General features: G+C 47.4%; 1 protein-coding gene and 1 pseudogene across 1 annotated transcript; one reads left to right on the top strand and one right to left on the bottom strand.

Annotated features, from left to right (window-relative positions):
* The first annotated feature begins 19,965 nt into the window (after positions 1-19,965).
* Positions 19,966-30,857, top strand: LOC136499964 (uncharacterized; annotated as a pseudogene).
* Positions 30,858-31,043: 186 nt separating this feature from the next.
* On the bottom strand, positions 31,044-32,817 carry LOC136501456 (cytochrome P450 94C1-like). Its single transcript, XM_066496984.1, has one exon. It carries the CDS (start codon positions 32,748-32,750, stop codon positions 31,239-31,241), a length of 1,512 nt encoding a protein of 503 aa, XP_066353081.1. The 5' UTR covers positions 32,751-32,817; the 3' UTR covers positions 31,044-31,238.
* Positions 32,818-72,089: the final 39,272 nt, after the last annotated feature.

Below are 72,089 nucleotides of genomic sequence, written 5' to 3'. Positions count from 1 at the left end.
CAGATATGTGGCGCCAAGACGTGTTACCTCGACGCCGAGACTCATGACGCCGACCCTCAGGGTCCAAAAATGAGTTTAAGTTTCTTATGAAGCAAAATGTAAATTTTATTAAAAAAAAGAGCAAATAGTAAAAATTTAGGGCACCCGGTGCTATCGTAGGAGCCGACGGGCCAAAGCGTAGAACCAGCGCGTGCTCGCATGGATCTCTCGGCCAACTTCATGGTGGTAGATTCAACACTGTTAGATCTAAAAGCTTTGCTCTCATTCCCCGTGCATCCCGTGTTCCCAGGCAACAAGTCCTGCCATGCATCTGTTACCATTTCAACCTTCTCATCTGCCGTTCTGGTTGACAGGTTTATATATAGTACAAAGTAGCCAGCAACTTAATTTCTTAAGTACTGGTTAGATCATGAAGGAAAATGGCCCCGTTCGGCTTGCAGAAACTTGGCTGAAACAGGCTGAAAAACACTGTTCTGGTTAAATTATTGTGAGAGAAAAAACACTGTTCCGGCTGAAAAAACAAACTGAACAAGCCGGTTTCTGGGTAAGCCGAACGGGCTAATTGCAGTAATGTGCTATAGCAACGCAAACCATCTAGGACTTTTTAAGTCTACCAGCTACGATCACCAACCACCGAGAGATCATACACTATGATAACGCTACCAATATTATCAGCCTGTTCGGGAGGCCGTATCGTATCGTGGATTATTTACTGCTGGCTGGTTTGGTGTGAGAGAAAAACACTATTCTCGGCTGAAAATTTACGATCGTTTACGAGCAAGCGAACAGGCTGATTGCAAGTGTTCAGTTGGCAAAATTTTGGATTTTCCAAAGCATTTACTCAACAACAGGCACAAAGTGAACACTGAAGACTGAACCAATAAGTTCAAGCATATACAGGGGCAAATGTCGCAAAACTAAATTTTTTAGGATGTGAAGTTTGGGGGTGAAGTTGTTGAAATATATATATATATGGTTCATAAAAAATAAAAAAGGTATTTAAACTGTATATTTCACACCTTAATTTGTTGAAATAATCTTGAGCAAATTCCCTAAATGCAACTGAAATTTATACCACTTCCCTCATTGCCATCGAAATTCTTCAATTCCCTTCACTGCCACTACTTCAATTTTCCATTCCCTTGGTTGCCATTTCCGTTAGTTGACCGCTAAGTTGGTGTGGTTCCAGACTTAAACAAATACTACTAGCTACAACTGATTAGATGTAAGACATACTGCTAAGCAATTGATATGCAACCAATAATGCAAGAGAATCTATTTGTAAACAGTAAATGTGAATATGCATGCTTTGTTTGTATATCTCTTAGTTCCGCTGGATGTTTTGCATAAGAGCCACTCTTGATGTGTATTAATGAAATTGGATGTTGTTTTAACATTTCAACAGAATTTTCACTTCTTCTAAATGCATATGTACCCACCACAACAAACAACACTTAGCGTTAATGGCCACCAAAGGCGGATAATTTTGGTTGGACATGATCAACTTGTTAATCCAATTGCCAAATTGATATGTGTCTGCTTGTGCCAGAAACACGCCATTGCTTATTAGTTATTACTTCATGACAGTAAGTATGTATGCACTAAAAATGTAATGTGATTATGTGCACATGAACAGAGAAGATGAAAGATCATTCATATGTGTTAATACATGTGGAAACACACATATATAGCTGATGAGTCATGAAAAGCAAGATATATCCAGCATAATGTACACAAATCTCCCTGGAGAGGCCATACCGGCCACGGTTTGCGGCGGGAGGTGGGTGCCGAGGGAGAGGAAGACACGTAGGTGGTGTTGTCAAGGACATCTATTCGCGCGGAGGAAGACCAGACCTCCGAGGAGCAGTGGCTCTGCATGTTCAGGAACGGAAAGCAAGGGTGGTGGATGGATCGGAGGAGCTCCATTGTGATCTTGGTGAAGCTCGTGAAAGGAAAGAGGAGGGAGCGGGGAGGAAAGATGGGGTTGGTTATTCTTACCGGCTACGCATAAGTGGTGGCGGAGCTTGAGTTGAGCTCATGGCTGCTCCGCACCGGCGGTGCAGTAGAACAGCGGCGGCGCGACACGGTTTTATTGCGAGGAAGATGAGGGAGTTTGCGGTGTAGGCGGACCAAAGGTCAACCAGAAGCCGAAAGAGGGAAGGAGATATGGGCCAACTACGGGCCAAAAGGAGGAGGAAGCAGACGACCGGGTGGAGGAAAATGGGGTGGGCTTGGCCCTAGTGCAGGAAATGAAGGAGAGAAGAGGAAGAGGATGGGCTGGAAGTTAGGCTCGGGTGAGCAGAAGAAAAAAGATAGAAGGACTATGGGCCAGTATTGGAAATCAGCCCAGAGTTGATTGTGATTTGTGAAGTTGGAAGTTAATTTGAGGATTTTTCAAGGATTGGAAATATTCAAATTTGAACTAGATTCAAATTGAATAGGATTTGGATGTGTCTAGGGTTTAGAGAAAAGCAATGCACTTTTGTGCATGTTCAAATTCAAAAATATTTAAACTATATTCTTGGGTGAGAGTATGCTCTCAAGGCACGATGATTTCTGATTTCGTGGAGAACATGCTCTACTTCAACGCGAGGTGGTTGTTATTCTATTCCCACTTCAACGCGAGGTGGTTGTTATTCTGTTATGGGAATGCGAAACGCATGCTCCAAGTGCAAACGAAACATCTTCCCCTCTCGTGCTCTCATCCGGAAATTTCGCAAGCAGCTCATCTAATCTCTACTACTTAAAAAAAGTAAAAAAGGACACTTTTTACCGTCCATCATTCCCCAAGGGCGGTGGATGGATCGGAGGACCTCCATTGCGATCTTGGTGAAACTCGTGAAAGGAAAGAGGAGGGAGCAGGGAGGAAAGATGGGGTTGGTTATTCTTACCGGCTGTGCATAACTGGTGGCGGAGCTTGAGTTGAGCTCATGGCTGCTCCACATTGGTGGTGCGGTAGAACAGCGGTGGCGCGGCGCGGTTTTACTACGAGGAAGATGAGGGAGTTTGCGGCATAGGCAGACCAAAGGTTGGCCGGAAGCCAAAAGAGGGAAGGAGATATGGGCCAACTATGGGCCAAAAGGAGGAGGAAGCAGACCACCGGGTGGAGGAAAATGGGGTGGGCTCAGCCCTAGTGCAGGAAATGAAGGAGAGAAAAGGAAGAGGATGGGCCGGAAGTTAGGCTCAGGCGAGCAGAAGAAAAAGATAGAGGGAAATGAAGGAGAGAAGAGGAAGAGGATGGGTCGGATGTTAGGCTCGGGTGAGCAAAAGATAAAAGATAGAAGGACTAGGCGCCAGTATTGGAAATCGGCCCAGAGTTGATTGTGATTTGTGAAGTTGGAAGTTAATTTGAGGATTTTCAAGGATTGGAAATATTCAAATTTGAACTAGATTCAAATTGAATAGGATTTGGATGGGTCTAGGGTTTAGAGAAAAGCAATGCACTTTTGTGCATGTTCAAATTCAAAAATATTTAAACTATATTCTTGGGTGAGAGTATGCTCTCAAGGCACGATGATTTCTAATTTCATGGAGAACATGCTCTACTTCAACGCGAGGTGGTTGTTATTCTGTTCTGGGAACGCGAAATGCATGCTCGAAGTCCAAACGAAACATCTCCCCCTCTCCTGTTCTCATCCGGAAATTTCGCAAGCAGCTCATCTAATCTCTACTACTTAAAAAAGTAGAAAGGACACTTTTTACCTTCCGACATTCCCCAAGGGCGGTGGATGGATCGGAGGAGCTCCATTGCGATCTTGGTGAAGCTCGTGAAAGGAAAGAGGAGGGAGCAGGGAGGAAAGATGGGGTTGGTTATTCTTACCGGCTGCGCATAAGTGGTAGCGGAGCTTGAGTTGAGCTCATGGCTGCTTTGCACCGGCGGTGCAGTAGAACAGCGGCGGTGCGGTGCGGTAGAACAGCGGTGGCGCGGCGCGGTTTTACTACGAGGAAGATGAGGGAGTTTGCGGCGTAGGCAGACCAAAGGTGGGTCGGAAGCCGAAAGAGGGAAGGTGATATGGGCCAACTACGGCCAAAAGGAGGAGGAAGCAGACCATCGGGTGGCGGAAAATGGGGTGGGCTCGGCCCTAGTGCGCGAAATGAAGGAGAGAAGAGGAAGAGGATGGGCCGGAAGTTAGGCTCGGGCGAGCAGAAGAAAAAAGATAGAGGGAAATGAAGGAGAGAAGAGGAAGAGGATGGGCCGCAAGTTAGTCTCGGGCAAGCAGAAGATAAAAGATAGAAGGACTATGGGCCAGTATTGGAAATCGGCCTAGAGTTGATTGTGATTTGTGAAGTTGGAAGTTAATTTGAGGATTTTCAAGGATTGGAAATATTCAAATTTGAACTAGATTCAAATTGAATATGATTTGGATGGGTCTAGGGTTTAGAGAAAAGCAATGCACTTTTGTGCATGTTCAAATTCAAAAATAATTTAAACTATATTCTTGGGTGAGAGTATGCTCTCAAGGCACGATGATTTCTGATTTCATGGAGAACATGCTCTACTTCAATGGGAGGTTGTTGTTATTATGTTTCCACTTCAACGCGAGGTGGTTGTTATTTTGTTATGGGAACGTGAAACGCATGCTCCAAGTCCAAACAAAACATCTTCCCCTCTCCTGCTCTCATCCGGATATTTCACAAGCAGCTCGTCTAATCTCTACTACTTAAAAAAGTAAAAAGGACACTTTTACCATCTGTCATTCCCCAAGGGCGGTGGATTGATCGGAGGAGCTCCATTGCGATCTTGGTGAAGCTCGTGAAAGGAAAGAGGAGGGAGCGAGGAGGAAAGATGGGATTGGTTATTCTTACCGGCTGCGCATCAGTGGTGGCAGAGCTTGAGTTGAGCTCATGGTTGCTCCGCACCGGTGGTACGGTAGAACGGCAGCGGCGCGGCACAGCTTTACTGCGAGGAAGATGAGGGAGTTTTCGGCATAGGCGGACCAAAGGTGGACCGGAAGCCGAAAGAGGGAAGGAGATATGGGCCAACTACGGGCCAAAAGGAGGAGGAAGTAGACCACCGGGTGGAGGAAAATGGGGTTGGCTCGGCCCTAGTGCGGGAAATGAAGGAGAGAAAAGGAAGAGGATGGGCCAGAAGTTAGGCTTGGGCGAGCAGAAGAAAAAAGATAAAGGGGAATGAAGGAGAGAAGAGGAAGAGGATGGGCCAGAAGTTAGGCTCGGGCGAGCAAAAGAAAAAAAAAGATAGAAGAACTATGGGCTAGTATTGGAAATTGGCCCAGAGTTGATTGTGATCAGTGAAGTTGGAAGTTAATTTGAGGATTTTTCAAGGATTGGAAATATTCAAATTTGAACTTGACTCAAATTGAATAGGATTTGGATGGGTCTAGGGTTTAGAGAAAAGCAATGCACTTTTGTGCATGTTCAAATTCAAAAATATTCAAACTATATTCTCGGGTGAGAGTATGCTCTCGAGGAATGATGATTTTTGATTTCGTGGAGAACATGCTCTACTTCAATGCGAGGTGGTTGTTATTCTGTTCTGGGAACGTGAAATGCATGCTCTAGGTCCAAACAAAACATCTTCCCCTCTCCTGCTCTCATTCGGAAATTTCGCAAGCAGCTCGTCTAATCTCTACTACTTAAAAAAAGTAAAAAGGAGACTTTTTACCGTCCGTCATTCCCCAAGGGCGGTGGATGGATCAGTGGAGCTCCATTGTGATCTTGATGAATCTCATGAAAGGAAAGAGGCGGGAGCGGAGACGAAAGATGGGGTTGGTTATTCTTACCGGCTACGCATAAGTTGGAGATGAACAGCAATTCTGATATGAAGTTGAGGAAGCGAGCAAGACGAACCTGAGGTAGCCGAGCAGGGCTCTGCGTGCTCCACCTCTTCCAAGGAAGACGAGGTGGTGGTGGTGGACGACTCGTCATGCGCCTCCAGCACGGACACCGGGCTCGAGTGGTGCGCGTCGTACTCAGGGGTCGGCGTCCTCCTGCGGAGGACGACGCGGACGGCCGACTCTGCCTCGTCGTCGGTGAACCACAGCCTACGGCAGTGCCCATTCCTCCTCTACTTAGTCCCAGGTGCGTCCGACGTGACCCTCCCGCCACGCCTCGACGCTGTGGCCTCGGCGGTGGCGAGCAGGAAGTTGAGCTCCTCCCTGACGTCTCGCTCCCGCTCTGGGTCCTGGTCCTCGGGGCTAAAGCTGAGGAGCAAGAACTCGTCGCTCTCCTGCCTGAGGTACGCCGGCCTCTCCCGTAGTGACACGGACGCGCGGACCACCCGCGCCTGCGGCGGCTGCTGCTGCTGCGTGTCCCGGTCCCACTCCCAGGGGCTCGGCGACCCCTCCGCCAAGCTCGCGGAGCGGCTCCGCCAGAGCGGGGGCGTCCGCTTGGCCGTCGGGCGAGGCCGCCCCACCGCGCCGCGAGCTGCCGCCAGGCGAGGCCGCCCCCCCCCCCCCCCCCGCACCACGCGTCGCGAGATGGGGCCAGCGCCGGCCGGCGAGCCCGCCCCGCCGCCGCGTTCCCCGCCAGACCCACGCCTCGATCTGCGACCATGGGGCGAGCTTGGCTGACTGTGGGGCGCCTCGGGCTGGGGACCCGCCCCGTGAGTTCCTATGCACCGGCGGCCGGCTCCTCCTTTTCCCCATCCTCATCTCCTCCGGCCTCCATTCTCTCTAGGGTTTGTGTCTCTTGTTTTCAGAAGACAGCAGCGACGGGAGAAAGGAGACTTGGGGGAGATGGACGCACGCACGAGACCGAGGACCTACGCGCGACCAAAATAAACATGGGCATTTTGATACTTCTAATGAAAAGCTGACATGGTCTTCCTAGTCAACTAACGGAGGGATGCCTCAAATGGACGGAAGTGACATATACGAAAGGAATTTTCAGTTGATGCTAGATAAGGAAGTTCAAAATTTTCAGTGCTAAATATGGAAGAGTGATTTGTTTCGGTGCCAAATAAAGAATTCTCCCTTTCCCCAATGCCTGCCTGCCATCTGTCCTGTGATTGCCACATGTGTGCATGCTGGAGTTTTTTTGCAATTAGGTTCCTGCTTCACTCTGCATCACTGGCCGGATGTTTTTGTTGTGTCGTGAATCACTGTTTTGATAGATAATTTATATGGTGGCATAGTATATACTAAAAAACAATGCTCATCATTCTGGTCACCACATTTTTTTTGGCAACGAGCTCTCTTTGTCCGAACAGAACCTAATCTATCTCATTCTGTTTATTTCATCAAATTTGGTTACTGATGGGTTTTCTTGGAGTAGAGAATTATTCTGACAGATTTCAATGTATCATGAAACCTTTGTAAATTTTCATATCATCTACTGTTAGTTCATTTCATGAGAATTATTCTGACAGATTTCAAGTGTTGGGCAAATAAAAGGGATATACCTAGCACTATCACATCAAATTTTGCTACACATTCGACACCAAGCAATATTTTGAAGCAGTGCTAGCAAATGTATCAGAATTCACAACTGTAGCTGTTCTTACTTTTGTGGTATCATTATCCTGTGGCATGCAAATTAAGGATTAGGCTGAATTTCCTTTCTTTTCGATCTCCAACTTTTGGACCCTCCCTTACATTTTTTGAAATTTTACTTATTCCTTTAGGTTTTATTATTCAAGGTGTTGAACATTTGATCAATTTACGACTTATATTAATCCATAAATATGACTTAAACAATAGTAATAGTACCACTAACCATACTATAACACCACCACTACTGCAGATAGTTTTTAACAGTGCAGCAATCAAGTACGCTAAAAATGCTAACAGAATAGCATATGAACAATAGCGCACAGTGGGATTAGATTTATACCCTAGGGTGAGACTGCCGGTATCCGCGGACAGTGAGCCACCATCTTCTCCGTCGTTGGTGTTGGTGCTGGTGCGGCCACCAGTCCTCCTCGTGTCCACCATGTTGCAGAGGAGGTCGCGCCGGGAGACTCCTACACAGTGGCACGGGAAGCTCCGAGGAGGTCGCGCCGGGAGACTCCTGCAGGTGCGGTGTCGAAGCAGTAGCACGGGAAGCTCCTGCAGGTGTGGTGTCGGAGCAGTAGAACGAGACTCTCCCGTCAGGAAGCAGAAGCCCCCGAACAGGAAAATGCAGACGGGGCAGCAGTCGCACCGGGAAGCCAGCGCTCCCCAAAAACTTGATTCCCCGCCTACCCGTGCAGGTACGCTTGACGGGGGAAGTTCCGGAGGCCTGCTACCGAAGCTCCCTATGCGCGCAGGGAACTCCGGTCGGAGATGCAAACGAACAGCTCAGCGCTCAGATGTTGCGGAGAGGAGGAAGAGGAAGAGTCGGGTCTCGCGCAGCCGGAACAGGCGCCCCCCTATTATAGCCGCGCAGTTCCCCATCTGTCCGTTAGGCCCTGTCGAGGGAATGAACCTGGATAGGGTGGTTGGGCGTTGGGAGTTGGCTGTGGCGGCTAGGGTTTCGGTTGGGCCAAGCGACAAAACCAGGCCAAGCCAGGCCACAGCCCACGGCCCACGCCCACGCCCACGGCCCACGGCGCGTCGCGTCGCGTCGCGCGCGTGCGCGGGGGCAGGCGGCGCCCACGTGTGGCCTCCCGGTTCTCCCTCTCAACTTGTCTATGTGAGAGTCCTAAGACTCACTATTTAAGTTGATAACCTTTTTAGTGAATTTCTCATATGGTACTAATCACTTTTCCACTTAACAATAATTGTGGGCCTTTGAAGTTTATTTGATTAATTAGAATAAATAATAGGACTGGCCCAAATTAATCTAACAATCCCCACCAAACTTCAAAAGTCCACAGTTAATGTCTTCAGTTCTGAGCTTGTTTGATATACCAGTGTTTCGATGGAGACTGTTAAGTTGAACATCCATCTAGAAAAGGAGTTTACACTCATTTACAACTGACCAATGGACTATGCCTTGAATTGACAGTTTTGTGCAAAGTGAGGCTCACTCGATTCCTTTACTGATACTAGGCTGCCTGTAGCATCCCCTCTGGTTGGAGCATATAAGTCATACTCCTAGCCTATTCATGAGTATCTAGAGATCACCCAAATCTCATAGATTGCGACTAGCAATCGAACTCACATAGGTGTGTTCCTTTAAGATGCCCTGTAGGCCGACATCTTTGCTTCTCATTAAGCCACTCGGATCACATTGAGGTATTTACCAACCTGCCATACAGATAGGAAGAGAAGTGCATTACTCAAGAGATTGACCTTTATTAAAAAGGGTCTCTTCCCTCAGTCTACCCATAGCTTGTTTCACCGTCCTAATTCACGGGATCTCCGATCATATAGGACAGGTTGCCACCATGATAGAACTTCATGTGGGTCTCAGTCCTATCTCACTCGATGCACTATCTATCACATTACGCGATAGTCCCTTAATAAATTGATCTGCCAGATTTTTAGACGTATGGACATAGTCCAATGCTATTACTCCGGAGTTTCTCAATTTTCTAACAGATTTTAACCGCCGCTTTACATGCCTAGTGGTCTTCATGTTGTCCTTTGAACCGTTTATCTTGATAATTACTGTTTGGTTATCACAGTTCATAGAAATTGCGGGCATAGGTTTTTCAACCACCGGCAAATCCATAAGGAGCTCACGGAGCCATTCAGCCTCAACAGTAGCGGTATCAAGTGCTACAAGTTCTGCTTCCATTGTTGACCTTGTTAAGATGGTCTGCTTGCAAGACTTCCAGGAAATAGCGCCACCTCCAAGTGTGAATGTATATCCACTTGTGGCTTTTAACTCATCAGCATCAGATATCCAATTTGCATCACAATAGCCCTCGAGTACCTTCGGGTACCTAGTATAGTGAATGCCAAAGCTCGATGTTCCCTTTAGATAGCGTAATATTCTTTCAAGAGCACGCCAGTGATCATCTCCCGGATTTGAAACAAACCGGCTTAATTTGCTCACAGCAAATGAGATGTCAGGCCTCGTTGCACTAGCCAAGTACATTAGCGAGCCGATGATTTGGGAGTATCTCAACTGATCCCTCAATATTCTTCGGTTCTTTCTTAGGATCACGCTTGGATCATAGGGAGTGGACACGGGCTTGCAGTCACTATAACCAAAGCGACTCAGTATCTTTTCCACATAGTGAGTTTGTACAAGTGTTACCCCACCATTTTCTCCCCTTAGTAGTTTGATGTTTAGTATCACATCAGCCACTCCCAAATCCTTCATGTCAAAGCTCTTTGACAGAAAGTCCTTGACTTCCTCAATCACATTGAGGCTTGTCCCAAAGATTAGTATCTCATCCACATACAAGCACAGGATTACTCCTTCTCCCCCACCATAGCGGTAGTACACACATTTGTCGGCTTCATTCGCAACAAAGCCAGCAGATGTCATAGTTTTATCAAACTTTTCATGCCATTGCTTAGGTGCTGGTTTTAGGCCATACAAAGACTTCAATAATTTACACACCTTTCCTTCTTGACCTTCTACTACGAAGCCATCAGGCTGATCCATGTAGATCTCCTCATCTAGCTCCCATTTAGGAAAGCCGTCTTAACATCCATCTGATGAACGAAAAGACCATGAGACGCAGCCAGGGCAAGCAGTACTCGGATTGTGGTCAATCGGGCCACTGGTGAATAAGTATCAAAGAAGTCCTCGCCTTCTTTCTGGGTATAACCCTTAGCCACAAGCCTTGCCTTGTACTTTTCAATCGTACCATCAGGCCTAAGCTTTTTCTTGAACACCCATTTACATCCTACAGGCTTGCACCCGTAAGGACGATCAACAATCTCCCAAGTTCCATTGGTCATAATTGAATCCATCTCATTTCGCACTGCTTCCTTCTAGTAGTCAGCGTCGGGAGAGGAAAATGCCTCAGCAATGGTGCTTGGAGTGTCATCCACGAGGTATATAGTGAAATCATCACCAAAAGACTTTACAGTCCTCTATCTCTTACTCTTTCGAGTAGCTCCACTATTATCCTCCTCAGGATTCTCAACACATGTTTATTCAAGATGTTCTGTTGGCGCCACGGGGGAATCAACAGGTTTTTGACTAGATGTGCTAGGTTCATTTCCTCTCATAGGAAATTCATTCTCAAAGAATGTAGCATCTCTGGACTCAATCACTGCACCAACACGCATGTCAGGTACTCCAGAGCTTACAACTAGGAATCTATAGCCGGTGCTGTGTAAAGCGTAACCGAGGAACACACAATCTACAGTTTTTGGTCCAACTTTGCGCTTTTTGATGATTGGCACATTCACCTTGGCCAAGCATCCCCAAGTGCGTAGGTATGAGAGAGTCAACCTTTTCTTTTCCCATTCCTCGAATGGTGTTACTTCTTTATTCTTTGTAGGAACTCTATTCAGGACATGACATGCCGTCAATATAGCCTCACCCCACCATTCATTGGAAAGTCCCTCAGTGTCTAACATGGCGTTAACCAAATCAGTTAGAGTGCGATTCTTTCGTTCGGCAATCCCATTGGATTGGGGGGAGTATGGAGGCGTCCTCTCATGAATAATTCCATGTTCCTCGCAGAATGAATCAAACTCATGTGAAAAGTATTCTCCCCCATGATCAGACCTCAACCGTTTGATTTTTCTTTCCAATTGGTTCTCTACTTCAGCTTTATAGATTTTAAAATAATGCATTGCTTCATCCTTTGTTTTTAGCAAGTACACATAGCAAAATCTAGTGCTATCATCAATAAGAGTCATGAAATATTTCTTTCCTCCTTTGGTCAACACACCATTCATCTCGCACAGATCAGAATGAATGAGATCTAGTGGTGCCAAATTTCTCGCCTCTTTCACAGCCTTGTGAGGCTTGCGAGGTTGCTTCGCTTGAACACAAGCATGGCACTTAGACCCTTTGACCAGATCGATTTTAGGGATTAATTTTAAACTAGCTAAGCGCGTCATACAACCAACATTGATGTGACAGAGTCGGGAATGCCAAACATTAGACTCATCATCATTTCTCACATGGTTCACAATTTTATCACAAGAATCCATCAAAGAGAAGCAGAACAAGCCTCCGCTTTCATAGCCTTTTCCAACAAAGGTTCCATACTTGGATACAACACATTTATTGGACTCAAATACAAGTCTAAAGCCATCTCTACATAATAGAGGTCCACTAATGAGATTCTTCTTGATGGAGGGGACATGCTGCACGTTCTTTAGCTGCACGATCTTTCCCGAAGTAAACTTCAGATTGATCGTACCAACACCAAGTACAACAGCATGCGTACCGTTTTCCATCAGCAAGGAGCAACCTCTTTGTTCCTGATAAGAAAAAAACAAAGAAACATCAGAACAAACATGAATGTTAGCACCCGTGTCAACCCACCACTCAGGCAAGAGACAAACTGAAAAAACTGTAGGTAGATGATTACCGTACCCAGATCCTCCAGATTCGCTAACAACCATGTTTGTGGACTTCTTCTGCTTGTCCTTGCGGTCAGGGCACTCTTTTGCCCAATGGTCAGATGCACCACAGACAAAGCAAAGGCCCTTTTCTTTTTCCTTGCCCTTCTTCTTAAAAGTTGCAGCTTTAGGCTTGACTGCAGGCTTGTTTTTCTTCTTCCTCTGTGCGGCATGAAAGTTCTTCTTTTGCACCAGATTGGTGCTAGAACTTTCCTCATGCGCTTTCTTGCCATGAGTGTCCTTTGCCCTAGCATTCTCCTCCACACCAAGAGTAGCAATGAGATCAGTCACACTGAACACTTGCCTCCTGTGCTTTAGAGTAGTGGCAAAGCTCGACCAAGTAGGTGGCAGCTTAGCGATGATACCGCCGGCCACAAACTTGTCAAGCAACTCACACTCATTGTTCTGGAGTTCCTTTGCTAGCATCTGTATCTCATGAGCCTGCTCTACTACAGATCGGTCATCGACCATCTTGTAGTCATAGAACTTCTCCATGATGTACAACTCAGTGCTAGCATCGGCAACACCGAACTTGGCCTCAAGTGCATCCCACATGTCCTTGCCAGTGTCCATATCCATGTACACTTGCACCATGCTTTCAGCTAATATGCTGATGACACCCCCTTTGAACAAGTTATCTGCCTCATTGAACTTAATCTCCTCCTCGTGAGAGAAAGGAGGTTCAATGCGCTTTTCCTTGATCACGTGCTCACAACGCATACTAGTGAACCACAACTTAGAGCAGACACGCCACACTTTATAGTTGGATCCATCATCTTTCAATGGTGGTGGTTTTAGTGACGCAGCAAAACTAGCAGCCAAAAATGACCTATCAAGTTTTTGGATTGTTGAACATTTGGTCAATTTACGACTTATATTAATCCATAAATACGACTTAAACAATAGTAACAGTACCACTAACCATACTATAACACCACCACTACTGCAGATAGTATTTAACAGTGCAGCAACCAAGTACGCTAAAAATGCTAACAGAATAACATATGAACAATAGCGCACAGTGGGATTAGATTTATACCCTAGGGTGAGACTGCCGGTACCCGCGGACAGTGAGCCACCATCTTCTCCGTCGTTGGTGTTGGTGCGGCCACCAGTCCTCCTCGTGTCCACCATGTTGCAGAGGAGGTCGCACTGGGAGACTCCTGCACAGTGGCACGGGAAGCTCCGAGGAGGTCACGCTGGGAGACTCCTACAGGTGCGGTGTCTCGCGCCGGGAGACTCCTGCACAGTGGCACGGGAAGCTCCGAGGAGGTCGCGCCGGGAGACTTCTACAGGTGCGGTGTCGAAGCAGTAGCACGGGAAGCTCCTGCAGGTGCGGTGTCGGAGCAGTAGAACGAGACTCTCCCGTCAGGAAGCAGAAGCCCCCGAACAGGAAACTGCAGACGGGGCAGCAGTCGCACCGGGAAGCCGGCGCTCCCCAAAAACTTGATTCCCCGCCTACCCGTGCAGGTACGCTTGACGGGGGAAGTTCCGGAGGCCTGCTACCGAAGCTCCCTGTGCGCGCAGGAAACTCCGGTCGGAGATGCAAACGAACAGCTCAGCGCTCAGATGTTGCGGCCCACGGCCCACGGCCCACGGCCCACGGCCCACGCCCGCGGCGCGGCGGCGGCGGCGCGCGTGTGGCCTCTCGGTTCTCCCTCTCAACTTGTCTATGTGAGAGTCCTAAGACTCACTATTTAAGTTGATAACCTTTTTAGTGAATTTCCCATATGGTACTAATCACTTTTCCACTTAACAATAATTGTGGGCCTTTGAAGTTTATTTGATTAATTAGAATAAATAATGGGCCTGGCCCAAATTAATCTAACACAAGGATGGGTGCAAGCTTCTTCACTAACAAGGTTGTGTTTGATTCACTGGCACAAATGAAAATCTTAATATTATAACAGAAATAGCAAAACTTGTTCCTGTAGTGTGTGATACAGTGTGAAGGTACTTTGCCACGTTCCTCCTTTTATGTAAGATGGATATTAGCTTGAAAAGGTATGGCTGTTGACATGAGCTCTGATATTTAGAGGTAATGTCACATTGTATGATTTATTATCAGGTGATTTCATCATTTATTTTAAGTAATAGGAGAAAAAATATGCTTTACTTTCTGATTGAGTGATATAAGTTTGAGAGAGATTTTTCAAGTTCATCACAAGTGTCACTATTTTTAGCCAATGAAACTATTTTTATTGGTTCAAATATTCAAGCATGTTACGTTTACTTACAAGAAATGAAATTCCCATCGTTACTCCACAAATAGTGGAGTTAACAAGCTAATTGTTGTAGGATGCATTCTGTTTTCTTTTATAAATTATGATTCTTCTTGATAATACCATTTGTATATATCATTCTATTATTAATGGCAGAACCATTGCTATGTTTTACTAAATCTCGTAATTTGCCGGCTTTGGTTTGTTCAGGGATAAAACAGCACCTTGCGTTTGCACTACAGGCTATTTTCCTGAATGTCTCCAGTGGCTTCAAGTTGATGGAGATGGAAGGAGATCTGACCATAGGTCATAGCTGCTTCCATTTACACAAGGTAATATCTTTGATGGGTGATTATGTTATGCGGGAAGGCAAAAGGAAGGACTAAACATGAACTAATCTTTCTTCTTTCTTATAATGTTTTTTGTTCTTATGGCAATGGCTGATACCTAATCATGCAACAGTTGTACACTCACCTACATTGCAGATAGTATTCTTGTGCTTACATTGAGTTTACAAGTCCAACAATCCTTGAAAATTGGGTTGCCTTATTACATGTTACCAAAAGTGAATGATCTCTTAGAAAAGTGTGACAAAACTTAGGATGATTGGAAACTAAATTATACGGTTTTGCTGTTGTATATCCCACGATGTTTAAAGTACCTCCTTTTCTTCTACAGGACAGGGCATGCTGGAAGTAATGGCCTTCATGGTTATCCCTTCAGTGGCTTCATTCGGTTATGGAATACATTGTGAGTTTCTATTTCTGCTTCATTCTCTTCCAGTTCCTGAGTCCATAATTGGTTAACATAATTATCTGCAGATTGTAAATTTGAGCGTCTTTCCTTTTTAACAGTTACTGCCTAGCTTCTAGACACAAATGTTAATAAAAGGATGAATAATTGGATGGAATTTCCATGCAGTGTGGGGACTAGACAGTGGTGTTTGTTCAAATGTAACGTATTAGAATTAAAGTTGTAGCTCCATTTTTATACACGTTAAATACATGAGCGCATATATTTTTTAATTGCAAAGCAAAACAATAATGTGTATGCTCCCCTCCCTTCCATTTGCATGGCTAAAGATGCAGGCACCATTAACCATTTTGTTGTCGGCTGCATTCCCTGTCCCTCAACTGAGACATCTCCTGGGTCTCCATTCAGTGAAATTGCTTGGACAAAGGTGCATGCATACCATCAAAAGTTTAATAGGTATACTGTGCTTGTCTCCTCGTTCTGATATTTTGAGATCTTCAAAAACCACAGAAGTCATTCACCAGTTTTTTTTTTTTTAAAACCACAGGATTCATTCGCTGGCGTAGCTAGTGCTGTCAAGTTAGCATCTTTCCTTGAAGAAATGGATACCAAAAAAGAATTAAACTTAAACCTGATAACCAAATTTATCGTAAACTAAGGAAATTTAGCATCTAAGGAGGCCCTAGCACTACTCCAGATGGGCTCTTTGCCGAGTGCTTAGGGCACTCGGCAAAGCCCCTATTGCACTCGGCAAAGGCTTTGCCGAGTGCCGCACTCGACAAAGAGCAGTCGGCAAAGAACCCGTCGGCCAAAGTTTCTTTGCCGAGTGTCACGTCAGCACTCGGCAAAAAAAATCCGACGTCAACTCTGACGGCCTCTTTGCCGAGTGCCACCTCAGCGGCACTCGGCAAAGAATTTTCTCTTTTTTTTTAAAATTATTTGCCGAGTGCCATACTCTTGCACTCAGCAAAGAATTTTTTTTCTTTTTTTTTTTAAAATCTTTGCCGAGTGCCATGGCTCTGGCACTCGGCAAAGCTAGGAAATTGGGTCTCTGCTTCCCAGCTTTGCCGAGTGCCATGGTCACGGCACTCGGCAAAGCCCTCTTTGCCGAGTGTAGCACTCGGCAAAGAGGGGGAAAATGCCATACGTCAGGAAGTCATGCAGGGAGTAGTGGTACCACACATGCATTGTGAAGTTCTTCTTTGTAGCTTGGTCGTATGTCAGTACCCCTTTTCCCAAGCAAGGATCAATTCATCAATGAGAGGCTCCATGAACAAACCCATCTTGTTCCCCGGGTGTCCAGGAATTATCAGTGACAAGAATACGTTCTTGGGTTGAAACATGATGCCGGGGGGGGGGGGGAGATTGAGGGGGATCACGAACACGGGTCAACAAGTGTACGGGGCCGCCAGCAATCCATAGGGGTTGAACCCATCTGTTGCCAGCGCTACACGTACATTCCGAGCCTCCTCAGCTTTACCATGATGTATGCCATCGAAATGGGTCCATGCATCGCCATCCGATGGGTGTACCATCTTGTCAGCATTGTATCTTTTGCCATGTTTGTGCCATGTCATCTGTTTCGTGGACTCCTCTGTCATGTACAGCCGTTGGATCCTCGGTATGACAGGAAGGTACCGTAGGACCTTCGCGGGGATACCAAGCTGTTCCTTCTTGCCATCACTAGTGTCGACTTCCAAATACCTAGAGGATTTGCACTTTGGACAGTGCGTTGCTTTCTCGTGATCTTTCCTAAATAGGACGCAACCATTCGGACAAGCATGGATGTGCTCATACGGCATCTTAAGGGCACGAAGAAGTTTATGTGACTCGTACAAGTTCTTCGGCAGAATATGACCCTCCGAAAGCAGGGATCCAACAACTGCCAACATACCATCGAAGTTGTCTCGACTCATGCTACACTGCAACTTGAACGCCATTAGGCGTCCAATGGCATCCAGTTGCGAAACCATTGTCTTTTCGTGAAGGGGCCTCTGTGCCGAAGACAGCATATCGTAGTACGCCTTTGTGGATTCCTCTGGCTCATCCTCTAATCCTTCACCGAACCGTGTCTCCTGAAAGTCATCCATCCAGTTTGCTACCCCGGCATCTCCATCAAAAGCCTCGAGGCGTGGTCTCACCACCTCCTCTCTAATACGATCGACTTCACCATGGTGGATCCAGCAGGTATAGTTTGGCATGAATCCATACTTGCAACGATCTTCGCCCACGTTCTTCCTATTCTTTCTTACACGGTTGTCACATTTGCTGCAGGGACACGGCATCCGACTCGACCCTCTAGCAGCCTCGCCAAATGAATGCTCCAAGAAAGCATTAGTCTTAGTCATCCATTCTGGGGTCATACTTGCGTGGCCCGTGTACATCCAATCACGGTTCTCCATCCTCTGGCATATACATATGTAAGCGAGTAATATAACCAGCAATTGCATCTGCACGGCGTTCCTACCATCTAATAGGTGAGGATAGGTCCTAATCCCACCTGCGGATGCGTAGATGAGGTCAGTTTCAATGCTCCACTCCTATCCGAGATAGAATTTCGGCAGCACCTCCCCACTGTTCTCCCGATACACGTCCTGCAAGGGAGAGTGTGTATCCGAAGAACAACAGGGAGGTGATGCCGAAAGTCTGTCTCAGACCGGAGCGAACCATGGAAACTAACCTCATCTATGCATCCGCGGGCTGTCCAAAATACATGGACAATCCGAAAGAGATACGGTCGCAGATATGCAAAGATCTGCATACCTCCGACCATATCTCTTTCGAACAGGAGACGCCTAACTGGGCTACGTGACCATATAAAACATGCATGCAAAGGAGGAGGGGGTTATACCTAGGGTGGCGGTGGAGTCAGGCTAGCGGGGCAATGGCGTGTCGGTGCAGTGGCGAGGCGATGCGGTGCAGGTAGACCAGCAGCGTCGACGAAGACGATCGGGGTCGCCGAGTCCCTCCCACGGGTCCTTCTCCTACATAAAAAGGCAATAGGTTAGAATCCATTAAAAAATTCGGCATCACCTCCCCTGCACGGGGAGGTTTCCAAAACCTACAAGAAACGTAGGCGTGATGGCCAACAACCACATATATACCAAACATATGCACGAAGGCCAACAAACATATATATACCAAGCCGAGCCATGTACTTTAGTTCTCTTTCCATGCAGATAAAAGTATCGAAGTAGTACAACAAGTACTACTACCACTACAACTACTACTAACACTAACACTACTACTACTAACACTACTACTATCACTACTTACTACTAACAATACTACTTACTACTAACAATACTACTAACACTACTAACTACTAACTACTAACTACTACTACTTACTAACTACTACTAACACTACTAAGTACTACTACTAACTACTACAGGTGTAGGGCATACCTTCGCGATGAGAATGGCAACAACGAGGGTCGACGACGACGGCGGAGACGACCGCAGCGGCGTGTGGGTCGACAGGCCTAGGCCGGCACCTTCCTTCTCCTTCTCATCCTCTCTTCTCCCCTCCTCCTCTCTTCTCCCCTGCCTCCTCCTCCTCTCTTCTGCAGTGGCCGCCGACGGGGGAGGTGGCCGCCAAGGGGGGCGCGCAGGCGGGGGAGGTGGCCGCCAAGGGGGCTGGCGTGGGTGGTGAAGGCCAGGCGGGGGCGGTGGAGGCTGAGTGGGGCGGCGGCCGCGCAAGGACCCGGCACGGGGAGGCGGACGGGGACGGGCCGCGCGGGCCGCCGCACGAGGCGTCGGCGCGGCGAGGCGGACGGGGATGGGTGCCGTGGGGGCCCGCGCGGTGGCCGGGGCGGAGGCGCGGGCTGGCGATGTGCGACGGCTGCGGCTGAGGGAGAGAGAGGTGAGAGGGAGAGAGAAATGAGAGAAAGAGAGAGAGAGCGCGCCGGCCGGGCGCGGGTGAAGGGATAAGGGCGGCTTTGCCGAGTGCCAGATCGGCGGCACTCGGCAAAGTCAATTTTCTTCGCCGAGTGTCGTGATCTGGCACTCGGCGAAGTTTTAAAAAAAATTCAGCAGCTCTTTGCCGAGTGCCAGCTGGGCGGCACTCGACAAAATAATTTTTTTTGGTTTTTTGCCACCAATTTTTTTTGAAGCTTTAGTACACTACCACAAACAACATGTTTCAATTTGGGACATTTTCATTGCCTTTTGGCATATTTCTATAGTTTATTTTATTTTGTTGAATTTTTTCAGAAAATGTAAGTTTGAACTGCAGGTGCATCGAATAATGGATTACATTCATTCAAAAAATGTTATCCTTGTTTCTTAGTGTAAATTTAGGCTAAATCCAGGAACTGTCTCAAAATTTCGATCAACGTGCTCACGGGGCAACGCCGCCAACTTGCGTGGGAGTGGTTTTTTAATTGTATAAAATGCGAACGAATTCCGAAAATCATGAAACTTGTCGAGTTGTCGCCATATCGTATGCGTATGCCGTGGAAAAAATTTGAAAAAGTTTCGACCACGTTGTCACGTACGATGCTCACAAACCAGGACATCTTGTCGCCATATCGTATGCGTATGCCGTGGAAAAAATTTGAAAAAGTTTCGATCACGTTGTCACGTACGATGCTCACAAACCAGGACATCACCACGTTGTCACGTACGATGCTCACGAACCAGGACATCTGTGGAGATGTCCTGGTTCGTGAGCATCGTACGTGACAACGTGGTCGAATTTTTTTTCAAATGTTTTCCACGGCATACGCATACGATATGGCGACAACTCGACAAGTTTCATGATTTTCGGAATTCGTTCGCATTTTATACAATTAAAAAACCACTCCCACGTAAATTGGCGGCGTTGCCCCGTGAGCACGTTGATCGAAATTTCAAGATAGTTCCTGGATTTAGCCTAAATTTACACTAAGAAACAAGGATAACATTTTTTGAACGAATGTAATCCATTATTGGATGCACCTGCAGTTCAAACTTACATTTTCTGGAAAAATTCAACAAAACAAAATAAACTTTAGAAATATGTCAAAAGGCAATGAAAATGTCCCAAATTTAAACATGTTATTTGTGGTAGTGTACTAAAGCTTCAAAAAAATTGGTGGCAAAAAACAAAAAAAAAATATTTTGCCGAGTGCCAAGTTTTGGCACTCGGCAAAATAAATTCTTTATCGAGTGCCAAACGAGGGGCACTCGGCAAAGAGGACGCCACTGGATGCCGTTTATGCCCCTACCAATCTTTGCCGAGTGTCTGCCTTTGCCGAGTGCCAGGCACTCGGCAAGACAGCCTTTACGGAGTGCAGGTCTTTGCCGAGTGCTAGGCAAAGTAGGTCTTTGCCGAGTGTCATATTTTACCGAGTGCGGCGCTCGGCAAAGTAGGTCTTTGCCGAATGCCCGAAATTTGACACTCGACAAAGATTTTTGCACTCGACAAATCATGTGTTTCCGTAGCGTGGCCGCCTACTTGCTGCCCCTGAAAACCTGCGATATGAGCTAAGAGTTAGCTTCGAAGAACTGGAAAGATGAGGCGGCGCGCGGTACAAGTGATCGAGTTGGATGTGCGCATGGACGATCCATTCAAGAAAGAGTACATTTCTGGCGGCACAAGCTTTGGCATATAACCAGGGAAGGTCGGCAAGCAGATCACCATGCACCTTCAAATGTACGTGTATATATGTGGCCAAGAAGCTAGCTCTCAGCTGCCTATAAATTTCCTAGGAATCTTGCATGCAACCATACCATCTCAGATCTCGCACAGCACCAGCCACTGCACTCACCAGTGAGTGACAACAGTTCAAAATGGCGGCCAGACTGGAAGCACACTGCTTCCCTTGGCCTTCGCGGCCGTCGTCCTGCTCGCCGCCGCAGCCGCCGCCGCACCTTCCGACAGGCCACCCAAGGCCCAGGGGCCGAAAGACCCGCAGCCACTGCGGAACGACAAGCCCAAGCCAATGAAGGTCAAGTGCAACGACCGCAAGCTCTACCCTTACTGCTCCGGCAAGCGGATGGAGTGCCCCGCCGCGTGTTCCCAGTCATGCTACGCCGACTGCAACTCCTGCAAACCCGTCTGCGGTGAAAACCCGTCGCACCAAATTCCTAACCATCGGTTCTGTTGTGAAATTAACGTGATTCATGATGCATATTACTGCAGTGTGCAGCGTTCCGGGGGCGTGCGGCGACCCCCGCTTCATCGGCGGTGACGGCAACGCCTTCTACTTCCACGGCCGCAGGGACGCCGACTTCTGCGTCCTCTCCGACCACGACCTCCACATCAACGCCCACTTCATCGGCAAGCGCGGCGCCGACGGCATGTCCCAGGACTTCACTTGGATCCAGGCCATCGCCGTCCTCTTCGACGGCGGCCACCGTCTCTGTTAACTAATCCACTACTTTCTTTGTGTGAACACAGCAAGGGAACGTGGCGCAGAACTGGCCTCCTGCTGTGACACTGTAGCGCTGCAGGTGCAGGCGCCGCACCGCTCACCTGCAGCACTGTAGGAACAGGCAGTGGCTGGCGCAGAGTCAGCCCTGTCAGGTTATCTAGTTATTGTGGCAGCATGTGCGCTGCACTAGAACTAGATAAGATAAAGTTGTATAAATAGACATACACGGCAGCTCAGTAAAGAGAGTTCAGATTTGCCATCTCACAGACAGGGCTTCTAGTGTCTTGTATTGTGCGTGCTTACTCTGTTCTCCCTTCTTCTTCTAGCTCTAGCCATAGCGTGTGGGTACGGACGACACCCTGTTCGTGGTCGGCATAGCTAGTGGGTGTTCGGCAACACTAGCGGGTACTCGGCAAGATCGGCGAAGTGGTTCACTCGCCTGAGCCGGTGATCTAGCGGGCCAACAAGTGGTATCAGAGCCGGTACAAGCGCTGTCACCAGACTAACCGCTGGCGATGACGGACGGTTCTGAGTTGGGCGACAGCAGTGGCACTGTTGTGGCTGCTCAGCCACAAGAGGAGGTGGTTGTTCGCATGATGCAGAAGGTCAGTGGGACCAGTTAGCCAACGCTGACTCGCACCAACTATGGAGAGTGGTCGGTAACCATAAGGTCAAGCTCAGAGTTCGATGGCTCTGGAATGCTGTTGATAAGGGCACCGATAATGAGGAGGATGACATGTCAGCGTTGGAGGCTATTCTCGCTGCTGTACCGGCAGAGTACAGGGAGCCGTTGGGGACGAAGAGCTCGGCTAAGGAGGCATGGGAGGCTATTGCGGCAATGCGCGTCGGTTCCGACCACGCAAAGAAGGTGACGGCCCAGCTTCTGAAGCAGGAGTACGCCCTCCTTAAGTTCAAGGATGGTGAAATAGTGGAGGATTTCTCCCTCCGCCTACAGACGCTCATCAGCAAGCTGAAGAGCCACGGCGTCACCATCGACGAAGAGGAGGCGGTTTCCAAGTACCTCCACTCTGTTCCGGCAAAGTACATCCAGATCGCTCTCTCCATAGAGACGATGCTGGACTTGTTCACCCTCACCATTGAGGATGTGACAGGTCGTCTGTGGGCGGTGGACGAGTGCCTGGAGCAGATGACAGCAACGAAGGACAGCGGGAAACTCCTGCTAACGGAAGAGGAGTGGGCTGCTCGAAGGAACTCCGAGAAGGCAGCCTCCTCTAGACGCGGTGGTAATGGCAAGCGCCCCGGCAAGGCTTCTTCAGAGAAGAAGCAGGTCGACCCCAACGCCTGCCGGCGTTGTGGGAATATGGGCCATTAGGTAGGGGAGTGCCCAAATCGCAAGCAGGAGAAGAAGGCTAGGCTCACCTAGCGCAAGCCGATGATGAGGATGAGGCAACTATCCTGATAGCGACGTTCTGTGCACTGCACGATGTCGAGGCCGAGAGCGGCAAGAAACTTCACGTGCTGAGGACTAATCGCGGGGTGGTGAATTCACTTCGGTGGAGTTCGCTGCGTACTACGCGGATCAAGGTGTGGGGCAACATCATACCGTGCCGTACTTGCCACAACAGAATGGCGCGGTGGAGAGGCAGAACCAGGCGGAACCAGAATGGCCCGATCCATGATGAAGGCACAAAGGCATGCCGGCAAAGTTCTGGGGAGAGGCGGTGACCACGGCGGTGTTCATCCTCAACCGCGCTCTGACCAAGGCCCTGACGAGCAAGATGCCATTTGAAGCTTGGTATGGCTGCAAGCCGAACGTGTCATTCCTCCGGACATTCGGTTGCATCGGCCACATCAGGGAAGACGAAGCTGAACCTTACCAAACTAGAGGATAGGAGCACACCCATGGTGTTCCTGGGCTACGCGGAGGGTACCAAGATGTACCGACTCTACGACCCACGCGGAGACAAAGTGCTTGTCTCGGGCGACGTTCGTGTTCGACAAGAAGGCGGCTTGGGACTAGAGCAGTCCGAGCACGGGGGGAGCTGGTGGCTTCACCAACACCTTCATCGTCAAGCACTTGGTCATCCACGATAGTGGAGACGCTGGGGAATAGGTGTCGGGCACTCCGGGAGGAGGGCGAGCACTCCGACGGTAGAGTCAAGCACTCCTGGGGCAGTGCCGAGCACTTCAGGAGGGATGCCGAGCACTTTGAGAGGAGTGTCACGCACTTCTGGAGGGATGCTGAGCACGCTAGGAAGTGGTGCTGGGAGGTTCTGTAGTGGTGGCGACCACTTCAGGACGGGTGCAGAGCACTCCCATGGCGGAGCCAAGACGTCTTGCAGTGGTTGCCGACCACTCCAAGACTAAGGCTAGACACTCCTATCGTGTGGCCGAACACTATAGGAGTAATGACGAACTGTCCAGAAGCTAGTACACGCCGATCACCTTTCAGGTGCTATGCACGGCACTCCGGCGGAACAGGGAACTCCATCGACGTCGATCGAGTGCCCTCACCTCCAAGTGGACATCACTGAGAGTTCATGGACGCCTACCACGAAGGTGAGGAGTTGAGTCCGTAGGCTGGACGACATCGGTTGGCGGCATAGGTCCCGTAGGTCTGGCGGGTAGGCTACTCAACGACGCAGAGCTACTACTCGTCAGTGCAGAGGAACCACCCACCGTTAGCGCTAGCCGAGCACGATGGAAACTGGCGACGTGGCGATGCTGGAGGAGATGAAGGCGATTGAGGAAAACGAGACTTGGCAGCTCTTCGATCCACCTCCAGGATACCGTTCGATCAGCCTAAAGTGGGTGTACAATGTCAAAAGGGACGAGCTCGGTGCCATTGTCAAGCACAAGGTGTGCCTCATCGCCCAAGGCTTTGTACAACGCGAGGGCATCGACTTCGAGGAGGTCTTTGCACCAGTAGCGCGCATGGAGTCGATCCATTTGCTACTTGCCTTGGCAGCAACAAAGGACTGGCACGTCCATCACTTGGACATTAAATCGTCCTTCCTCAACGGTGAGCTGGCGGAAACGGTCTTCATCAGGCAAACCTCTAGGGTTCGCCGTCAAGGGAGAGGAGCACAGGGTGCTCTGACTGCGCAAGGCGCTCTATGGGCTACTGCAAAGCCCCTCGAGCATGGAACGCCAAGCTTGACGCACGCTAGGCAAGCTTGGGTTTCAATGGTGCGCAACCGAGCACGCGCTCTACACGTGACGACAGGGGAAGGAGGAGCTCATGGTCGGCGTGTATGTGGATGACTTAATCATCACCGGCGCGCGCATGGAGGACATCAATGGCTTCAAGCATGAGATGGTAGCTCATTTTCGAATGAGCGATCTCGACACACTCTCCTACTACCTCGGCATCGAGGTGAGACAGGGGAAGGAGGAACTCACGCTCGGTCAGAGTGCATATGCCTCCAAGCTGTTGGAGAGGAACGGCATGGTGGAGTGCAAGCCATGCGTGACTTCGATGGAGGAGCGACTGAAGTTGACGAAGGCCAATACCGTGGTGAAGGTGGATGCAATACTCTACCGGAGCATCGTCGGCGGTCTGCGCTACCTAGTCCACATGAGGCCGGACATTGCGTTCGCCGTGGGCTATGTCAGTCACTTCATCGAAGATCCCAGGGAGGATCACTGAGCTACGGTGATGCGACTACTACGCTACGTAAAGGGGACGGTGAATCATGGAATCATCTTCCCAAAGACCGGCGGGAGTAGGTTGTAGCTCACGGTGTTCAACGATGCAGACATGACGGGGGACATCGACGGACGATGGAGCACCTCTGGCGTGCTTGTCTTCCTCGAGTTGGCCCCAATTTCATGGATGTCGCTAAAATAGAAGGTGATGGCGCTATCTACGTGCGAGGCAAAGTACGTAGCAGCGGCCACAGCGGCGTGCCAAGTTGTGTGGCTACGCCGGCTGCTAGGCGAGCTGACCGGCGTGGAAGCTCACCCACCAGCACTGATGGTGGACAACCAGCCCGCCATCGCCCTCGCGAAGAATCCGGTTCTGCACGACCGGAGTAAACACATTGACATGAAGTTCCACTTCCTCAGGGACTGTGTTGATGGAGGGCAGATCATCATCGAGTTCGTCGAAACTGGTCGGCAGCTCGCGGACGTCCTCACCAAGCCACTCGGACGACTTTGACTCACGGAGCTGAAGGAGATGATCGGCATGGAGGGCGTACAAGGTTTAGCAATAGGATTAGGGGAAGATTGTTAGCTAATCTACTGCTTTCCTTGTGTGAACACAGCAAGGGAAGGCGGCGCCGAACTGGCCCCCTGCTGTGACATTATAGCGCTGCAGGTGCAGGCGCCGCACCGCTCACATGCAGCACTGTAGGAACAGGCAGTGGTCGGCGTAGAGTCAGCCCTGTCAGGCTATCTAGTTACTGTGGTAGCATGTGCGCTGCATTAGAACTAGATAAGATAGAGTTGTATAAATAGACATACATGACAACTCAGTAAAGAGAGTTCAGATTTGTCATCTCACAGACAGGGCTTCTGGTGTCTTGTATTGTGCATGCTTGCTCTGTTCTCCCTTCTTCTTCTAGCTCTAGCCATAGCGTGTGGGTACGGACAACACCCTGTTCATGGTTGGCACGACTAGTGGATGCTCGGCAACACTAGCGGGTGCTCGGCAAGATCGGCGGAGTGGTTCACTCGCCTGAGCCGGTGATCCAGTGGGCCAACAGCCTCTACGTCGGTGCCTGGAAGACCACTGCCAGGGACGACGACGTTGACCGCATGGAGCTCGCCCTCGATGGCGAGCCCGTGCGCATCCCTCATGAGACCGACGCCACGTGGACGTCCACCGCCGTGCCGGCGCTGTCCGTCACCCGCACTAAGGCGGGCAACGGCGTGCTCGTCGTGCTCAACGGTAGGTTTAAGATCAGGGCGAACGTCGTGCCCATCACCGAGGAGGAGTCGAGGGTGCATCGGTACGACGTGACCGCCGACGACTGCCTCGCGCACCTTGATCTGGCCTTCAAGTTTGACACGCTCACCGGCGACGTGCACGGCGTTGTCGGCCAGACCTACCGCTCCGACTACGTGAATGGGTTCGACGTCAAGGCCTCCATGCCCACCATAGGAGGGGAGAGCAACTTCACCACGTCCGCCTCTTCGCCGCCGACTGCGCCGTCGCGTGTTACGCACCTGCTGGTCACCATGACGATGATGGTTTTGCAATGGTGTGAGATCGAGCTCGCTGGCCTTACCTGTGCCAGCGGCATGAGTGGCCAAGGCGCGCGTGGTGTGCCAGAAGTAATTGAAGTGTACTTGTGCTTATACTATACTCCGTCCGGTTCTATAAAACAAGTCGTTTTGGACATCGACACGGTCTTTAAGAAACGATTTAGACTGTAACTTTTTGCTATAAAATATTTATAAAATATAGTCAATATATACTTTTATGAAACTATATTTCGAGATGAATCTACTTACATCACTTTTATAGTTTCAAACTCAACCCAAAAGAAGTTATTTGTAGTCAAAGTTTAAAATATTTGACTTAAGACAACCTCAAAACGACTTGCTTTAGAGAACCGGAGGGAGTATACTGCAAGCCCGAGAGGCCGGAGTACTTGTGCTTATCAGGTGCCAGAAGTTACGCACCTGATGTTGTTGTCAGAGTTGTACCAAGCATGCATGTTTGCATGGTCATGAAATCCACAGCAATAAACGTCCTGTTCGTTTGGGCTTGCTTGGCTGATAAGCCATAGCTAAAAGTACTGTTGCCTGATTTGATGTGAGAGAAAAATACTGTTTGTTGACTGAAAAATATAACTTATAAGCCAAACAAGTCCAAGCGAACAGGGCGAAACTTACGTATTAATTATTAAAGAGTGAATTATAATATAATTGACATCAGTGGCATATATTTTCTTGCACCCTTTTTGAATGAGTTTTTCAAATATATTTGAAAGAAAACTATTTCATGTTTAATCCATTTGTACAATCCTTTTAACAAAATTATTTACATAAAAAGGAGCTGATGTACAAGTATTGAGGGAAGAGCAACAGTACAGAAGCTCAGCAAGAACGAGCTTCTGTACATGACGAGCTGATGTACAAGTATTGAGGGATGTGCAAGGAGTAACTGAAGGTGTACCTCTACTTATTATATACTGCAAGCCCAAGAGTTGGGGAAACTATGTACTATGATGTTGTCATGAAATTTGCAGCAATAAACTTACCATAGATTGATGTATTCAAGAGTGAATTCTAATAAAATCGATATGGGTGGCATATATTTTATCGCACCCTTTTAAATGAGTTTTTTCAAATATATTTCTAAGAAGAATATTTCATGTTTAATCCATTTGTACAATCCTTTCAACAAAAAAAATGTTTACATAAAAAGAAGCTTATGTACAAGTATTGAGGGAAGAGCAACAGTACAGAAGGCATCCGGTCAAATAATTTAGAAAAGACGAAGGGAGAGCTCGAGTTGATTTTTACACACTGCTTAGTATGCATAGTACAAACAAACTATCAAAAACAAGCTTCCTGCCATTTTTCTCATCCTAGGATGTTGTGGCATTGGGTGGGTGTGACTATAGGAGGAGGGAAAAGGGAAAATAGAGGCAAGTGCCGTACGCTTCCTACTATGCAGGCTGCGGTGGACTGAATCTGTGGTGGGCCATTTCTTTATTTTTCTAGTGGCCCATTTTATCCTTATTTTTAACGGATCGAATTACTACTCTAATAGCTTTCCTAGTTCTATATCATCTTTTCTCATCTCAAAAGTGAGTGTTATATGCAATATGTTTAGTTTCACTTTGTTGTTTCTTATTTTGTATTATCTTGTTTTCTTCTAATTTATATTTTTAATATATCCTTCGTACTTTTATATTCTATTAAAGTATGCGCGTGGCCAATATGACACGTGTCGCACTCGATGCTTGACTTAGCTGGCAACTTGGGCAAACAATACAAACATGAGTGTTGATGCCACAGTGATAGTGGGCTAGGTCAGCAGTGATGTTCTAGATGCTTGACTAATTACTTGCCGATCTGTAATAGAAAATAACAGCACCTATTCAGTCTGACTAAATCATTAGTGATGCTCTGTCAGTTCAGTATTCTTATCCTTTTATCTTATGGACTCGGACATAATTAAGGTTCCCGAGAACAGATCGGACATAATTGTCAGATAGTGAGAGAGAGATGAGAAGAATGAAGCGCCCTGTTCGTTTGGGCTTGTTTGACTGATAAGCCATGGCTGAAAGTACTGTTGGCTGATTTGGTGTGAGAGAAAAATACTATTCGTTGGCTGAAAAAGTACGGTTTATAAGCCAAACAAGCTCAAGAAAAATACTATTCGTTGGCAACGAACAGGATTCAGAGATTCCTGACCTTGCCAGTTACTGTAGCTCGTCTGGCACGGGCGTACATTTTCAGTTGTCATCAGTCTGTAGCCTGCAGACTCTGCAATCACTTGTTGCAGAGTAAACTACTTGAAAAACAATTTGTGCCCAGGAGGATGGTCACGTTTCTGCAAATATACAATCTCACACTAGCAGGAACAAAAATACAAAATGCAAGAAAGTGGTCCTGGATGCTTTGCTGTCAGAGAACTCCGATGGCATGCATTTGTTCTTGCTCATCGAATCATATGCAGGAGAAAAGGCGGACGGCACTGAGCTGAGAATTGAGATTATTTTTCTGAGCAACTCCACAAAGCTCATTCATGTGAGGTGTAGAGAGCTAAAGAATCGAGAATTATTGGTGCCACCTTATACTTTGCAGTCAGAACACGTGAGGATAAACAAATGGCGCTACTACTTAACAAGCACGTTTTGCAGGTCACGTCTGATAACAACACCCATTCTATCCAGCAAGGATAAAAGGAGGCATGTGAGAGTGAGGCTGTAGGAATGGACAATGGATGGAAAGAGCGAAACAAATCTCACCGACCGGGAGTGCGTTTCAACTTTGTAACCATTCAAAGTTTGAAAAGCTAGCTCCATTGATCGCCTCAGATAGTTGTGAACAAGTAGCCAACATTTTTTCCTCAAATGACTGGACACAAATTGTGAGAAGATTCAGCAACTAGCCAATGCAATGCTATAGAAATTACACATGTCATGGGCGCGTGTGTCGTTTTCGTTGGGCACCTTTTGTAACAGCTGGTTGTTTTCTTGTGTACAATGTGGCCCCTAATATCTCCTCAAGTTTCAATCCATTCTGGCAAAGCAAGCTGTCGACTGGGCACCAACTACGATACGGTATGCTAATATTTTTTTGACATGCTCAATCAGTTGCGTTTCCCAGATCCCATCTATGACTAACGCCCTGTTCGTTTGGGCTTGTTTGGCTTATAAGCCGTATTTTTTCAGCTAATGAATAGTACTTTTCTCTCACACCAAATCAACCAACGGTACTTTCAGTCATGGCTTATCAGCCAAACAAGCCCAAACGAACAGGGCGCACTGACATTGAACTGACCATTAAACTATGAACAAAATGATATCGGCTACTACATTTCAAGACACCTTGTTTGAAATATGGAAGCTGGAAAAGGGTTTATAAGATTCAAAGAAAAATAAGACGCGGCCAAATGACGCTGGAGAAAAAACAGGGCAACCGAAAACATAGACTTTCATGTTGATAGCATATTCCCTCAGCCATTTTAGGAATTTGGTGTCAATTTCTGCAGCATGTTTAAAAACTGAGTTCTTATTCTAACATATGACTACTCTTCAACTCGACAATAAGAAAAAGAAGATGTAAAAGTCCACTTCACATCTACTAAAATTTCAGCAGCATCTGAAGAACGTTACATTTACTGACTGAGGGAGACGAGACAAATGCAGGAACCCTTCGTTTTCACAACATCATCTCTTCACCTGCCAGCACGAGCACTGCTCGTAAATACCGTCTGTATTTCCTTCTAAAGGCAATCACCTGCCATTTCTCTGAAGATAGATCTGTATCAGTATAAAGAAAGAGGCAGTCAACATCAGTCACTGCAGGTTCGCAGTTGCTTCTTGTGTGCAAACTGAAACTGTCCTGTGGATCCTACATGGATCTGTCAATGAAATTAACAGATGCCGCAAATTGAATGAACATAGGGACCATTTTGCTGCTGTATATGTACAGTTTCCTTGGTTATACGACCAATCTGCTGAGGCAATTGTGGCTATGGCACTGATTTCTCGTCAGGAATTCAGGATGGTCTGAAACTCTGAATCTACTACACCTAGGATATTGAAACGTTGAAACCGAGGTCCAGAAAGAAAAGGGAACTGAATCACGGAATGGAATATGCAAGGTCCATATGCAACATCCTGAAGATGATAAGAACTGTTAGCTAACAGGCCAGTGGACTCACCAAGCAGTAGTGATAACAGTATGGATTTCACAGTTAGTTCTGTTTCAACGTCAGAAAAGGAACAAAGCGCACATCAAATGGATCGTGGATGGAACTTCTGAATGGAACTTTCGATTCAACTTGCTATCTCATTCGGTCATTCCCTCTTCTTCTTCTTCTAATTAGTCTATGTACATTTCATCGCCTTTTTCGATCTACTATCTAATTTTTTTTAAACCAACCAAGAATCTCTACTTTCTAGATCTCCTAATCCTCACTGGGAGCCCGCCGCTGATGGACGCGGTGAGCCCAGACACGAACTTTGGCGCGCAGGCTCCGCTGCCACTCTCCCCAACCACCTCGACGTCGAACGCCCTCACCACCGCCACGGAGACCGCCTTCATCTCGGTGATGGCGAGCTCCTTGCCGAGGCATACGCGGAGGCCCGCCTGGAACACCGGGTACTTGTACAGGCTCTCCGGCACGAAGGACCCGCCGGCGCCGGTGAGCCACCGGTCCGGGCGGAACTCGCCGTGGTCGGCTCCCCAGATGCGCGGCATGCGGCCCATGGCGTAGGGGTGGTACATGACGCGCGCGCCGCTGGACACGTAGGTGCCGTCGGGGAGCACGTCGGCGGCGGCGCAGAACTTGGAGTCGAACTGCACAGGCGGGAACATGCGCATGTTCTCGTAGAGCACCGCGTGGGTGTAGTGCAGGCCCTTGAGGTGCTCGTAGGTGACCGGCGTCGAGTCGTCTCCGGCCTCCGCGCGCATGGCCGCCGCCACGTCGGGGTTCTTGGACAGGAGCATGAAGAGCGTGGTGAGCGCGGAGGACACCGTGTCGCGCCCGGCGAGGAGGAAGCTGACCACGATGTCGCGGAGGTACTTGTCGTCGACGGCGTGCGCGTCGCCGGCGGAGGCCATGAACCGGGACAGGAGGTCGTGGCTGTTGGTGAAGCCAAGCTTCCGGCGCTCCCGGATCATCGCCGCCGCAAGCTCGTCGACGAGCTTGATGGCCTTCTTGAGCTCCCTCTCGGACCCGATATTGAGCAGGCGCTTCATCCTCCACAGCAGCGGCGACGCCGCCGCGCCGCGCATGGCGCAAAGCCGCGTCGCCGTGTCGAACGCGCCAGCGAGCTTGGACATGGGCATTTCGCGCTCGAGGCATCCCGGGTCGAGGCCGAAGGAGATCTTGCAGATGGTGTCGAAGGCGAAGCGCCGGAACACGTCCTGGAGGTCGACGACGGCGCCCCTGTCGGCGGCGTCAGCGAGGACCGGCATGAGGCAGGCCTCCACCTCCTGGGCGATGATCTTGTAGGCGTAGGAGCGGACGGAGACGCTACCGAGCTCGAGGCTGGCCATCTTGCTCTGGTGGCGCCAGGCGTCGCCGTCGACGTTGAAGATGCCGCCGCCGAGGAGGTCGCCGAGGATCGCGGCGAAGGTCTTGCCCTTGGGGAAGTTGTCGAAGTTGGTCTTGAGCATGTACTCGACGTTGGCCGGGTTGGCAGTGACAGTGCAGCCGAGGACGTGGACGTGGACGGTGCCGGTGGGCGACTCCCGGAGCAGGTGCGCGTACCAGTCGCCGAGGTTGGTGAAGTCTCTCGCCCACGACCCGGTGAGGTACGCCCGGCAGACATGGCAGCTGCACCATGGCCACCGGCGCACGAGCAGGAGCACCACGGCCAGCGCCACCAAGCAGAGGCAGAAGGCTGAGAAGGCCATGCCCGCGCACTGCGCTGCCCATGGCAAGCCCGTGGCGTCCATGGCGCTTGTTTCTAGCTAGAATTAGCTAGTGGAACAGGAGGGGAGCAGGTCGGGGAGAGCGGCAGAGAAGGAGAGGAAAATGTGAGTTCAAGACCCAGGAGGCTTTGTCTATATATAACGTGGGTGGACCGGAATTCAGCACATGCAGCACGTGCGCTTTGGCTTAAACAAACGTTTGTCTAAACCTTTTCACCTTTTCCGTGTACTACACACAGCTCATGTCCCCGCCATTCCGCAGCAGTTGATGACAGTTGGGTCCACATCGCCGAGGAGGGCGGAGAGAGGAAAGAGAGGAGCTTGCCACCCAAGAGGCCAAGACTGCAAAGTTTTTTTTAATGAACGGCCGCATGTGCTATTTATAAATTGATGTCTTTTTTGAAATTAAATAAATTGATGTCTCAGAAAAGGCATTAAGGAGTACTATTTGAAATATAGGAGATTAAAACTTTCAACCATATTATGGGTTTTGATGAACATATGTCTAGCCTGTTTTTTTTTTACCCATTTACATGTATGAGTTCAGTTGGGGTAACATACAACACCTGGGGATTATTAGATCAAGATATGTACGTATAGCCTGTTGTTTTACCCCTATACAAGTACGTGGCAGTTCAGTAGGGGTACGGTACTTCTGTCCATTTCGGCCATTTATTCATTTGTACCGTAGTTGACATATGCCGATCAATGGTGAGGTTTTGTCGGTGATGATGTGAATCTCAAGATCCCCAGTGCAATCTCTCTAACACTTGATCCAACGAATGAAACTCAAACGCATTGCTCTCTGAGGATCCCATCCGTTCAAAGCCATGGATGCATGTCTTCTGCTGGATGCCTTCATTCTCGATCTATACATCTCATGCACAGAAATCGATCACGTGAAGAAATATAATCCTTGGTGACGCTGAGATATTAGCATCAGAGTGAAATAGACACACTAGTTATTATTGTTGGGTCCCCGTAACCCCGTTTAATTAATAAATGGTTGCAATTAATATATAGACAGTACAGCAGGATGGGCACTGAAAGCTCAGCTCTTTTGCATCATATTGCCGGTAATGGTTTGCACTACTAGTCTACTACTACTGATCCTTCCGCTACGACGTTAGCACCGTGTGTGTGTCAATGCGCGCGTGCTTGTACAAATTAATAGACACGCATGATCGAGTGAATTAAGTTGGACAAATTAAATGTACGCTCTACGAAAACGACGTGGCCAAACTTTTGCAAGTTGGAACCGACCCAACGTATAACCATATATAAGCGGCTTGGTGAGCTGAGCATATAGCATTGCATTACCACACACATGTTAATCTCTACCTAATATTAAAGTGCGGTAGTTTCTTCCAACCATCGGGTCATTTTGCAAAAAATCACGAGTACCTTTTTCTTAGTCAACGCGCAGTCCCGAGAGTTGCACAGTCGTAGTTCTTGACGATTTTTTAAAAAAAAATCCATTTCCCGTGCCCTTGACGATTGGAACTCAATCAGAATAGAAAAAGGAGAATGTTTTGAAAGGAAGACGAAAAAGAAAAGAGAAAAACATCCAAATCAAAGTTGAAAGTTGAAGAAGATAAGAGAGAACATCCAGATCAAAGGTGAAGAATATCCGTGGATGCAAAATCGTGAGCTGTGTGACGAAGGGGCAGCAGCAATAGACAGACATTGGAGACTCGCTTCTGCTTGGAACGGCCTATGGCCCATGCGTATGAAGTTTGGTCTGAAAAAAGTCCAGTCTCGTTAATGCTTGGAATACCAGCAGTACATGAGTCATTCAAAACTTTTATTTATCTAATATAAATCCATATTTCAAAAGAAAACAAGCGCAAGAAAAATAAACCAACCAATATTGCTAATGTACTACTACTGCACTACGTCAGATTCTCACACTAGGAACGGGGGCATTTTTACTGTAGGGACGGCTGGGGTTGGGGGCGCTCCTACCGTGGGCGTCCTCGGGCCCCAGCCGCCCCTACAGATGGCACTGTAGGGGCGGCTGGTAACCTGAGCCGCCTCTACAGTTGGGGCTGATCTGTAGGGGCGGCTCAATCACCAGCCGCCCCTGCAGTGCCCATTTGTAGGGGCGGCTGCCACCAGCCGCCCCTGCTGTTCGACTGTAGGGGCGGCTGAATCACCAGCCGCCCCTACTGATGGCGCACGAATAAATAGCAGTCACCCCCTTCTTCCACCTCGAGACACACTCTTCTACATAAAAAAGGTTGGGAGGCCTTAGGCTCATCCTAAAAATTGCTCTACTAAGGGAAGAGGTTTTGATCTCAAATCCTTTGGTGGAGAGGCTCTAAAAGGTAAGGAAATGCTTCTCCAACTCTTTATTTGAAGTTTAATTCGCTGGTTAGTGAGTAATTTGATTTTTGATTTTCTCTCTCTTTCATGAAGCTTGAGCTAGTTATGAGTGAAATTGGACCCTAATTTTCACTATACTAGGGTAAATTAGGTTAGGAAGTAAGATTGCACCCTTTGTTAGTACATCTTTATTGATTTTAGTGTAGTATTAGTGAAGTTTGGTGCATGTGTCATGAAACTGAAACCCAAGCATACTTGTCCCGATTCATAGACGATCTTGAGCAACAAATGGATCGTGACTATGGCAATCAACAAGGTGGTGGCTTTGGCAATCAACAAGGTGGTGGCTTTGGCAATGAACAAGGTGGTGATGATGCTGGTGGTGCTAGCAATGATGGCGAAGCACGTGAGGGGGATGCAGATGACGGTGACAACTTGGACGAAATGCTTAGGGCCTTTGGACCAAAAATATTAGAAAAGAGCAAGAGAGGTCTAGAAAATCTTGAGAGGGTGACAAAAGCATCGAAGAAGACTGTGTATGATGCTGAGAAGGGCTGTCCGACATACTTCACACTGCTACGTTTTGTGCTTGAGCTACTCATCCTGAAGGCTAAGTACGGCTGGTCGGACTGCAGTTTCAATGATCTGTTGTGCCTCATGTCACGGTTGCTCCCACGGCCGAACACAGTTCCCGCCAACACATACCAAGCGAAGAAGGTTATAAGTCCACTCACATTGGGGGTTGAAAAAATCCATGCATGCCCCAACCACTGTATCCTTTTTCGGCGTGGCACATCGTTCGAGACTTTAGATACATGTCCTAGGTGTGGGGCTAGTCGGTACAAGAACAATGACCTTTAAAGTGGGGTGGAAGCCTCCACAGGAAAGAGGAAGATGGGTGGGAAGAAGGTGGTGCAAGAATCTCAGCCTCCAGAGAAAACTCCATTAGGCAACGATGCAAATAAGAGAAGAATTCCTGCCCTGGTTATGTGGTACTTGCCAGTGACCGACCGCTTGAGGCGTATGTTCCTAAACCCTAAGGAAGTTGCACTGATGACATGGTGGGATGATAAGCGCAAGGTGGATGATGATACGATCGCACACCCATCTGATTGTAGCTAGTGGCAAGCGTTTGATGCCAAGTACAAAGCAGAATTCAGTGATGACCCACGGAATGTACGGTTCGGCTTGAGCACCGATGGAATGAATCTCTTCAATGAGAGGATGACCGACCACAGCATGTGGCCAGTCATCTTGACCATGTACAACCTCCCAATGTATTTGTGTCAGAAGAGGAAGTACCTTCTCCTCACCATTCTTATCTCCGGCCCCAAATAACCAGGCATTGATATAGACGTGTTCTTAGAGCCTCTGATGCAAGAAATGGAGAGGCTATGGAGGTATGTGGAGCCGATGTACGATGCGTTCTGGCGGGAGAACTTCATATGCAAAGCAATAGTATTTGTTACTACCAATGATTACCCCGCGCTGTTTGCCCTGTCTGGACAGTTCAAAGGCAAGACTGGATGCTTAGTCTGTTTGGATGGTACTAAATGGGTGTTCCTAGATGGATCCAGGAAGATAGTTTACATAAGGAACCGGCGCTTCTTAAAGATAGGTCACAAGTACCGTGGCAAATTATACCTAAGATACTATGGCAACATCCTGGAGGATGAACCCCCTCTAGAGAGACGTCGTAATGGAGAACATGTGTTTAGAATAGTCCAAAACATACACGTTGTCTATGGAAAGAAGAATCCGGATGGAACGATCAGAGATAGAAGCACACCTCCTATCGAAGGCGTACCATTCAAGAAGCAATCGATTTTCTTTCAGTACCTGCCTTATTGGTCAGACTTGGAGGTCCCCCATGCCATTGATGCGATGCACGTGCAGAAGAATGTCTTTGAGAGTCTCATGGCTACCTTGATGGACACAGGCAAGTCAAAGGATGGTCTCAGATCACAGAAAGACATGGTGCAGCTGAACGTGATCTGGGAGCTTTGGCCGGTACAGCAGGATAATGGCAAGTACAGTCTTCCCGTGGCTAGCTTCAACCTAACCCTATAGGAGAGGAGAGCTATATGCAATTTCCTTAGGGGGGTCAGAGTGCCGACTGGGTTTTTGGCGAACCCGAAGAAGCTAGTGTCGATGAAGGGCCTATCATTAACATACTGCAAGGCTCACAATTGTCATGTGATGCTGACAGTGTTCCTACCAATTGCAATCAGGGCTATAAAGCCAGAGTTCCTAAAGATGGCCATCACCCGCATGTGCTACTTCTTTTCGAAGATCTCATAGAAGACTTTTGTAAGAAGATCGAGACTGTGGAAAAGAACATGCCCAAAGATGTATTGCCATGGGAACGAAAATGTGTCAAGGGGAAAGTTATCACGGTGGGCTAGCTAGTTTATGTAAGTGTGTCAGTGTTCGTAAGACTACATTCATGTATGTGTGTGTGAGACTACATTTATGTATGTGTGTGTGAGACTACATTCATGTATGTGTGTGTGAGACTACATTCATGTATGTGAGACTACATTTATGTATGTGTGTTTGAAACTACATTTATGTGTGTATGTTTGAGACTACATTCACGTATGTTTGTGTGAACAATGCGTACTAAGAATTTATCAAATTATGAAATTACCAAAATAAAAGTTGTAGATCTCCATGAGTTATTCAACTTTGGTATTCATTACTTTTTCAGTTGAAATGATTTGGGGGTCCAAATTATGGTTTCAACTTATCTTTTTTCAAATTTCAAAATTTGAAAGGTTCAAATTTAGTCAAATGACAAGATAACCAAAATAAAAGTTGTAGATCTTGATGAGTTGAACAATTTTTGTATTCATCACTTTTACATCTGAAATCATTTAGGGTTTGAAAATTTGGTTTGAACTTATCAAATTTCAAATTTCAAATTTTAAAATGTGTAAAACATTGTCACATCCAAGTTTGATCAAACTTAAATGCTGAAGCATGATTTTAGAAATTTTTAGGAAAACAAATCATCACATTTGGAGTTAGTATGAGGGAGAACAACTAGTTACAAAGTTTATCCACATATTAAAAAAGAGAAATCACACTGTTCTAGATGATCCTTACATGATCGTAGTGAACAGTGTGATTTTTTTTAATCTGTGGGTCAACTTTGTAACTAGTTTTTCTTCCTCATACTAACTCCAAATCTGATGATTTTTTTTCTAAAATTTTCTAAAATCATTCTCTATCAATTTATTTTGTTGGTTTTGTCAATATATACATATGAAAAGTTTGAGCAATTTAAATTTTGAATTTCAAAAAAATGTAACTTCAGACAAGATTTTGGTACCACAAATGATTTCAGCTGAAAAAGTGATAAATACCAAAGTTGAATAACTCATTAAGATCTACAACTTTTGTATTGTTCATTTCTTCATATGACAAAGTAGTAATGACATTGTTCACAAATGTGACACATCTCTTATAAGGTTTTATAAACTATGAGACATGTGTAAGATTAGTGAACAATGTGTGCTAAGAATTTATCAAATGAAGAAATGACCAAAATAAAAGTTGTAGATATTCATAACTTGAACAACTTTGGTATTCATCACTTTTTATGTTGAAATCAATTTGGGTCTCAAATTTTGGTTTGAACTTGTCGTTTTTCAAAATTTTAAATTTGAAAGGTTCAAATTTTGTCAAATGACAAGATGACTAAAATAAAAGTTGTATATATTAATGAGTTGAACAACTTTGGTATTCATCACTTTTTATGTTGAAATCATTTTGGGTCTCAAATTTTTGTTCGAACTTGTTATTTTTTAAAATTTCAAATTTGAAATGTTCAAATTTTATCAAATGACAAGATGACCAAAATAAAACTTGTAGATCTTCATGACCTCTACAACTTTGATGTTTATCAAATTATCATTTGAGATCATTTAGTGTCTCAAAATTATTTTAGTAGTTTTGATTTTAATTTTTTAAAATTTAATTTTTCCCCCATTTTTAAAGGTTCAATTTTGCAATTTTAAACTTTTGTAGTTGTTTTAGTTATTGTATATGTAAATATATCTATAAAAAATAATTATAAAATTTTGTACTGTATTATTTATTATTTACATGTGAATAATTCATTTTGATTTAGAATTTTGAAAAAAAAAATCAACTGTAGGGGCGGCTTATAACCTCAGTCGCCCCTACTGTGGCTCCAAGGTATATTACAGTGACCGTCACTGTGGGCGCTAAGTGTTGGGCAAAATCGGGCTGTGGACGCCGTCAGGCTGCCCAATTTCACCGCCGGCGCCGTCTGCACCGCCGTCGCCGTCTGCACCGCCGTCGCCTGCCCCTCCCTGACCCCTCCACCGCCTCCTCCACCATCTCCCTGACCCCAACCGCCGCCCCTGCCCCATCCACCGCCGTTCCCCAGGCCGCGACGGCGGCTAGGGTTTGGGAGCGCTCGCCCGCGGCCGGCTGCCCCGTCTCGGACCTCGACCTCGACCTCCGTCCTTGTCGGGCCGGCTAGGGTTCGGCAGCGCTCCTTGGCGCGGCCCGTCCGTTTGCTCCCACGACACGCGGCTAGGGTTCGTCGTGCGACTGTCCCCGCCCCATCCTCACCATCGTCTCCGACCTCGACGTCCCATGGCGCGCGGCTAGGGTTCGCTGTGCAGCTGCCGGTGACTCGTCCTTGCCGTCCTCTCCGACCTCGACCTCCTCCAGCACTCCCTCTCTGAACCCCCTTGGTATGCCCCAAACCATCACCGCTTGGTCCAAATTTGGTGCAGCGACGGCGACCGCAGGCAAGGAGTGATCGAGCTGCGGCACCCGACGCGAGATCGTGCCCCCGCCCCAGCGACGCCTACAGCCTCCGAGGCTCCGCCGGCGCGTGCGGACCCCGCGGCCATCACTCAGACCGCCGCCGCTGCCACCCAGGCCAGACGACGAGGTGAATAGCCGGCCGCCCATGCTGTCCAGGAGGTACGGCGTGCACTTCTCGGCGTCCAGCTTCATCAGGCGGCGCTCACCGTGCTGCTCGAGTACTCCGGCATGCTCCGTCCAGATCCCGGCGACGAAACCCAATAGGCCACCGCCACAGGTACGTGCGCCCGTCTACTTCGGTCACCCGTCAGCCGGCGGTCGACGCTCGTCGGCCATGGACACGCGCCCTCCCTCGCCGCGCCCATCCATCTCGGCCTCCCGGCGGCCGGAGGTCGCCGTCCATGGCCCTGCTCCCTCCTCCACCGCGGTGGCGTTGCTGCTTGCCAGACCTCATACGCGAGGCACATCCGTCTCGGCCTCCCGTATCCATACAGAATCGATTTTGTTCTCCATGATGTATTGGACTCAGGTCTCCATGACATGTTAGATTTAGGCTTCATCACTGATTGTTCTTATGTCCCGATGTCCTGATATGTACGGATGAGTAGTATATTAGGTGCGAATTTTGAAGTCCTATGCTCTGATTGCATTGTAGGCACGAGCTATCTCCCTACCGCCACCTCCACTGATGGCTGCAGCAGTGGCTGCTCTGACGGAGTGCGGGGAAGGATCCGGCCTAGGCAGAGGCAGGCAATCGGCACATTCTGCCTAATGGATGAGCAGCTATGGGACCTGCCATTGCAGCGAAATCATCCACGAGAGCAGCATCCCCCTCAGGCTGTATCTTTTTTTCCTGTCGTGCCTCACACCTCTCGCTAATCTATCCTCCCATGTCTTATGAATTGAATATTCTTCCCAGTGTGATTTCTAGGCTACTGATTTCTTTTAGTCAAAAGTAGGCTTTTTGCTTAATTAAGCCAAATAGTTAGTGGTAAATAGAATCTTGTGATACGATGAATTTTAGTGTCACGGCGAGGCGCCCTATAGCTCTGCGCTAGCCTCCAGCACCCAGAAGGAAGTAGGCGGCTGAGAGAATCAAGGCAACATGTATAAAATAGAAAGGTTTTCTTGATGCCTGAATATGAATATTTATATCATGTTACTTAATCGGATGGGAATTGGCTACAATTTTTGCTTCAGCTTTTAATTCTTTTGCTAAGTTTAATGATCCCTTGCCCTTGATGTGTCAAGCGGTTTTGTAGCTGGTAATTCTCTCTTGTCATAATGTCCAATTGTCCATGCATTTTCCCTGCTTGTTTTAGACACTGCTGAAATCTAAAACTAAACAGAACACTGGTAGCAACATGTATTATAGAAAAATACTGATTCTTATCCGATGCTCTTTTATCTGCATGGTTCAAAGTCTCCTATTTTTATTACTACTAATGGTTAAATTTATGTCAAAAGGTTCCTAGCAGATATTATCGAGTTACTGTATCGAGTCAACTTTCATTAGGGAGTTACATTGCTATACAAACAAACTTCATTTTAAGTTTCAGGGCAACACTTTCCACTAAATGCTTCTGTTTATGGTCAACAATAAGAAAAAAAATGTACTATTCCTACAAAAAATGTACAATATTATATTTGGTACAGAAGTGTATAATATCATAATATTCTAGAATTTAACAAGACTATAAGCTTTGACTGGATGGTAGACCTGCTTTGTTAACCCATGGTTGAGCAGCATGATCTAATTAAATGTTTACTCCAGTTGAATATTCGTGGCCACATAGAGCTGCAAATTGTTTGTGAATTGCATAAGCATGGTTGTTAGCTAATGGTATCCAATCAATAATTACTTTTTTGGCATCTTTCTGTCTGGAAGAGGACACAGTTCCTGGTAGCAAAGTGAGAGGTTCCTCTTCAGCTAGATTGCACTTTATTATAAGCAAAATGATATGTTAGCTGGCCTTTTGACACTTCGGCATCGAGTTTTGAAAAAAGTTATTTGTGACTGGTGCAATGAAAATTTTGCTTATTTCATTTTTCTGCTGGGTCAAGTTTAGTTTGGATGCGAATGGGCTGCACTTATTGATGGACTGGTTCGGTTTGGATTGCAAGAGGAAACAGTTTGGTGTGGTCTAAGAATGGATTCATTTCTTCGGGTCCAAATGGTTTGAACCCTCTGGTTTTGATAGGGGAAAACAGGCAAGGTGGATACTTAGTTTTCCTTCCCCTTTTTGTGCTAACTCTTTTAGTTTGTTGGACCTAAATGTTTGGGTGGTACATGTTTCACAATATTATTAGTTGGTGTTTAAATATATGAAGAAATGTTTTCATTTGCTTCTGATTGTGGATGTAGGAGGTTTTAGAAATTGTCCAAGCTAATCACACCAGTTACTTGGCGATGAGCATTTCTATCTTTTCATTTTTTGCTCTCGTGGAAATCGGCACTAGACCACATCCATCCAGTATCAAAAGGTATCATGCTTCTGACTTTCCAGAATCTGTGGTAAAGTAGCTTACCTGCTTAGTTTGAGATTCCAGTTCATGTGGTCATTGGTGACTTTGTTATGATACTGTAGGCTCATTAATTTAGGGGTATGATTTGTTTTCTTTCGGATCTATCCTGTATTTATATTGCAGAAATAAGACATGAAGTTAGGCAAAGTCATCCCTATTAGGTGCAACTGTATCCTGGCCGCAAAAGGATTGTAGCTTGTATGCATAGATCATTTCTCTTGGCTGATAACAGAGCACAAAAATAATGGAATAATTATATGATTATATATTGCAGCTAACAGTTCTTGTCTTCGTGCCTTAATCTGAAACTTCAGTTTGGAATCTCTAATTTGGTGAATTGTTTCATTTAGCTATAATACTTCTTGTATGGTTCTAAACTATGTCCATTTGCCTGCAGCTTCAAGAACCATACAGTAGACAGGTGACAACAAATAAGCTTAGCCGTTGTCTCCATCGACGGAATCGACGGAAGACATCTGAGCTACCAGGGAGAATGTTGAAGGCTGAAATAGTTGCTAGGAATCATCAAAAAATCGTCAAATGTTTAGTGTAGTTTTGACGTGTTCTTGAGACATGTGCATTTGTATGTCTGTGATGTGATTCCCTGTTATTCTACTCTGAAGTCATCCATCTAATTGTTCAATTATAACCTTGTAATATTTCTTTTACATGAAAAAATTGGTGCTTTACTCAGCTTCCTACCACTTTGGTTGTTTCTTGGAAAAAATATAGTTGTTTGGTCGTTGTCGTGTGCATCTCTGAAATGCTGCCGTTGCGTTAGCACGGACATTATAATAGTATATATATATGGTCAGATTTGAATTTGAATTTTTTTTCCTGAAAAATCCACTGTAGGGGCGGTTCTTGATTGAACCGCCCTTACAAATACATACAGCAGGGGCGGCTGGTGATACAGCCGCTCTTACAGAAGTCTACTACAGGGGCGGCTGATATTATCAGCCACCCCTACAGAGGGCACTGTAGGGGTGGCTGAAAACACCAGCCGCCCCTATAGAGGGCACTGCAGGGGCAGTCAGGAAACCGCCCCTACAGAGGCACCCTCTGTAGGAACATCCTAGAAAGGGTGGCTGATACAGCCACCCCTACAGAGGCTCTAGAGCCATCCCTACAGTTAACTTTTGTAGTAGTGCTGGTGTCACCATTTACACCTCTACGTATCGTTGACTCTGACATACACCTGCATCGTATATGTGGACCATAAATTATATATTATAAATAATTCATGTGGAGTATAAAATATAATCTATCATCTGAGTTTTGTACATATTTATTGAGTTAGCGCTGTGCCATAATTTTCTTTCTCCCATTGTAACGTATGGATATATTTGCTAGTAAAATAAAATAGCAGGACAATAACCGTGCGGCGTGGATGATCAGCTGGATTTTGAGGCGGTCAAGAGGAGGCAAGGAGCGAGCTTGCAGCAGCGCCGGGGAAAATGGTGATCTTTATCTTGCAGCTGAGCAACCTGGCTGTCCCATTCTCCTCGTCCCCATCAAGCCGGCTAGCTAGCCTACAGCACGGCGCGCGGTGACCCCGTGTCGCGGGCGGGGTCCCTTTCCTCCGTCCGTCCCCCCTGCTGTACAGATAGGCCTAGGCGCTACCAGGTCGTAGTGGCGAATTTTTATTTCTGCACGTTTTAGGCTATGTTTAGCGGTAGGAATTTGATTTTGGGTTACTGTAGTACGTTCGTTTTTATTTGGCAAATAATGTTCAAACATAGACTAATTAGGCTTAAAACGTTCGTCTCGCAATTTTCCACCAAACTGTGCAATTAGTTTTTCTTTTCGTGTACATTTAATGCTCCATGCACGGCCGCAAACATTCGATGTGACAGGTACTGTAGCAACTTTTTGGAAGTTGGGGTGGAACTAAGGCTGTGTTTAGTTGTAGGAATTTGGATTTTGGGGCTACGGTAGCACGTTCGTTTTTATTTGGCAAATAGTGTTCAAACATGGACTAATTAGGCTCAAAACGTTCGTCTCGCAATTTCCCACCAAACTGTGCAATTAGTTTTTCTTTTTGTCTATATTTAATGCTCCATGCACGGACCGCAGTGACAGATACTATAACAACTTTTTGGAAGTTAAGGTGGAATTAAACGAGGGCGTAATATACGACGAGCCGACGACTATTTCAAGTCCCAATGCAATCAAGTAACGGCAGGCAGTGGACCGGGTTCCTCCTCTTGGTACTGCTGTGCCAGATGTATGTATGGGCAGATTTTGATGCTGACGTGTCTACCTTCTCCTCCCTCCCGGCTGCGTATATGCGACGACGTCATGGATAGAAACTAACATGGGGTCATGGGGACACGTCATGGATTTCGTGGCCAAGGAAAAAGAAACAAAAAAATGGACAGCATTCATTTTGGCGGTGGCGGATGCGCTGTTGCTCCCTGTTCAGGAGCCGATGGCCGCCCTGTTCAGGAGCGGTGCGGTGCCGGCCGGATCTGTGCAGTGGCTATCGGATCCGCGTGCTGACGGGGTGGACTCGCCCGGATCTGGCATCGAGGCTGCGCGGGCTGTCTCCGGCCAGGCGACCCGGCATCGCCCCCCTGCTGGTTGCTATTGCTGCCCGCCGTTGGGTGGGCAGTGGTGACTGCGAGTAGATCGGGCTCGGTGGTGCCTTGGCCTCCATCGAAGCCTTCGCGGGCGGCTTGCCGGGAGGCCTCCCCGGCTGCATCCCGCTTCACTGCGTGGACCTTTAGTAGGTCCCACAATGTGGAGGCTCGGCCTGCACTCGTATCATTTCCGCTATGCTCACATATGTTGTACTCTCGTGTCTACTGCCAGTGCCTTACTTTTTCGCTATCCTAGGCACTTGTTATGTCATCTCATCATATGCCGGGTTAGCGAGACCATGATACTCTTTCTTGGATCTCCTCGTTCTCCTCTCGATTGTCCTTCCTTCTTTGTGGCTTCCTCCCCGTGATGGGTGTCGGAGGACGTTGTTAGGATCCCGGAAGCTCCTCCAAGATGCCATTGATCACGTCTGTCGTTTTCGACTCTTACCCTAACAGCGACCGGTGGTGTGGAATCGTCAAAGTGTAGCCACTTGGTAGTGGCACTAGTCGGCAACTACATGGTGCTCTCTTCAGGTATGCATTGCGCTTGAGCTTTGTTGAAGGAAGGAACAGACAGGATGTTTTTCTTCAATTTGGTGTGTTGTGTGTGTGTGTTTTATCTTCCCTCTTGTAGTCTTGTGTGTGTTGTGGGAGCGTTGATCGTAAAACTGTTGAACCTCAGTGGAGATGTCCTGGTTTGTAAGCATCGTACATGATAACGTGCACCAAACCTTCACAAATTTTTATCACATCCTCCACATACGATATCATGACATCTCGACAAGTTTCATGATTTTCGTACTTCGTTTGCATTTTATAGAATTTAAAAACAATTTGTCCGCAAGTTCGTGGTCATGTTTCGTGAACAAGATGTTCAAAATTTCAGGTCCGTTCCTGGATACGGCCTCACACTACACTCAATACCATGAATATCATTTTTTAAATCATTAAATTCCATTATTCGATGCACGTGCAGTTCAAATTTGCATTTTTCGAAAAAAATCAATTAAATAAAATAAATTAACTAAATATAGCAAACAGCTCGGCAAATGTACCAAATTTCGACATGGAGTACCAAGTACTATAAGAGGACTAAAGAAAAAGTTTGGAGGTCAAAATACAAAAAAAAAATTGGTTTGCCGAGTGTCATCTTTTGACACTCGGCAAACATGCTCTTTGCCGAGTGCCAGCTGCCAGGCACTCGGCAAAGTGTTCCCTTTGCCGAGTGTCTGTGGGGACAATCGGCAAAGAGCGTGCCAAATTTTTTTAAAAATGTTTGCTGAGTGCCTCTCCGCCCGGCACTCGGCAAAGTGGTATTTTTTATTTAAAAAAGATGCAGTGCGGTTTATGGTTTAGATTTTTTAAAAAAACACCTTTGCCGAGTGCCCCGATCTGGCACTCAGCAAACCGGCCTCCTTTGCCGAGTGCCAGATCGGGGCACTCGGCAAAGGGCCCATCCACACTTAACCACCGAACTGTTACCTCCCTCCCTCCCACACACGCGTGCCGCCGTGCCCCGCCCGTTCACCCGCCAGCGCGCCCCCGCTGCTCTTCCCCGCGCCGCGCACCGCCCTCCCCTCCCCATGCGCCGCGCGTCGGCCGCCGCAGCCGCAGCCCGCGCCACGCGCCGGCGCCTGCCCCCGCCCCCGCTAGCCCCACCCCCGCGTGTTGCCGCGCGTGGCCAGCTCGCCCACGCCGGCGGGTGGAGGAGGAGGAGGAGGGGAGGAGAAGGAGGAGGAGTAGGAGCCGGCCCTGCCCCGGCCGCACCCTGTGGACCGCCCGCCCCGACGCTGCCCGTGCCCGACCCCATTCCCGACTCCGGCGACCCCGACCCTGACGCCGCCCGCCCCTACCCCCGGCGCCTGTCACGTATGCCCTCTCTCTTGTTGTTGTCGTGGTAGTGATAGTTGTAGTAGTATTAGTTGTAGTAGTAGTAGTAGTATTAGAAGTAGTGGTAGTAGTAGTAGTAGCAGAACTAGTGGTAGTAGTAGTAGTGGTAGTAGTAGTAGTAGAACTAGTGGTAGTAGGTAGCAATAGTGGTAGTAGTAGTAGTAGAACTAGTGGTAGTAGTAGTAGCAATAGTGGAAGTAGTAGTAGAAGTAGTGGTACTACTTGGATATATTGTTCTGCATGGATTGATATCCAAACTACATGGCTTCTCTTGAGACATATGTGCTTGTCGGCCATCGTGCCGTTGTTTTTTGCAGGTTTTGGAAACCTCACCGTGCAGGGGAGGTTCTGCCGATTTTTTTTTAAAATGACAGTATTTTGTTCCATTTTTGTAGAGAAGAGCCTGTCGGAGCAGAGTCGGAGTTCCCGTCGCCGTGCCGGTCTGCCTGCACCGCGTCGCCTCGCCACTGCACCGACCCACCACGGCTCAGCTAGCCTGACTTCGGCACCACCCTAGGTATAACCCCTCTTTTCGTATCATGATCGTAGATCGTGTAACCCAGTTAGGCGTCTCCCGTTCAAAAGAGATACGGTTGGAGGTATGCAGATCTTTGCATATCTATGACCGTATCTGTTTCGGACTGTCCACGTTTTTTGGACAGCCCGCGGATACGTAGATGGGTTAGTTTCCATAGTCTGCTCCGGTCCAAGACAGAGTTTCGGCATCACCTCCCTGTTGTTCTCCGGATACACACTCTTCTTTGGCAGGACGTGTATCTGGAGAACAGTCGGGGAGGTGCTGTCGAAATTCTGTCTCGGATAGGAGTAGAGCATGGAAACTAACCTCATCTACGCATCCACGGGTAGGATTAGGACCTATCCTCACCTATTAGACAGTAGGAACACCATGTAGATGCAATTGATGATTACATTACTCGCTGATACATATGTTAGAGGATGGATGACCGTCGGTGGATGTACACGGGCTAGAGAAGTCAGAGTGATTACACCACGGAATGGATGAACAAGACCGATGCTTTCTTGAACAGTGCATTTGGCAAGGCTGCTAAAGGACATTGCCTAGTTTTGTGTCCCTGCAGCAAATGGGGAAACAGGAGAAGGGTAAACAAGGTGGAAATGGGTAAACATCTCGTGAAGATTGGATTTACGCCGGACTACACCCGGTGGGTCCACCATGGTGAAGCCCATCATATGAGAGAGGAGGTGGTGAGACCACGGGTGGAGGCTTTTGATGCTGATGCCGGGGTAGCAGACATGTTAGATGACTTTCACCAAGGGCAGTTCGATGAGGGACGTGAGAAGGAGGAGATGGAGGAAGCCGCACAGGCGTTCTACGACATGATGGACTTGGCACAGAAACCCCTTCACGATCGGTCAATGGTGTCTCATCTGGATGCCATTGGACGCTTAATGGGGTTGAAGTCCGAGTTAAACTTGAGTCGACCTGGCTTCGATAAGATGTTGGCCGTGATTGGCACCCTGCTTTCGGAGGGCCACATTCTGCCAAAGAGCATGTACGAGTCACAGAAACTCCTTCGTGCACTTAAGATGCCGTATGAGCAGATACATGCTTGTCCGAAGGGGTGCGTCCTATTTAGGAAAGAACACAAGCATGTAAAGTTCTGTCCAAAGTGTAAATCCTCTAGGTACCTGGAGGTAGACTCTGATGATGGCCAGAAGAGGCAACTTACGATCCCCGTGAAAATCCTACGGTACCTTCCGTTCCTACCGAGGATCCAACGACTATACATGACCAAGGAATCAGCGAAACAGATGACATGGCACAAAAATGGCAAACGGTATAATCCTGACAAGATGGTATATCCATCCGATGGTGAAGCTTGGATCCGCTTTAATGACAAACATCGTGACAAAGCAGATGAGGCTCGTAATGTACGTGTCGCGCTAGCAACATATGGGTTCAATCCTTATGGAATGATAGCTATCCTATACACATGTTGGCCTGTCTTCGTTATCCCCCTTAATCTCCCCCCCGGTGTCTCCTTTCAATGACATAACGTATTCTTGTCGTTGATAATTCCTGGACACCCAGGGAGTAATATGGGTGTGTTCAAGGAGCCCGTGTTTGATGAATTGGTCCGTGCTTGGGATAAAGGGGTATGGACATACGATCGAGCTACAAAGACAACCTTCAAAATGCACGTTTGGTACTATTACTCCCTGTATGACTTCCTGGCGTATGGGATATTCTGCGCCTGGTGTGTTCACGGGAAGTTCCCATGCCCAATATGCAAGGAAGGTGTGAGGTTCATTTGGTTGTAGAAGGGTGGCAAGTATTCGTCGTTCGACAGACATCATCAATTCCTACCTCTTGACCATCCATTCAGACAAGACATCAAGAACTTTACGAAATGTGTCAAAGTGACAAACCCTGCACCGTGGATGATGATTGGTGCCGAGGTTCATGCTCAGATAGATGCTCTCATGCCCAATGAAGAAGGTGGTTTTGTGGGATATGGTGAGCAACATATGTGGACTCATATCTCGGGCATGACGAGGCTCCCCTATTTTGATGACCTTCTTCTGCCACATAACATTGATGTAATGCACACTGAAAAGAATGTCACCGAGGCACTTTGGGCAACACTCATGGACACTGAAAAGTCTAAGGACAACCCTAAGGCTAGAGTAGACCTGGCAACGTTGTGCGATAGACCAAATCAAGAGATGCAGCCTCCTAGTCATGGCAAGACCTGGAGAAGGCCTAAGGCCGATTTCATCTTGAAAAGGGACCAAAAGGAGGAAAGTACTTGAATGGATCAAGACGCTAATGTTCCCTAATGGGTATGCAGCGAATCTAAAGAGGGGAGTGAACTTAGGCACTCTGCGAGTGAAAAGGTCCTAATATGACTAGAGGGGGGGAACCAACTAGAGCAATTTGATTAGTAAGACAAATAGCGAAATGCAAGCTTGCTCTAGCTCTACGAGGGTTGCAAGCCACCTATCCAATAATTCTAGTTGTAATGATTACTAGACACACAACTTGCTATGATACCGCTATGTAGAGGGATGAACCAATCACAAGATGAAGATGAAATCAATCACCGAGAGAATGCCAAATAGCAAGAGACAACCGATTTTCTCATGAGGTTCACGTGCTTGCCAACACGCTACGTCCCCATTGTGTCGACCAACACTTGGTGGTTCGGCGGCTAAGAGGTGTTGCACAAACCTCGTCCACATGATTGGACACCGCAAGAACCTACCTATAAGTGAGGTAACTCAATGATACGAGCAATCCACTAGAGTTACCTTTTGGCACTCCGTCGGGGAAGGTACAAATCCCCTCACAAACAATCACTGACTCATGCCAATCGTCCACCGCTACACCAAGCCGTCTCGGTGGCGGCAACCACCAAGAGCAACAAGCAAATCCTATAGCGAAACACGAATACCAAGTGCCTCTAGATGCAATCACTCAAGCAATGTACTTGGATTCTCTCCCAATCTCACAATGATGATGAATTAATGATGGAGATGGGTGGAAGGGCTTTAGCTAAGCTAACAAGGTTGCTATGTCAATGCAAATGGCCAAGAGAGTGAGCTTGAGCCGGCCATGGGGCTTAAATAGAAGCCCCCACGAAATAGAGTGGTTGGGCTCCTCACTACACTGAACACGGGCCGACCAGACACTCCGGTCAGATTGACCGGATGCTGGACCTTAGCGTCCGGTCGTGCGATATGCGCCACGTGTCATCGGCTTCAAATGCCGATCACCCGATTTCAACGGTCAAGTGATGACCGGACGCGTCAGTTAGAAAGTGACCGGACGCTGGACCTCAGCGTCCGGTTGTTTCCAGTAAGGTTCCAAATGCGAATTTTCATGACCGGACGCGTCTGGTCATGTTCGACCGGACTCACCCAGCGTCCGGTCACTCAATGTCTCTTCTATGCGTCCCATGTCAGCTTACGTCAGCACTAACCGGACGCACTGTGCCAGCGTCCGATCACTTTTAGCGCCAGCGTCTGGTCGAAGACCGAAACACGTGCTCACTACTGCTACTGATCGGACGTGCTTGTCCAACAGAGACCAGCGTCCAGTCACTTATAGTGACCTCCGTCTTTTCTGTCTAGGGCACCGGTGGCACCGTCGGACTGTCTGCACTCTACGGACGGATACTCCGTCGGTGAAGTTTCCTACCCTTGCTCAAATGTGCTGACCACCAAGTGTATCACGTTGTGCACATGTGTTAGCTTATTTTCACAAACATTTTCAAGGGTGTTAGCACTCCACTAGATCCTAAATGCATATGCAATGAGTTAGAGCATCTAGTGGCATTTTGATAACCGCATTTTGATACAAGTTCCACCCCTCTTAATAGTACGGCTATCGATCCTAAATGTGATCACACTCGCTAAGTGTCTCGATCACTAAAACAAAATGGCTCCTATAATTTTACCTTTGCCTTGAGCCTTTTGTTTTTCTCTTTCTTCTTTTTCAAGTTTAAGCATTTGATCATCACCATGCCATCACCATCGTCATGATATTCGCCATTGCTTCATCACTTGGAGTAGTGCTACCTATCTCACAATTACTTTGATAAACTAGGTTAGCACTTATGGTTTCATCAATTAACCAAAACCAAACTAGAGCTTTCAGCGAGTCAACGGGATGAAGAATCATGACTACCACATATGGATTGAGCGGCTTGTTCTGACGATGGTTCGAGGCTATGTCCCAGAGCATGTCTAGCAAGTGCTGGCAGAGTTGAGCTACTTATTCCGCCAGTTTTGTGCCAAGGAGCTCTCTCGGACCATCATTGATGACTTGGAAAAAGCGGCACCCGTGTTGCTCTATAAGTTGGAGAAGATCTTTCCACCCGGCTGCTTCTTGTCGATGCAGCATTTGATTGTGCACCTCTCGTATGAGGCACGGATGGGGGGGCCCATGTAGAACCGTTGGTGCTATCCAATCAAGAGATGTTTCAAGACTCTTCGCAAAAATTGTAGAAATAAAGTCAAAATTGAGGCTTCCATTGCAGAGGCATACATTCTAGAGGAGGTGTCGAACTTCACAGAGAAATACTACACTGAGAACCTTTCTAGCGTTTATAATCCACCCCCTTGTTACAATGCTGGCGAAAATAAATCGAACCTCAGCCTTTTCCAAGGGCAACTTGGAAAGCGCAAGTGCATCGACCACTAAGCAATTGAAAAATGAAGAGTGGCGCAGTATCATGCTATATGTGTTGACCAACCTTGTCGAGGTGCAGCCGTTCATTGGGTAAGTTCTGAACGAACTTGTTTCATTTTGCCGTATGTCCTTGTTTCTTCGTCCAACCCCTTTGTTTCTCGTTGGTACAGGGAATTTCTTCATCAATCCTGACATGGATCAAGGCAACCTACCCCGCAAGAAAATGATACCCTTCTTTCACAGGGTGCGGGACCAGAGAGCCCCGATTTCATTTGTTGGTTTAAACAGAAAGCCCAAACTGATGCGCCTATAAGTGATGAGCTGAGACAGGTTGCAAACGGCTATGCCGTTAGGGTCAAGTCATTTACCAGTTATGACGTGAATGGATATCGTTTTCACATAGCAAGCTATGAGTAGAGTTGACCCAATCAAAAAACCACAAACAGCGGAGTTGTTACGCCCGGCACTGATGGACTCAACTATTATGGAAGAATTGAAGAAATCTATGAACTATCATTCTATGGTTCCAAACCTCTTACTCCTGTCATATTCAAATGCCACTGGTTTCATCCTAGAGTAACGAGATGGACCTCTAAGCTTGGGCTAGTCGAGATTCGACAGGATTCCATCTATCCAGGAAAAGATATCTACATTGTGGCTCAACAGGCCGTCTAGGTTTATTATACGTCATACGCGTGCAAAGACGCCGAGCATCTTAAGGGTTGGTCTATTGTGCACAAGGTATCGCCACACGATAAACTACCTGTTCCAAACGATGAAGATTACAACTTCAACCCAAACACATATGATGGAGAGTTCTACCAAGAAGAGGGGCTACAAGGGAGGTTTGACATAGACTTAACTGAAGAGATAGGAATAGAAGTAGACAATGAAAGGGATGATGACGAGGACACTAGAGACGAGGTGCGAAACATGAAGAACATACAAATGCTTGAGCGATTACGTTTAGGCAATGACAATGAAGACAACATTCCTCCTTCGGATAGTGTTGATGAGTTGGACAATGTTGATAGTGATGACGAGACCTATGATCCAGCTAATCTCAATCATGAAGATTATTTCTAATACATGTAATACTATGTTTTTTGTAATTATGTTTTGTTCATTTTTGCACCTATTTCTAATTACGTCTTGTTTTTTTTATTGCAGGTGATTGAACAAAGATAGCGGGCGACTGTCATAGGTCCGTGAACTCGATTTACCAAAGACCACGCCGGCTGCAGGAGGAGGCGGAGGGGGCGGCAGAGGGATCAGACAGGAGGAGGAGGAGGACCGCCAGCCGCAGGAGGGGGCCGTCTCCTCCCACGCCGTGTGAGGAGGAGCTAGAGGAGGAGGTGGCATCCGTGGATGAGTCAGACGAGGAGCTGGTTCGGCAGATGGATGAGGAGGAGGGGGAGGAGGAGGGGGAGGCGGCAGGCACAGGTTCCGCTTCCTCCGACTCCTCTTCGAGTGTCTACTTGCGAGGTCCCGCGAGCCTCCCACAGGTTCCGCTTCCTCACCAACGCCCAGTGATTCATCCTGAAGGGTAAAAGTACGTAACTTTATATGTTATCACCACTACTTCATATGATATGATGAAAAAAACTAATATTTTTTCTTAATCACTTGTGCAAGAACTGGGTGGTTGTGTCGGGTGGTAGCGCACGGCTAGTCAACGACATCCTAGGTCTTCTGTGCAGGCAACACTTCCCCGACATTGTCATGTATGCATCAAAGACGGAGCCGGCCTACTCGTTTGACCACTACGTCGTCGCCCTCGATGCGGAGTACCCCAACAAGGCGGCGCGGGCGAAGGTAGAGTTTTGGATAAGTCTCCCTCGCACAACATTGCTCAATACGTCGCATTCATTGGACTTTTCTTGAAATAATGAATGGATACATCGCTTTTGTATGTAGACTTATTATAGATGCGAGGAGGGATTTGAGGTCAGGGCGGAGCAGGTGACTACCAAAGCCTGTAAAAACTCGTCACCGACATACATCACGAGGTGCGCATCTAGGCCATCGTAACCTACTACGGGTCGAAGCTTGAAGAGAGGAAAACCAAGAAAGACGCAAGAGAGATGCAGCTGACCCGAGAGTAGTACCTTGAGGTAAATGAAGAACATCAATATTGATTTGTTTTGAGATTAAGTTGGTTTAATTTGATCTTCTTATATGTCCAATACTTGATGACGTGTAGATGATTCCCTGGTGGTGCCAAGCGTATCCCGGGTGCTGGGCGATGATGCTGGAGAGGTGGTTCACGGAGGAGTACCTCAAGATGCACAGGGATGCCCGGGACCGTCGTTTGCAGATTCAAGGTCCAGCACACAATCAAGGCAGCTGCAGCCTTGCCGGATACAAACAAGCATGGGTACGCGAATTCATTTATCTATTGTGACGCTCAGTTCTGCCTGATTTCTAATCATCGTGCTGTCTTTCTCGCAATCGGCATCACATAGTGGCCAGGCTTGCTCGGACTTCCAGGCATGGTGTATGGCCTACAAGGGCAAGGCAACGTCCGACGTCTCCTTCAACCTGGAGGACCCGCCCGAGGCATACACGAACCCGAGCGTCCACTCCCGCATCAGTGAGTACACTGAGGTGGCGAGGTCGCTCCATGGGTCAGACCACGATCCGAGCACCTAGGACTTCGATGAGGAGGCCATCATGAGGGCGGGGCAAGGCAAGAAGCATGGGCGGTTCTGGCTTGGCGACGGCGTCATCGACACGGCCTCTACTCCCTCTCTCTCCCAGATCCGAGCATGGAGCACGAGCGAGAGCCCAGCCATTCGCACACGGCCGACCGCTGCACAGCACCGGGTCGGCGCACTCGAGGTTATTTTTGTTTTACTCGTCATACATTGATCTTTACACACCTTAATTAGCTTTGTATTACTGAAACATTAGAGTGAAATATTGCAGGTCCAGCTGGAACAAGAAATGAGGCAACGTCAGGAGCTGGCGGCCCAGCTGGACATCGAGCGGACCGAGCGGTAGGCCCAGGCGCAGAGGCTGGCGGACATTACGGAGTTCCTACAAGGGCTTGGGCAACGTGTGGGCTTCTCCCTGCCAGTTGGGCTGTTGGTTCCACCTCCGCCTCCGCGTCCTGCAGCTACAGCTACTCCTGTGAGTATGAAAGTTTTTTTACTTTCGCTTGTGCTTTGCTTGTATGGCCTCTACCTTCCTAGATTAGCTATCCAAATAATCTTGTCTCACATGCAATCTTTACTCCTTTGTGTAGTCTCCATCTAAGGGTGGTTCGAATAATCCACCTCATGCATCTTCGAATGATGGAGCTGGGCCTTCACCACAGTCACAGTGCCCGAGATAAGTGCATGTTGTATTTTTTTATTTGTTGTTCACTTGGTGAAGGACTTGTGATATACTTGTGATGCACTTGTGGACTTTGATGGATTTGTGGATTTATTTGGATGGACTTGAGCACTTATTATTATATATGTGATATAAATTGTGATGGATGTGATATTGCGGATGGATGAGATATATATGTGATGGATGAGATGTATATGTGATATATGTTTGTATGAATTTATTTGTCACGATGGAATGTAAAAAATAAAATAAAAAATTGCCATTTTGGGTCACTTTGCCGAGTGTTGCACTTGGCAAAGGACCCTATTGCCGAATGCCATGGTCACAGTACTCGGCAAAGCTGGAAAAATGGGCGCTCGAAAAACCGTTTTTCCTGCTTTGCCGAGTGCCAAGACCATGGCACTCGGCAAAGATTTTTTTTTAAAAAAAATCAAACTTTGCCAAGTTTTTTTTAAAAAAATTCAAACTTTACCGAGTGCCAGCCAGAGGGCACTCGGCAAAGAATTTTTTTTTTTAAATTCAAACTTTGCCGAGTGCCAGCCAGAGGGCACTCGGCAAAGATTTTTTTTAAAAAAAAATCAAACTTTGCCGAGCGCCGGCCAGGGGACACTCGGCAAAGAATTTTTTTTTTAAAAAAATAAAAAATCTTTGCCGAGTGCCTGCAGAGTTGGCACTCGGCAAAGAGACCGTCAACGGGGCCGGCGCCGTGATGGTCGCTTTTCTTTGCCGAGTGCCCTCGGGGCTCTCGGCAAAGCTTCTGCCGAGTGACCGATAAAAGACACTCGACAAAGATGACTTTGCCGATCAATTTTTTGCCGTGTGTTCTTTGTCGAGTGCCGCACTTGGCAAAGACTTTACCAAGTGCAATTTGATCTTTACCGAGTGCCTAACCTAAATCCAGTAGTGGTGGCTGCTCACCGGCCTGCCACCAGGGAGTCCAGAGGGGAAGAGACGACGACGGCCCCCAGCTCGGCCTCCTGCCGACTACTGCACGCGCCGGCGGAGTTTGTCGTTGCTTCAATTCGCTATCCCAACGATCGACTTGGAGGCCGACCAGCAAAACTTATGGAATGCTTCACCGCACCAGTCGTGCCTGCTTTCTGGAATCTCTAATTAAGCAAGCGTGTCGTATGCCCTCGACGACTAATTAAGCCAGCGTGATATATGTGACTCTTTTCTTTTCTCGAGCGAAGCCAGTGATGACATAGGCTAAGATGATCATGAAAGCACGTTTCGTTATTTTTTGTTGTTTGTCTTTTGTTTTTTCCCCCTCCGACGATGGCATCACCACTGCACCGACCAAATAAAAAAGAGCTATAGCTGTGTGGTACGCATATACAACATGTTGTTGCCTGCAGGTTCGATCATGGGAGAGTTGTTGTAATCTATATATGCACTGACTTTTGTGGTCGTATATTTATTTATTTATTTATGAATAAGGTTCAATAATAATGGTTTCTGGAACGCCATTATGTGAACCACCTTTCGAAAGGAGTAACACGTAGGGACTACTGGCTAGGTAAAAGAATAATACCCTCTCAATGTCCAAGAATATTGCACCGCCTTATTACATGGATGGATGAAGAGCCTGTTCGGCTGGTATTAAACAGTGCCGGTCCTAGGATTTCAGGGGCCTTCCAGCGATCTCGTCGCAACGGCTCTATTGACCATGTATAAAATCTTATAATATATAGACGCTAATTTTACTTGTAAAACGAAAGCAAATTTAATAACATATTTTTAATTTAACATGTCTGATAATTATCGAGGAGCCATGTAGATTAAGCAATATATTAGTAGATGTATGATAATTATCGAGGAACAATGTAGATTAAAAAAGCAATATAATCGTTTTCTTTTCTCATCCATGACAAATGTTTCTTAGGTAACATTCTAAAATTCTAACACCTAAATTAAAAGAAAAATATGGCTATATAGGTACAAAGTACTAGAAGTCAAATAATTAATTTGGATTAAAAATAAAAAAGAAAAAATACCTTGGGCCTAAACAATTGATCAGTGATCGCAATTCATAAGAAGTCAAGAATCAAGATGTCGTCGTCGTGGAGCCATGCCTGGTTGCTGTCCTTGTGCGACGTGTCCGTGTCTCCGGTAGTCCAACTCTTTGCGGCGGCGTGGCTCGCCAGCTCCGCGTGTGTAAGGCGCACGTCGTGAACTCACGATCAGAGTGTGCTGTGTGCAGCGTGACTCCTCGCCTCCTCTCTACTCAAGGGCCGTGGGAAAAGGAAACTAGAAAAAAAATGCTGATGTTGTCTTTTTGGGCTGTCTGACCAGTTCTATGTCTCTCTTCTTATTAGTTTACAAATATCTAATGGACTATAGGACTTGAGATTTGTATACCTAGGCTTGGGCCCCTCCTATGCTTGGGCCCTCGGCCGTCGCACCTCGTGTCCTACCCCTAGGGCCGGCACTGATATTAAAGCTGGCTGATAAGTTGGTGTTAGCTGATTTATTGTGAGAGAAAAATACTGTATATTCTAGCTGATAAGACAGCTGATAAGTCGAAGGGAACAGGCAAAACTGATATCGATCCAAGGGGTCGTCGCTGTACGTCAAAAATAATCATTGTCCCCGTGCGCGCACCATACATACATACATACATACATACATACATACATATGCAAAGCAAAATAATATAATCATTGTCCCCGTGCGCGTTTGGCACTTGTATGTCTTGCCCTCAGGTCTGAATTCTGAAATCATCGATCCGTGCGTGCGGCCGAACTGCACGGCAGAACAAGAGGCGCAGCATGCATGCATGCATGTGCTTCTGGTCGTCCGCGCGCGTTCCCGACGATCCGCACGCATGGATGCTGCGCGCGACCCGTGCATGTCGTCGGTGTCGCCATGCACCACGTACTGTACCGTACGTTAGGTGGTCGACATGTATGTAGGTAGATTAGCAGCTGCTCTAACCTCAGCTCGGTCGTGGAAATGATGCTTATTGCATTGCGACTATATATATATATATGGCCCTGCATGCTGTAGTTAGTAGTATGAGCACCATGTATGTCTTGCAACTGTACGCCTAGCAGAAGCATTGGCTTGCATTGTGTCTCCCCACGATCTCTATGCATGCTGAAGAGGAAAATGCCAAGAGTAAGCTCATTTGAACGTACGGTATGCAGCTGAGCTTTCAGAATTGGCATGCAGCTGAGCTGCGGCTCTGCCCGCGTACGTGTCCTTTCTCGCCGACTAGGCAGCAGCAGCCAAAAATTTCAGCACGTTTCTTCGGGGACTGGACCAGCGGCGCCGGCTGCCTGCCGACTCCAACCACCTGGAGTTGAGGACTAAGCAAGCGGACTGCACAACCTAGCTAATAACACATGGCGATTAATACCATGGGTAGGGGTGTGTTAGTGTGCGCGCTAACTGTAGCCTATAGCTAGCTTTGGTATTAATTATATATACTATAGTTAGCTTCTTTTTAGCTGCTTGCACGCTCATGGCTCGTGCTCATCTCACCATGCACAAGTGCGGAGAACATGTCGCGTTGATGCATTAAATTTCTGCTTTGGTCAAAGGAAGTGCTGCAAAATACAGGAGAATTCTGCTCTGACTGTTCTCGGTGACGGACCTAGGTTTTTATCTCTGAGTATGGGTAGCAAAAAAAAATTCTTATGTAATTCGATGAAAATTTTCTTTTTTTTATTTGTTTACATTGAAAATTTCTACCTATCTCTATGACTGGCGGACCCCAGAGCATACGGTGGCCCACCCTACATACCCTGTGGGTCCGTCCCTGATTTCGAGTCATCTCTTCTTGTATAATAAAAGTGGGTGGTAGGTGCTATAGGCCATGCATGATGCAGACAATACAAAATGAACTGCCACTGCCACTTGTAGAGATCATAGAATTGCTAGTGGCCACCTGCTGAATGCTCAGTGCTGGCACTGGATGGGAGATTCAAGTTATCCGCTCCTGATTAATTCTTCGGTCGTATCTTTTTGAACACTCCACCCACTGAATATGTATCGCGCTTTGACTTACTTATTAGGTAAGTAGCTTCCATCTCCTCACGAGTACGTATACTGATCTGCTAGCTCACATGCGCCGTGGATACTGACTGATATGATCCAGAGGATTTAGACAGATGCAATGCAACATCGGTACAGATATGATCCAGAGAATCTATTAAGCCTAATTAGTTTACGATTTAATCTGGCCGATATGATGATGAACCATCCCAATCCCAGCCCATTTTAATTAGCCCAGTATAGCAGATTAATCTCCCCAACCTCATCCATTCCTCGACTCCATCGTACACGAACGTGCACCGCGCGAAGAAGATTGCCGTTCTCTATCGGCCTGGATGCATTCATGCATGTAGCTGCGTGCCTGGCAGAAACACATCCATTGCACTGTTCCCGATTTCGTCCGGATTCTGGTTCGCGTCACCATTAAACTTAAACAACTTGTGACGGCCGCGGCTCATTTGGACGGCGCCGCCGGCCGGACTCGACATCAGTGCCTACTGCTTGCTGCCGCCTTTTGCTTTCCAGTCGTCAGGCTACCTGAAATTGAAGGACCGGAAACGACGACCAGAGGGGATGAATGGAAGCCTCAAATTTCTTTCGAAATCTTCGACAACTGTCCCAATATTAATCCCCAAAAAGCATACACGATATACTTGATGACCACGACCCTAGAGAAGGGTGGATGCTCCCTTAGAACACAGCGGGTCACCACAAAGCAAACGGAACACAGATCGGAGCCTAAACGAGCAAAGAACAGCACTGCCCCTGCAAATATCGGACACGTCCGGTATTATGTCGGACACGTCCGGTATTTTCGGACATGTCCGGTATGATCTCGGACACGTCAGGTATTTTCAGCAACAAGCTGACCAAAAGAGAAAAATCCAAAACCCCGTCAAACGGTGTCCAAAAATCATGAAATTTTAACCATAGCTCTTTAGACACCAAGGGAAGATCTCCACCAAATTTCAGCTCAAAACTCCAAAGTGAGAAATATCGGACACATCCTAGATCATATCGGACGCGTCCGGTATGAGCGAGCAGTTTCTCGGAAAAAATCAAATCAAGCCATAACTTGATCAAATCAACTCCAAATGACTTGAAACTTTGCACAAGGGTTCACAAGCGAGTAGAAAGGCAACCTCTAAAGGATCATGGCCCGAGACAAACTCTAGCTCCGTGAATCGAAGGAATTGAAGAATCCCAAAAAATAGGTCAAGAACTAAAATTGCCCGGATCTGCGATCTCGTGAGGAATTAGTGGATTTCCTTCAGTGGAAAGCTTCTACTCATGTCATTGATCGATCCAAGGCAACAACAACGAACCAAAACCATCCTAAAACGAAGAAACGAGAGGGGAAACAAGAAGGGACAAAAGGAGCTCGTGAAGAACACCAAAATCACATCAAGAACACAACTAAATCATGAATCCCGGAGGGCATACGGTGGTTACGGCCACCGATTCCTTCAAAACCAAGTCACAATTTGAGTTGTGGACCTCTCTCATACATGGGAGCAAACTAGAGGAAGAAACCCTAAAGGAGAAAAATGAAAACTAGAGGAGGTGAGGGAGATGGGGGCTCCCTCATCCTATTTAACAGGGCTATTACACATTTCCAGTTTTGCCCCTGGATACAAATGAGTTGAACCGCTAAGCCCAAGGGCGTTGTTGTCTAACCCGGTGTACTCTTGATCCGACGGCCACTGCGTCTTCTCACCGGTAGCTTCGCCTCGACGCGAACTCTCTGATGCCGCCATGTGCCGTCCGTCCCTCCTCGGAACCTCCGCCCGGGTTTTGAGGCCCAAACCCATAAACCGTCCGCGGGTAGCGTACTCCATACGCGTTCCCCGCCATCCAACACATGTCACCGCCGTCCTCGACCGGCCAGCCCGCCAAGTCCTCCTGAGCCTCGCTCGACTCACGCGGCCGCCGTCTTGACCCGGTCAACACCGTCACTCCATGTCTTCTTGCACTTGTCGATGTCCCAAGTGTCAGCCACCGTGGCTAGTCACCCGGCCTCTGGGTCCCTCGGTCCAAGCCTCACGTCCGTCCTTCACCGCTCCCGGTCTGTCGGCACGGCACGTCCTCCTTGACCTTCACCTCGCCGTCGACCACCGCATCCGAGCTCCACACCTGCACAACACAAGCCAAAAGACATGTCGCACACATAGCTTTCGCCATGGTAAGGTTAGTCACCACTCAACCCACTTCGTGGATCACATTGACAATCACTCATCACAAAACAAACACACAAGGGTACTTGTCAACCTTGTGTTCGCAATCTCCCCCTTGATGAGTGCATTGTCAACACCAATACATGAACAGCTTGAGCAAAAGAAAAAGAAAAAGAAGAGAAAAGAAAGAACTCACCCAAATGACCAAAAGCCAAATAAAAGCCAAGAACTGGGTCATTTGAAAGTGAGCAAAACTTGGTCCCCAAAGACATGGGCAACGGCTCGACGCAACCAAGTAAAACAAAACTAGCCCTCAAGAAGAGACAACGGGCTCAACGCCACTAGCAAAGCTCGAAAAGCCAAAAAACTGCTAGACCCTCCAGAAGAGCAAAGGCTCAACACATCTAGCAAAACACCTCAAATGCAAAACTGCTAGACCCTCCAGAAGAGGCAAAGGCTCAACACATTTAGCAAAACACCTCAAATGCAACTCCCCCTGAACAAGTGCAATCTCTCTCAAATGAATGCATATCGCTCAACTTTAGGTGAATCTCTCTCAAATGAATGCATATCTCTTAACTTTAGGTGACATTGTGAGTGTGGAAACTTCTCCCCCTTGTTGATATATGCACTTATCAAGCTAGAGCCCAAGAATTGCAACTCCCCCTCAAAACAAGCTAGGAATGCAGAAATGCGCGAATGCAGAAGCTTCAAGATTATAGCAAGTAGATTGAAAGAATGCTCTAGTGGATGTTGTCATGTATATATAGCAACACATACAAGTGCTAGCAAATGCTCAAGGTGACCAAATGAAATGAAATATGGCATTTAAGCAAGTTTGATCAAGTTTGAGCAATTTTAAAAGAGGGTTCACCACCAAAGGAGCACATAGCAAAAATAGACAGGAGATCGACCTTGTGCTACACATGTATGCAAAGTGAACTACCCCAAACAAAGTTCACACATCATGTCATGAGACAAACTTATGGTTTGATCAAATTTTAGACACCAATTGAAATTTATCAGAGTTATGCAGCGTATTACCAAAGTTTGTCAGACAAGTGTGTGCGGGAGGTTATCTGTGCCATCAAAACCTGACTTAGCGACCATGTCAAGCCTATGCCAAAGGCAATCAGAAGCTTAAGACAATGATCTCGGTATCCATTACAGAGCTCAAGTTCACCAATAAGTACAATTTGGAGCTGTCTTGATACTCTGACATAGGATAGTACAGACCCATCCCGATCTTTTCAAATCACAGAGTTTGATTTTCAAGTTTTAGCATAAATTCCAGTTTCTCAAGCAAGTGTGTAACTCAAAGTATGAGCCATAGCAACTAAGCATATACATGAAGCAAGAAAAAGATCTCAAAACACATTCTACACATGCTAGTGCCACAAGTAGTGGTGAACACATTTCATGTTTCAACAAGTTTTAATCAAGTTCACAGTTTGGAAAACAAGCTTGGCTCATAACATGCATCAATTGATCAAAAGGAGCCTAAGCCAAAAGCACATCATTGTGTATCCATAACATCCCCAACAAGAGCATAGTGTCAATCTAGCTACTATAAGGATGAAGCTCAGGATGCAATATGATACATGATGATATGATATGCAAGCATGATATAAAAACAAAGGCTAAACTTCAAAGAAAAGCAAAACTAGAATACAACAACCAAAGTTTCCCTCCTCTAAAAAGGGAAACAAACTCCAAGCTCCCCTCGCAAGCGAGCAAACTGGGCTTGGTCAAGTGGTTTGGTGAAGATACCTGCGAGCTAGTTTTGGGTATCAATGTGGTGCAGATCGATATCACCTTTCTCATAGTGGTCACGCAAGAAGTGAAAGCGAACTTCTATGTGCTTTGTCTTTGAGTGAAGGACTGGGTTTTTGGCTACACTTATGGCACTAGTGCTGTCACAAAACAAAGGCACTCGCCTAAACTCTAACCCAAAGTCTCTCAGAGTAGCTATCATCCAAAGCAATTGGGAACAACAAGCAGCAGCAGCAACATACTCAGTTTCTATGGTGGATTGGGTGACGCTAGACTGCTTGCGAGAAGACCAAGACACAAGAGAAGATCCAAGAAACTAACAAGTCCCCGAAGTGGACTTCCTCTCAACACGACAACCAGCATAATCCGCATCAGAATACCTGCAAAGAGAAAGAGAGGAGGAGGCTGAAAACCAAAGACCAAACTCGGGTGTGAAACGAAGGTACCTGAGGATCCGCTTGATGGCTTGACGATGAGACGTGCGCGGCGAAGACTGAAAGAGCGCGCACAAGCAGACTGCGAACTGGATGTCCGATCTCGTCACCATTAGATACAGCAGGGACCCGATCATGCTTTGGTATTTCTTCTGGTCCACGCCTTCTCCCTCCTTGTCCTCATCTAGGGCCGTCGTGGTTGACATAGGCGTCAAAAGAGGCTTGGCCTCACCCATATCAAATTTCTTGAGCACGTCCTTGGTGTACTTGCCTTGGTGCACAAACATCCCCTCACGAGTTTGCTTGATTTGCACCCCGAGGAAGAAAGTCAATTCACCCATTATGCTCATCTCAAATTCCCTGCTCATAGTATCTGAAAACTTGGCAACAAGAGCATGAGAAGAGCCACCAAAGATTATATCATCCACGTATATCTGAACCAAAAGGATATCTGTGCCTTACTTGAGGAGGAACAAAGTCTTATCTACGGAACCCATCCTAAAACCCTTATCAAGCAAGAAAGCTTTTAAACGCTCATACCAGGCTCTCGGGGCTTGTTTCAAACCATACAAGGCTTTGTGGAGTTTAAAAACATGGTTGGGGTACTTTGGATTTTCAAAGCCAGGGGGTTGCCTCACATAAACCTCTTCCTCTATGTAGCCATTCAAGAATGCACTCTTTACATCCATCTAATATAGCTTGAACCCTTTCGAAGCTACAAATGCTAAAAGAATCCTAATGGCTTCTAGACGAGCAACAGGAGCAAAGGTTTCTTCATAGTCTATTCCCTCTTTTTGGCAAAAACCCTGAGCCACTAATCTCGCCTTGTTTCTCACCACCACCCCATCCTCACTCTGCTTGTTCTTGTAAACCCACTTTGTACCTATGGGGTGGCACTCTGGTGGAGGTGGAACTAAAACCCACACTTGGTTCCGCTCAAAGTTCTCTAACTCCTCGTGCATAGCATTAACCCAATCGACATTAGATAGTGCGTGTCCAATATCTCGAGGCTCAAAAGAAGCTACGAAAGCAGAATGAGCGAAATGGGAAATATGATAAGACTTGGAACGCGTTACCCTTTCGTCGATGTCGCCGATCATGGTCTGAGGAGGATGGCGTCGCTGAATATGTCGAGGTGCACCCAAAGACGAAGTCACCTCCCCCTCATCCACAGCTGGGGCCTCCTCAGTCGATTGGGGAAGCGGCTCGCACGGACCCCATGAAGTAGAGGTGGAGGGCTTAGGGCCGTGAGCCGAAGTGGTCGAAGCTGGCTCGATCGGGGCAGCTGGTTGAGATGGCTTGGGATCATCCCAATCGATGTCATTGTCATCCTCAATGAAAATGTTGTCACCCATCTCTTCATCACCTGCACATTCAAAGACAGAAATAGAAGAGGGCATGGTTTCGTCGAAGGTGACTTCACAAGTCTCCACGACACGGTTAGTCTCAAGATTAAGCACACGGTACGCATGTGAATGAGAAGCGTAACCGAGGAATATACCGTCCGAAGATCTAGATTCAAACTTGTCAAGATTACCTTGCTTAAGAATGAAGCACCTGCAACCGAAGACTCAAAAATGACTCACCTTGGGTGGACGCCCAAACCGCAACTCGTAGGATGTCTTCTTTAAGAAAGCACGAAGAAAAATGCGGTTTGAAACATGGCAGGCGGTGTTGAAGGCTTCGGCCCAGTAACGCCTAGGAGTCTTATGCTCATCGAGCATCGTCCTGGCCATTTCAACCAAAGTCCGATTTTTTGCGCTCAACAACACCATTCTGCTGAGGGACATAGGGCGAAGAAAACTGATGTTCAAGACCCAAGGAAGCACAGAAGGTGTCAAACTAAGAGTTTTTGAACTCAGTGCCATTGTCACTGCGGATAGCTCGTATGGCATTCTTTGGTAACTCAGTTTGCAACCTCAAGATCAAGTCACGAGCATGAGAAAACGCTTCGTCCTTGCCCTCCATGAAAAACACCCAAGAATAGCGAGAAAAATCATCCATGATCATAAGAACGTACCACTTCCCTCCCTCTGACCGAACCCGAGCCGGACCAATAGTGTCCATATGGAGTAGCTCACCGGGTCTCGTGGTCATGACCTGAGTCACTGGAGGATGGGAAGCAGCCACCATCTTTCCGTGGCGACAGGGATGACATACCAGATCCTTCTCAAACTTAAGTTTGGGCAATCCTTGGATCATGTCAAGAGAACTCAACCTTACTAGGAGATCAAAGCTCAAGTGACCAAGTCTCCTATGCCACTTCCACAAATCAGAAGAAGATCCGGTAACCAAACAGCGAGAAGAACCGAAAGACTGAGAGAAACTAGCTCTGAAAACTCGACTAAAAGGAACGATCTGACAAACTAGATGTCCCTGAGAATTGAGCACACGAGAAAGTCCAGTCTTAAAGCACACCTCAAACCCATCTTGAAGGAGTTGCAAAACAGAGAGCAAATTGAAATGCAGGCTTGAAACCAAAGCAACGTCCTTCAAGATAAAAGACTCATTGACCTGAATGGTCCCACGAGACAACACCTTACCTTTGCTATTGTCCCCAAATGTGATGTACTCCTTGTATTGCATGAGGTCGAGGCTGGAGAACCATTTGGAACTTCCGGTCATGTGGCGCGAACAGCCGGAATCAACAAGCCACGTGTTCTCCAGGCCTCCGCTCTACATCAATAGAAAGACAGGGGGTGAGCAAATGGCACAACACTGGGGTTAGTGAAATGAGGAGAATACCAGTGTTGAGTCATTTGCCCTAGAAAAGTGTTAGGAAAAACACCATACATGCCATGTCCTATTGGAGAGAAGCGATCACCATGTGGGGGAAAATGTGGTCCGCTAGGAGTGTGGGACTGAAAGCCACCGTCACAAGGTCCAGAGTCATATAGATCATGACTTGGGCCACACCGGGCACGACCACCATGTGGTCTCGCCACCTGAGGCCTAGCACCTTGAGGCATTGCACCTCTAGGCCTAACACTGTGCCTCTGAACAGGCGGTACATGTACGCCATGGGGAGGACGGTACATGTTCCGGTTGTTCAACTCGTACTCACGCCGCTCATCTCTCTTCCTCCTAAAGCAAAACTCAGCCAAATGACCATCTCTATGGCAATAGTCACAGTGGTACCTCACCTCTCTCTTGGATGGTGGTTGACTCACTCTCTTGTGGATGTGGTTCACTCTCTGAGGCTTTTTGGCTTTAGGAAGGGGTGCACTAGAGATGTTGGGTAGAGTATCGAGTGAGTTCCGAAAGTGGTTTGGTTTGGGAACCCAAACTTGCTTGGATGGTGGAGCTTTTGGTGGTTCTTCAAACACACCATCTTTGATCATAGGCTTGGTAGACTCTGGTGGAGGGATCTTGATCAATTTGGGAGTGTTGGTGGGTTTCTCACTTGGGTTCAAACCACTATGTTCACCAACCTTGCCATAGACATGCTCACCCTTCCCACCTATAGCAAAGCCTACTCCCGATGAGTCAGTTCCCCGCCTGAACTGGCTCACCATTATGCCCAACTGAGGCTCACTACACGACACCCAGCTCAAGATGGACCGAAGTTGTGTGTTTTCTTCCTCGGTTCCCATCTTGTCATGTCTATAGGACTCAAGCTCCAACACCAAAGCTTCACATCGAACACATGTAGTGGTGGTGCTATCTGAGTTGGCCTTCTCAAACTCAGCAAGTTTGGCAACCTTCTCTACCAACTCAGATTGCAAGCCTGAGCAGGACTTGCATGCACCGAGCAACCCAGAACGAGACTTCAGCTCATCACATTCATCAAGCAAAATAGCATACTTGGATTGCAAGTCAGAGAGGTTAGACATGTGTATAGCGCACTAATCACACTCCTCCTCTGACACCACTACACCACTCTTGGCAAGCTCCAACTCCTTCAAAGCAACCTCTAGCTGGTCCTTAAACTCTTTTCTCTCGTGGGTAGCACGCTTAAGCAACTTATCTTGACTCATCAATGTATCATTCATAGTATCAAGCTCAAGCATAAAGTGAGTCAAGTGTGGGCGGTACCTCATTTTCGTCGTCGTCGACGTCGACGTCCTTTTTGAGCTTTGCTCCACCGTCAACCGCCATAGTGCAAAACCCACCACGGTTTGCACCGGCAACAAAGCAGAGACCGTTGAGCTTGTCCTCGCGCTTCTTCTCGGACTCATCGTCGGTCGAGGGAGAAGAAGAGTGATCATTGTCGGAGTCGTCGTCGAGGTCGCTGAGGGAGGCGAGGAAGGCACGTTCTTGAGCTTTGTCCTTCCTGCGGTACGCCTTTTTGATCGCCTCCTTGTCGAAGCCGCCCTTGGCCTTGTGCTTGCCGGAGGTGTAGTCGCGCTTATCCTTACGCTTGCTGGAGTCGTACTTGTTGGTGAAGGGCTTCTTCTTGGGGCAGTGCGCGACAAAGTGGTCCGGATCTCCACATCCATAGCATCCCTCCTTCGGGCCACCACTGCGTCGGCGGTTCAAACGGTTGTTGTGAAACTGAGAGAACCGACTGATGATGAGTGCCAACTCATCATCCCCAAGAGACTCCAGCTGCTCCTCTGTGACTGATATCAAGCACGACAAAGAGAAAGAAGCTTGTGAAGGGTTAGTCAATGAACTTGAACCACTACCTGAGACCAAAGCCATGGTTGGTGCAGAAGGATTCTTGAGCTTGGCTTGGGTTTGGTAGTCGATCTCTGTGGACTTGAGCTTGCTGAAAAGCTCGTCGATGGTGAGGGTGTCGTAGTTGGCCGACTCGATGATCGCCGACACCTTCACATCCCATACCTTTCGATCAAGGGCATAGAGAAGCTTGAGCGCCCTCTCATGATCACTATAAGGTAGGTTGGCCTTGTTCGCTTTCATTTTGTTGACGATAGTCTGAAAGCGGGAAAACATGGCATCGATGGACTCACCATCAAGCTGAGAGAAATTCTCGTACTCGCGCTTGTACGTCTCGTAGAGTCTGGTCTTGACCTGTGCGGTCCCCTCGTGATAGCTCTAAAGCCTCACCTAGATCTCTCGAGCTGTAGTACAATCGGAGACACGCTCGAACTCAGAAAGCGAAAGACATGAGAAAAGCACACTGCGAGCTTTGCTATTTGCGTTGTGCCGATCCTTGTGATCCTGGGTGGTACGGGCCGCAACAGGGAGCACAATGTAAGTAGCATCCTCACAAATTTCCTAGACGAGCCAATCAATCCCCTGGAGATGCGCAGACATACGGATCTTCCATTAAGGATAGTTGGACCCATCAAAGTGCGGTGGTTTGCCGGAACCACGCTCCATGTCGCCTTCGTGGATCACAGACCGATTAAGGTGGAATGATCCTTAACCGTCTCTGATACCAATTGAAGGATCGAAAACGACGACCAGAGGGGGAGAGGGGGGGGCGGTGAATGGGAGCCTCAAATTTCTTTCGAAATCTTCGACAACTGTCCCAATATTAATCCTCAAAAAGCATACACGATATACTTGATGACCACGACCCCAGAGAAGGGTGGATGCTCCCTTAGAACATAGCGGGTCACCATAAAGCAAACGGAACACAGATCGGAGCCCAAACGAGCAAAGAACAGCACTGCCCCTACAAATATCGGACACGTCCGGTATTATGTCGGACACGTCCGGTATTTTCGGACACGTCCGGTATGATCTCGGACACGTCAGGTATTTTCAGCAACAAGCTGACCAAAAGAGAAAAATCCAAAACTCCGTCAAACGGTGTCCATAAATCATGAAATTTTAACCATAGCTCTTTAGACACCAAGGGAAGATCTCCACCAAATTTCAGCTCAAAACTCCAAAGTGAGAAATAGCGGACACGTCCTAGATCATATCGGACGCGTCCGGTATGAGCGAGCAGTTTCTCGGGAAAAATCAAATCAAGCCATAACTTGATCAAATCAACTCCAAATGACTTGAAACTTTGCACAATGGTTCACAAGCGAGTAGAAAGGCAACCTCTAAAGGATCATGGCCCGAGACAAACTCTAGCTCCGTGAATCGAAGGAATTGAAGAATCCCCAAAAAATAGGTCAAGAACTAAAATTGCCCGGATCTACGATCTCGTGAGGAATTAGTGGATTTCCTTCGGTGGAAAGCTTCTACTCATGTCATTGATCGATCCAAGGCAACAAGAACGAACCAAAACCATCCCAAAACGAAGAAACGAGAGGGGAAACAAGAAGGGACAAAAGGGGCTCGTGAAGAACACCAAAATCACATCAAGAACACAACTAAATCATGAATCCCGGAGGGCATACGGTGGTTACGGCCACCGATTCCTTCAAAATTAAGTCACAATTTGAGTTGTGGACCTCTCTCATACATGGGAGCAAACTAGAGGAAGAAACCCTAAAGGAGAAAAATGAAAACTAGAGGAGGTAAGGGAGATGGGGGCTCCCTCATCCTATTTAACAGGGTTATTACACATTCCCAGTTTTGCCCCTGGATACAAATGAGTTGAACCGCTAAGCCCAAGGGCGTTGTTGTCCAATCCGGTGTACTCTTGATCCGACGGCCACCGTGTCTTCTCACCGGTAGCTTTGCCTCAACGTGAACTCTCCGATGCCGCCATGTGCCGTCCGTCCCTCCTCAGAACCTCCGCCCGGGTTTTGAGGCCCAAACCCATAAACCGTCCGCGGGTAGCGTACTCCATACGCGTTCCCCGCCATCCGACGCATGTCACCGCCGTCCTCGACCGGCCGGCCCGCCAAGTCCTCCTGAGCCTCGCTCGACTCACGCGTCCGCCGTCTTGATCCGGTCAACACCGTCACTCCATGTCTTCTTGCACTTGTCGATGTCCCAAGTGTCAGCCACCGCGGCTAGTCACCCGGCCTCTGGGTCCCTCGGTCCAAGCCTCACGTCCGTCCTTCACCGCTCCCAGTCTGTCGGCACGGCACGTCCTCCTTGACCTTCACATCGCCGTCGACCACCGCATCCGAGCTCCACACCTGCACAACACAAGCCAAAAGACATGTCGCACACATAGCTTTCGTCATGGTAAGGTTAGTCACCGCTCAACCCACTTTGTGGATCACATTGACAATCACTCATTATAAAACGAACACACAAGGGTACTTGTCAACCTTGTGTTCGCAGAAATTTTGAAGCACAAATGCATGGACTCATATGCAGAGTAGTTGGACAGAGCGATAACTGATCAAATCACATGTGCACCAGCGCAAGTGTGGCCGCCCGGCCGCTTTGTTTGCGTTTCTTTCCTCGGTTTCTCCGGCCACTTCCGCACTAGTACATGAAACAAAGCGCATTTTTCAGGCCATGTCTGAAACTCTGTCTGAACCCTGAATAAAAAGGCAGCTACAGATACAATTGTCACAAACTCTGAAAAGAGCTGCCTGCAAGTAGCCAAACAAACCATCACCAAATCACAGAATCAAACTATCAATAGCAGAGGAGCTAGCGTCTTTTATATTTCCTCAAACGACTGGACACAAAAGGAGGGAAGCCTCAACAAGTTACCTATATATATATATATATATATATATATATATATATATATATATATATATATATGCAAAATATGCTTTCAATGGACGATTTGGACGATATTATCTTCTGCAACTCCAATGCAAGAACACATGCACGCCATGCTGCAAAGTGCAGATGCACGTCACTCTCAGTGGACATCATCTCCTGCAGCAACTGCTTCCATCTCTTATTCATCAGTATTCTTATGGACTCTTTGGCCACATGGACCTGAATTTCATCCCGGCCGATTCTTGCCGTGCTGGCGGTATAATTGTATAAAGATGACGATAAAATCCACTGTGTTGTTCTGAAAAGATCTGACAAGTTGCCAATTGGCACTATCAGATTCAGACAGGATCAGACATGCGAGTGTTACTTATTGAGGTGCTGCCCCCCACTGTGTCGCTCTAAATCCATCAGTGACCAATTGTGTCGGAGCATGCCATCATGCTCCTATAAAAAAAAAAATCAGTAATGTAAGCATCAAGGTTAACGTATGTGATGACAGAGCTGTTACTATCAAATTAAGAGCAGGTCTCCTCAGCCGTGCTTTTCGGACTGCACCAGTTTTTAACCTGCTAGTGCAAGCTATAGTTGAGGCGTTGAGCAATGCAACGTGTTCACTACTGATCGGCACAAGAAAGGTTGAAAATGTGAATGCAGACTTTTGGGAGGATACAACACAACACTGTATACCATACATATTCAGATCAGGATGCCAGGTTTTCAGAACGATCAAATCCTCTGCTTTGCGTGAACAACAACAAAAAAAAAGATGCCAACTAAAGATTCCTCATTTGATACACGGCTATTCTGGAACTAGATAACTAGAAGAAGGTAGTAAA

This window comes from Miscanthus floridulus, chromosome 13, assembly GCF_019320115.1.
Source record: "Miscanthus floridulus cultivar M001 chromosome 13, ASM1932011v1, whole genome shotgun sequence".
Lineage (NCBI taxonomy): Eukaryota > Viridiplantae > Streptophyta > Magnoliopsida > Poales > Poaceae > Miscanthus > Miscanthus floridulus.
This window is presented reverse-complemented; position numbering and strand designations above follow the sequence as displayed.

Excerpts from the sequence above, each read along its gene's own strand:
- LOC136501456 (XM_066496984.1), bottom strand. The coding sequence starts at position 32,750 with ATGGACGCCACGGGCTTGCCATGGGCAGCGCAGTGCGCGGGCATGGCC.